Here is a 72,089-nt window from a genome sequence, read left to right on the forward strand (position 1 = left end):
AGAACGTTGCCATTACAATACTACTCCATGATACACATTCAGTATTACTACAGCTATCAGTGGTTGTGCCGTGTATTACCATGTGGAAGGCTCCTGATCAGGCCTTCTGCACCCCAGGTGAGCTAGGCCTGGGATGCTGCGGAGGCAGTTTTCAACCCCTTGGAGGGGAGACAGTGAGGGAGTCAGGATCATTGTTAAGGGTAACACCTAGTGGTCTACCATACAGGGTTGAGAAAACTGGAAATAGTGGTCAAAACAAAATTACTGTATTATAATGTGCCAAATCTAGAATATTGAAAATATCACATGATCTTGTGCCAAATCCAGAGTGGTATGATAGGAAAGTCACACTTCTGGATGCTAACTAAAGAGCCTGTCCATAGGCATATGAATGCTAGTATGTCAAATTCATAGAAATATACACTATGCTATGTTAAATCCATACTGTCACCATATCCCTCCCCCTCGGCCCCTGGGTGCCACATCTCTCACCCTCCCTTCATCCCAGTGTTGGGCACTCCCCCTCTCTCATCCCTCCCCGTTCACCTCAAAAGTCCTTTCTCTGTACTGGTTGTCTGCCGCTGACCAGAACATCTCTGCCATGGCTCACCCTTGTGGAAGCAGGAAGTTATGTCAAAAAGGGGCGGGCCACAGCAGAGAGAAGGTTCCAGTCAGTGGCAAACAGCCAGGGCCCTGTATGGAGAAAGGACTTTTGATGTAAATGGGGGGGGGGGGGGGGGGGAAGTAAACAGGGGAGGGGGGTGAGAGAGGTGGAGCGCTGGACTCTGAGGGGGGTGAGAGGGGGAGAGTGCCAGACCTATGTTAAGGTTCTTGTGTTGCACTTACCTTTAAGACTTCTGTGTACTTTTTTGTTTTTAGACCAAATAGCCTCATTACCATTCATTTTAACGTGCTGAGTCTGCAGGATTAACTTCCATACAAAACCCTTTTCTGCACTGTGTGCCCACAAACTTGTGCACAGACATCTCACCAATCGCTTACTTCCGCTTGCACTAGCTTTCTGCATCAGCCCCTGAGTCAACAACGTGAACTTGGGCTGCCTGACAGTATTGTTCATGGTTCCAGACCTCCATTTCCTGAAGAGCTAAAGAGCAGATTCTGCAGCAACAGCTTGAAACATGGTGGCAAAATTTCTCAAATTCTGTTGCCATTATGTGGCACATTTCCATACATTTCAACGGGTCTGCATATTGAATAAAATTAACTTGTATATTACTTGATAAAAATAAAACAGGGTTTCTGACATTTCTTGTGTTTTTTTGTTAATTTATTTGGTTTTATTTATTTTTTTGAGGGGCGGAGGAGGGTAATGGATTCTTAGAATAGAGAATGAGGGAGCGGCAGTGATTGGGGGATAGGGAGAGAAAAGGTATCTTGAAGGAAGAGAAAGAAGGGATATCAGTGAAGATTAGAAGAAGGATAGGGGATCAAGGCACAGAGGAAAGAAGGATCATGAGGAAGCAATGAGAATGAAGGAAGAAGAAAGGGGGATATCATGGAATGGGAAGGAGGGGATCTAGGAAGGGGGAAGGAAATGCTGATCCTCAAAGCATCTCTACACCCTCACTCCAAACCCACACCCTGCATCAGGGTCCGTGGGATTGGCTGAAGTCAGGCCGTGGATGGGGTTCAGAGGACTGAATGACTGCACAAAAAGACTGCACAGTTGTTTAAACGGCAGAAAAGATAAGTAACCCTCACAGAAACATTATCATTATATGGATTAGAGGTAGCTAAGGGTTATATTGATAGAGGAGGTTTTTTAGCCAGTGATGATCAGGTAGTGCTCCCTAAGGCTGGACTCAACAAAAGAGTATTTACCTGTGTTTGAGGCTTTTCCTCCTATAAACTAAACTAGACACCACATTACAAGTGTAGTAGAGGTCACTTTGCATGACCCCTTTACCACAAACATTTGGAACCCTCTGGACCCTCACTATCGTCAGCATGTTCCTGGCAGCAGGACTATACCATCCTAATGCTGTGAGGAGGTGCAATTTATTTGCTACAACTTTCCCATCTGAGCTTGTTGTAATAGCTCTGTCTGTGGAGTGTAGTTATCAATGTAGGCTACTGTTAAGATGTGTTATTTTACCACTAACTCATGCTATTTTAACACAGGTCCCGTTTTAAGAAATGAGACCTAGTTACTAATAACTGGGGTTAACAGGAAAATAACACATCTTAATGGTAGCTCACGTTGATAACTTCCTTTCTCAATTAAACAAAAAAGAAATGTCTCTAGAAATGGAAATCACTGGGGCAATGAAGCCATTGTGACATCACTGATGAGGCTGGCTCTTAGGCACTGGTGGAACGAGGCATTGTGACATCACAATATCAGCTCTTGTTACCTCTCTTCGCATTAACACCCCTGTTTACTAAGCCGCAAAGGCAGCTGCCACGCGGCAATGCTGACACAGCCCATGCAAAGTAAATGGGTTCTGTTGGCATTAGTGCACACCAGCCGCTAGCACGGCTTAGTAAACAGTGGGAAAGAGAGGAAGTTATTACATGGGCTACTGTTTCAAGACATGTTACTTTTATCAGTGAGACCTAGTTACTCATAACTTGGGCTTAACAGTAAAATAACACATCTTAACAGTAGCCCATGTTGATAACTTTTCCCTTAATAAATGAAAAAAGAAATTTGTCTCTAGAAATGGAAATCACTGCTGTATGTAATAAAAGTGAGCCAAGTATAGGACAATGAAGTCATTGTGACATCACTGATGAGGTTGGCTCTTAGGCATTAGTGGAATGAGGCATTATGACATCACAATATCAACTCTTGTCACCAGAAACTAGAACTCTTCACACTAAGGGGGAAAGTTATCAACTTGTGCTATTTTAGCACAGGTTCCATTGTATGCAATGAGACCTAGTTACAAATACCTGGGATTAGTAAAATAGCACTTCTTAAAGGCAGCCCATGTTGATAATTCCCCCTCCCCCCTTGAATCTTTATAAGCCAGTGATCTCTAGTGTTAGCTGTGGTGGTGGTTCTAGTCATCTTGAAAGAGACTAATGCTAGCTCCGTAAGTCACTGTTTAAGCCTGTTATTTTTGTCTTGTGAAGACCAGCGGTGCTGTACGTTTTGCTGACTGCTGCTGGGGTTATGCCCGAAAATTCAATGCCAAGCCATATCTGGGCTTCAGCATTGAATTTCCGAAGCTAGCTACACCATAGCCGTTTAAGTGTGAAATTCAGCACTTAACTGGCTATAGGGCACCGTATAAAGTTAGGACTGATTTTAATGCCGTCCTGTTTATATGGTGACGTTGGCTGGTAAAGTGCTGAATATTGGCACTTAACTAACCAAGTGCCAACTCTGCCCCCCCCCCCCCCAGAATGCACCCAAAATAGCTGGTTAATCAGTCATTTTCAGAGGCTTTAACTGGTTAGGTGCTGCTGAAAATGAACAGTTAACTCCAAACGGGTGATTTAACTGGCCAGGAGCCATTTTTGGCCAGTTAAATTGCTTTGAATATTGACCGTCCTGTTATTTGGAAAAAGGAGATCACAGATACAGATGAAAAAATGGTGTGAAACAGTATTTAATTGATGGTATACAACTATGGGAAATGGTATCAGCACAAAAGAGGAAGTTGCAATCCATAGAACATAGTGGCAAAGAACAACAATGAATCGAAGAGGTTAAAATAAAACACACTTTGATTAAAACTGCCCAATGTGGCCACGTTTGACCTATGGCAGGCTGCTTCAGGGGCAGAGACTAATGAAGAATTTGAGGGCAAGGAATGCTGGCACCATCCACGGCATTCCTTCTAGTGAATTGTCTTCCTGAATTCCTTCCCGTGAACAGTCTTCCCTATTAGTCACTGTTCCTGAAGCAGCCTTAATGCCACATTGGGCAATTTTAATAAAAAATGTGTTTTATTTTAACCAATCCATTGCTGTTTTTTTGCAACTATGGAAAATGTCAACCTCACATTTGCACAAGTTTGGAGTAAAGATTAATTGGAGCACTTCACAAAAGACAGTGTGTGTTATTGGTGAGACTGGATGAGACACTTTGAGCCTTGAAAGGAAATCCCTTTCTTCTTTCGACTCATTTCTGGAGATAAGACTGCATACAACTGTGAGGTAGAGGACTGGGCAAAAGACATTTTTTTATGCATATCCATTGGACTTATAGAAGTGTCTCCCACAGAGAGGATTACACACACCTCCTCACTAAAATTTTGCAAACTCTGAGGTCTCATCACGAATTAACACTTCTATCCTGAATGCCTTTCTGCCTCAGTGATCTCCTTCCCACCCAAAACATATAAACCCTAACTGCCCCCTTTCCAACAGAAATACAGAAACATAAACTTTTATTTTTACAAAACAATTTACACACTTATTGTTGTTGTTCAGTAAAATATATGCCAGCTCTTGAACTCTGGGGCTGTAGAAGAGAGAGATAAATATTGCTGTAATTATTCAGCTCCTTCCCTGAAGCAGTGAGCACCCTATTTGTTAACAGACTGTTTACAAGAGCCTTTGAAGGCAAAAGCATCAAGTAGAACAAAAGATGGATAATGAGGTAGCAAGAAAACTGATCCATGCTTAGCTTTATGAATCACCGAGGCACAAAAAGTCATTTCATGCAGGAGGACCAAGTGTCCCTTCCAAATCTGATTGAAAGGTGACACAGAAAACTGCAAACTCCCTGGCTCGGTTTCTCACTTTTTCCTCTTTTTCTACATGCTCCCTCATGCTCTCATTGATCCTTTTCTCCAGCTGAACTGTAAACACCTGATTTTCCTCTCAGAATAACCAACAGCAGCATCTCAACGGTCTGTAATTGGAAATGGCACTTTATGAGAAAATAGCTTTCGATGGTCACTTGGGGAGGAGTTCTGCTGTTTGCTGAGCCTTTCACCAGAAAGTGAGCTGCAGTTCCATAAGAAACAGGTTGTTGCATCTCCACCAGATCCTTTCAGCCTCAAGAAATGGAGTTCAGAAACTTGTTCTCGCCAGCCAGCGAGTTCAACATGGTAGTCATGTCCCCAATTGCCATGTTTGTGACCCCTGACTGAAGCATGACAGAAGAGGTCCGAGGTGTATCCAGACAAGAGGATGTTTGGGGAGCGATCTGGTGGATAACTGGACTGAGATCTCTCGGGACTAAGGAGGAAGGCTCTGGTTCATCAATGATAGCTGCAAAGTCTATGCGAGTGTTTTCTAAGTCCAAAGAGTCCAGAGAGTTTGATACCTGACCAGTCTGTGAGTAAAACACTGAGTTTGGCTTTAAGGGATTCAATTTTGGGCTGAATTGTGCCTGTTGCTGACTTTCACAGCTGACAGGATCATGGTCTGTGGGGGCTCCAAGCTTGTGAGTCATGGCTTTCCCATGATGCATGTGGATTTGGCCAGAATAATACATCAGAGCACTGCTGTCAGAGGTTTCTGGTTGCAATGGAATTGGTGGAAGACGGGCCAGGGCTCGGGGGCTGATATCTGAGGCCTGATAAGACGGGCTCCGTTGTGGAGGGCTCCCCATATAGGCTGACAAGCTGCTCATACTGTTTTGTCTGCTTAAGGGCTTAGGGCCACCAGGAGGATGAGGGACTATATCATGGTTGAAGCACTGCACACCTGGGCTCTGCATTGCTTTGCCATTTTGGCTATCCTGGCAAACGGGGCTGAGCAGATGACTTTGTGGTGACTTGGTTGGATAATGAATGTATTTGGGACTCATGTGTGGCTGAGAATGGGCATTAAGTACTGGTTGGGAATGGCCTGTGCCCACACTCTCCCCATGTAAACCCATCAGGGATTCATTCTTCTGCTGCTCTTCCCACATCAGCGCTTGCTGTGACTGAACATAGTTTCTAACCATCATCTCCTTGACTTGGACCATTGGCGTTTGAGGTCTCCTGCCATGAGGACTCATACCAGGGTTTAGCCCCATATTGAAACATGAGCCTTGTTGGCTGTCTGACAGGCGCTGATATTCACAGCTTGTGTCACCTGGTGCTATAGCCATTGAATTTGATTGGGTGAAACTGTGCTGCTGCTGTACTGCACATGGCTTCATATTTTGACATGTTGCTGCAGACACCATCGACTGCTGGAATTGTAGTTCAGGTTTAATGGGCATCTGGTTGGTGTAATTCAATTGCTGGTTATTCCTATACATGCCTGGTTGGCTTGATCCATTCTGGGCTACGGCATTTGGTTTAGCATGTTGGGATGAGCTGGGAGTCAGATATTGGCATTGGGTTTCCTGCACTGAGTTTGATGGCATTGTTGGCTGATTTGGACTTTGATGTGCTGTCATATCAACATTTCCAGAGCTGGCTTCCTGCCATTGACCTGACATGTTGACATGATTGTTTATGTGCCGCAGGCTCTGGAACGGTTGACAGGATGTATTCATTTGGCACTGGTTTAGGTTGAAATCTGGTGGGACCAACCCGTGGTCCACCCCTATGTGGTTGTCTTGACTGACCTGCATGTTACCCATAGCCCTGTGTCCACTGCCATAGACATTTTGGTTCTGTGTGTCCATCCCCTGAGGTTGGCAGCTGTAGTTTAAGTGGTCATTGGCAGAAATCTGGCTATTTCCTGAGTAGCTTATATATTGCTCAAACTCACTGGGCAGTATCTCATTGGCTTCGTTGGCATTGCTGCTTCTATCTGTGCAAACAGATTCCAAAAAGACATTTTCTTTGATGCTAGGAGGACGAGGTGAAAACATACGCCTCTGAATATTGACATCAGAACCCCCAAACTGATGTGGTATGCCAGCCATAGGCCTGCCCATTGTTGAAGTATTGATATTAGCCAAACTTCTGAAACGTTGCACTTTGGGTATAGTCTGAGGGTCCATGCCTGGTCTTGCCGGGTCACTGGCTCTCCTTAGTCCTGCTCCTGGTGCTAGGTGAGGGTGGATGATGCCAGTGCCATAACTCTGGTACGCATTAGCAGTGCATCTTCTCTGAGGGCTGTTTGATAGGAATGGTGGCACACCAGGACCAGTATAATCAGAAGGAAAATCCATTCGTGCACTGATGCCCATCTTCTCCATGTTTGGCAATGGTGTTGGAGGAGGCCCACCAGTTGCAGCAGCATATTTGGCCTTCAATCTATACTGTTGTGCTGGTGTAAAGTTGGCCATTCCAGGAAGGCCACTACAATGACTGGCCTCACTGGATCTCCGGGATGCATCTGGAGAAATGGGATCATAGGTGTCTGTAGCATTCATACTGTTAGGGAGAGCTCCCAGGTCCCCTGGGCTCTGGTTGGGGAGATATGGAGAGACTACTGAGGACCTTCGGCTGACTGTGTAAGCTGAGCTCATAGTGCTAGTGGTGCTGTTGCGTCGGTCACTCAGCTGGTTCATGGACATCAGGTTATTGGAGGACAACTCCAAGAGCCGGCGGTTGGGGACCATCACTGGTTGGCCACAAACACCTGATACGTCTCCTTGAGGACCTGAAAGTTACAGGAATTGAGATTTTAGACTGGGTGCAAATGGATAAACCATTCTGTACAATTAAGTCTTTATTTTTCAAAGTACCTGGGCTTTCACTCACAGAGCAGATGTCAATATCATTATAAGTATGACACTGACATGCTGCTGTATTTCATTTTAAACACAGTAACAGCCGGAAAGAACCAGTTGACCCATTGTTTTCCTTGCTGGTTTTCAATCACTTTGATGAGGTGATCATGTAAATTTCTATCATTATGACACTGGTTAATCCCAAATATCTTTTACTCACCTTATCAACCTTGTTCTTTCCAATACCTTTTGTAAGTGTCCCAAGTATGTTAAAAATTATGGTAGCGTATTACAGGCCTTGTTGTCTTTGGTTCTTACAAATCAAACACCCATGCCCCCTCCCATGTCTTACCACCAGGCTGTGTAATAATCCAAACAGCCACAGCAACTAGTGAGGCTTTGCTGAAACATCCAACCAGCTTCTGCTCATTGATGTTAGGGCTGTAACCATGGTTGATCCATGTAGGTTACTTCAATCTTCTTGGAAGCTGAATACTGTTTATCTCTATTGTTAGGATTGTAAACATGGCCACTCACTCTGTGCAGGTTATGCCAGCCTACCTGGTAACCTAATACAGTCATAGCACTATTATCTTCTCACTGGCTTGTATTCTTCCCTTTTTGACTCTCAGTTACCTGCTACCTACCCTTACCACTGTGCTCCAAGTCTATCCTAAGCATGTTGAAATTCTCTTATGATTTTGAATACCAGCACTTCAGCCAGCAGCTGTTCCAGGTATCTAACTACCCTCTCAATAAAAGTGATTTGTCATATTACTTATTAACCTTCCTCCATCCATAGCGTGTAGTGGAGGAGTAACCTAGTGGTTATAAAGGGAATGTGATTTGATCTACCACCTTCTGTGGCTACAATCAAAATGATTTATATGCAGGTACTTATTTTGTACCTGGGGCAAAGGAGGGTTAAGTCACTTTCCCAGAATCAGAAGGAGCTGCAGTGGGAATCAGACCTGGTTCTCGGGCTACTACTGCACTAATCATTAGGATACTCCTCCACTCCAAATATAGAGCACAGGGCTCTTGAGATCTTGGGCAAGTCACTTAACCCTCCATTGCCTCAGGTACAAACCTAGAGTGTGAGCCCTCCAGGGATAGAAAAAATACTTACTCTAGCTGAATGTAACTTCCCTTGAGCAACTACTTAAAAAAAAGGTGTGAGCTAAATTCAAATAAATAAATTATATTGTGATCACTTGCCATTCAATTCCCTTTACTGTGGAAAATATCAGTTTCTAGCATATTCTCCTATCCCTTTTTTACTTCAGACAGTATTGTGGCTACCACATTAGTTCATTTATGTATGAAGAAAGAAAGGACAATAAATACATTGTAAGTGATCCTTTTGAACTAATTTAACATGCCTGCTACTAGCTTCTGAGAGTGTTCTTGATCTGGTGAAGGGAGAATAATGCTCTGAAGCTAGTCACAGAAAAACGAGTCTTTAAAAAGATATTGTGGTCTTCACCTTCTATGTTGACCTTTATTTCTACAATACGCCTAGCCAGTACGTATTAGGGGCCTTAAACCTCATCTGTAGGGTTTGTTACAGGCCTTGCATCATTTTAGTAGCTCTTTTCTGAATATTGCTGTCTTCTCAATACTCTTATAAATGGACGGCCTTCAGAACATAATGCAGCACTTAAGGTGTATGCTTGAATAAAGACTAGATAAGATTACTGCAATGCCCTTTTAATTTGTGTGCTGAAAATATATATTATGACCTTGCAACTGATTCAAATTGCAACAGCGTGGCCGTGGTTCTCTAATCCTAGCATTGGCTTCACATTGTGTATTAGTTTAAAATTCTCTGCCTTGATTTTAAGTCATTGCATAATCTAGGAGTTGGAAAAACTGGCAGCTTATGTACCATGTTGTTATAGGAACATGAGAATAGTCATACTGGGTCAGACCAATGATCCATCTAGCCCTGTATCCTGCTTCCAGCAGTGACCAATCCAGGTCACAAGTACCTTGCAGAAACCCAATTAGTAGCACTATTCCATGCTACCAATCCCAGGGCAAGCAGTGGCTTCCCCATGTCTATCTCAATAACAGACTATGAACTTTTCCTCCAGCAATTTGTTGAATCCTTTTTTAAACCCAGATACGCTAACCACTGTTACCACACCCGTGTCATGCTGGTCAGAGTGGCATAGGACTGAGGGGAATATTGGCATGTCACATCACAGGTCACATTTTTTATTTTATTTAATTTTATTTATTAGGATTTATTTACCGCCTTTTTGAAGGAATTCACTCAAGGCGGTGTACAGTAAGAATAAATCAAACATGAGCAATAGACAATTACAGCAGTAAAAATATTCAAATAACAATACAAAGTATGGCATGGTATAAACACAATCTAAATTACGGGAACCACTGGTTTAAATTCTATTTCTTAATACTCTTGCCAGTTGGTACATAAGTATTTTCTTCCCAGCTTGTGTTACTGCCAGGTTAGCGCAAGAGCCCTTACTGCCACCTCGATGGGTGGTGGTAAGTGCTCTCCCTCACATGGCCGCATGGTAAGAGGAATCTTACTGCATGACCACGGCTATTTTCAGCCTTTTTTACCTGCTGAGATAAAAATGGCCACAGCATATGGCAAAAACAGCCTCCACCACTAGTGCAGGGCCCTTTTTGCCAAAGCTTAGTAAAAGGACACCATTGTGAGAAAGCAGAAAAACACAAGAACTGCATTTGGCAAGAGGAATGATGGTAGGTGCCAGGGTGATAGTCATTACTGAGGACATAGGGTGACGAATGATAGGACACAGAGTAATGGTTATTACTGGGGGTGTAGGTGACATGGAGTGAGGAGTAACAGGAGGGGGCAGGCAGGGTGATGGTTATCACTAGGGGTTAGCGGATATGGGGTGAGGAATGATAGGGGGCAGGGTGATGGTTATTACCGGGGTTGTAGGGGACATTGGGTGAGGAGTGATAGGAGAGGGCAGGGTGATGGTTATTACTGGGGGTGTAGAGGATATGGGGTGAGGAATGATAGGAAGAGACAGGGTGATAGTCACTACTGGGGATATAGAAGATACAGGGTAAGGAATGATAGGGGGGGGGGCAAGGTGATGGTTATTATCGGGGGTGTAGGGGACATGGGGTGAGCAGTGATAGGAGGGGCTAGGGTAATGGTTATTATTGGGGGCATAGAAAATATAGGATGAGAAATGATAGAAGGAGTCAGTACTGGAGTACTGGAGATGTAGAGACCATGAGGTGAGGAATGATAGGACAGGTTGCATGCCTTACCATTGCAATGAATGGAGGGCAGTTTGATGGCCTTGTTGACAGTAGGCTTCTGCATCTGCTTTAGTCTGTCTATCCTCAGATTCTCTAGTTTTTTCAGTGCAGACAGCCCTGAGCTGTTTATGGACTCCACTGATGGCAGGTCTTCCAGGGTGGAGAGGTCCTCAAAACTTCCACAGGCATTGACATTCATTTCTACACCACTGTCATTATTGTTGGTGCTCCCAAGGGGTGAACGCTCACTGCTGCAGGAAGACTGGCCACCAGGACTGGCCTGCGATTTCTGGATACAAATAGATGGAAAGAGTCAAGTTGTTGACTAATGGTAAGGCATGCACAAAAATGAGACCAGTTTTTATGTAACTTGAGCATGAAACCAAGCTGAGCACAGGAGGTTTCAGGGCTCCTCAGTGGTTGCAGATCAGGAAGGAGGGAACAACTCCCCTAGAAGTTAGAGTGGGGAGATCCCCAAGATTTTGAAGAGCAGAGATAGTTGTTCAGCACATACTGAAGACCACCTGATAGGTCTCTCTTCTATGGTGCTACTCATGGCTTGCCAACACTTACAAAATGGAAGTGATGTCAGGAGTAGAGCTAAGGTTTGTATTTAGATGTTGTTCGTGCCATTTCATTGACAGTTCAAGTATTTCCCTGAGAGTGTACATTCTAACTTTGAACCTGAGATAGTGGAGGGTGAAGTGACTTACAAACAGCATCAATAGGATTTAAACTCTGGCTTCCATGGGTCTCAGCTCATTGTCTTAACCAGTTGGTTGCTCCTCTTCAGTGTTATATGGAGTGCTTCAAAGTGTGGAGCCTTAGGCAATAACCCAGATTTCTATCCCCTCTCCAGTATATAACAAGAACTAGGAAACTTACACCGAGTCAGTGAAACATCTTTGCCACTAGATCTTTGTGTAACTTTGAGACCAATATTCAAATGATTTGTCCAGTCAACTTAGGGAGTTAACCAGACAAATCCTCACTTTTCAAAATGTAACCAGTTAAAAGGAGGAGGGACAAAGAGGCATGCTAGGAGTGTGGTTCTAATTTAATAGAATAACACCAATTTCCAGCACTATCCAAGTAATCAGTTAAGTTTGATCAGGGCAAATAATTGCTCTAATGTTACCTTGATAAACATATCCACTTAACTTTAACCAAGTATATTGAAAGCTGATGAATTAACGGTAATCTTTTTGAACATCCCAGTTAAAATTAACTGGATATACCCCGCTGAACATTGGCCCTTTGTGGGTGATGGAGTTAATAAACAGTGAGGAATATCAAACGAAAACAGATCTCATAAGCAAAATAGAGGGAAAAAGTGATACTCTGCAATCACAAATCAACAATAATGAACTATAACGGTATAGGTGACACACCAGTCCAATAAATCCACTGTGTGAAAATTTTCAGTGCAGTATCCCTTGGAGTCTATATAAGATGTGGCAAGTTGCATGCACATTAAATTGGGTATGTTTCCAATTTATGCATGCATCTTAATTGACTAACGAGCCAATCGGTAGTGATGATTGGCCGATAACAACCAATTATCAGCACTAATTGGCAATAATTTGAATTTCCATGCCATTTTTTTAGGTGTATTCTAAAAATAGGCATGTGTAAAATCTATCGCATGTGGTTGAAAAAGGAGCACTGCCATGGGAAGAGTGTGGGCGTGTTGGGGGCATTCCACAAATTTATGCGCATGGTGATAGAATTCAGGGGAACGCACCTACATTTAGGAGCGACATTTAGGAGCGACATTTACACCAAGTTTTCAGTGGAATAAATCACTGTGCCAAAATGTAGGCATGTCCCCCGGCCCTATGCGCTATTCTATAAACCACACCTAACTTTAGCCGCATTATACAGTGTCCTATAATTTTTAGCTATAAGCTATAAAGTTCTATTTATTTTATTTATTTTTATTTTTGTTACATTTGTACCCCACGCTTTCCCACTCATGGCAGGCTCAATGCGGCTTACATATTGTATACAGGTACTTATTTGTACCTGGGGCAATGGAGGGTTAAGTGACTTGCCCAGAGTCACAAGGAGCTGCCTGTGCTTGAAGTGGGAATTGAACTCAGTTCCTCAGTTCCCCAGGACCAAAGTCCACCACCCTAACCATTAGGCCACTCCAGGTATGCTGCATTATTTACTATTCCCCTTCTCTCTTTTCCTACCAGCCACATGCAGGAATTTCTGGCTGGTCACTGTTGCTAAGGCAACTCAGATACCTGGTATATCCTGTTACAAAAGTAATTTATTGAGAAGAGGTATGGCAAAGACACCAATTGCAAGCCTCCAGCACATATGAAAGACCCAATTACAAGTCTCCAGCATACATACAACACCTATGATTGGTCCAGGGTAGAGGAGAGGTGGATGCTCACCACAGCCTATAAAACCACGCTGCAGATAAAGAAACTCTGAAAAACTAGGCATGTTTCAGATCCGTCCAAATGGCTCTCCCTCCCTTCGTGGAAACTAAATCCCTATGTCTAAGAACTTTTCTTTCATTCTCTTCTTTCTCTCTGTTCTGTGACCTTTGTATGAGGAACAAACTCTCCTTCCTTCTTTTTCTCTTCTTTATATAATTAGTCTAATTACTTATAATTACCAGAGGTACTGATGTTAGATTTTGTAAGTTTGTTATAACTTGAAACTGATGTCTGATGCTGTGCTGGTGGGTGAGTAATTAAAGACTTTTAATTCTCTGATTCCTGTACGATTTTTCTATAATATTTTATATTTCATAAGTTGTTTAGAGAATAGCCAACCAAATGCGCAGCCTAGTATAACAGGGAAACGCTAAGCACTATTTTTGGACATGCCTAATTTTCAGACGCCATTTACAGAATCTGGCTCTATATAGATAGTGCTGCTGAAAATTCCCTGCAACTGCTCCAAATACTGTCAATATAGGGCAGTGATTTTCACTATTTTTGAAACAGGGGCCACAATGATTAAAAAAAAAACTTTAACAGGGAGAGCCATGGCCAGTGCCCTATAAAGCAGATGGTGATAAATAGGAGGGGGGGGGGGGGGGGGGTTCTGCCCATCTCCAATGATGTATCCAGTCCAGCACCCAGATTCCATTATAGATTGGTAGCATAATGCAGTATGGAGAGGAGTAACCTAGTGGTTAGTGCAGTGGACTTTGATCCTGGGGAACTGAGTTCAGTTCCCACTGCAGCTCCTAGTGACTCTGGGCAAGCCACTTAACCCTCCATTGCCCCTGGTACAAAATAAGTACCTGAATATATGTAAACTGCTTTGAATGTAGTTGCAAAAACCTCAGAAAGGCGGTATATCAAGTCCCATTTCCCTTTCCCTATTGGCGCAACTTATATATACACGCCCACAGATACACCAGCCCTAGACCTGGCTAACAGCGGGCACCCAAATGCGGCAGGGTGCCTGCAACTTACAGTATTCTGTAAGAGGGAGCCTCACTCATATCCCACTCATGCTGTGTCCATACTCCGTGCATTTACATGCTACGCACCTTATGCACACCCTTACAGAAGAGTGCTTAGGTGCCCTGCTGGCACTTTCATGGGTAAGTGTGCACTTACGCACATAAGTGCTAATATTTTGTATCCTAATGCCAACTTTAGGGCTAGATTCTATATATGGTATCTAAAAAATTGGCGCTGAAACATACCTGCATAAACGTATTCTATAAGCTGCGCCTAAAGTTCAGCATGGTTTACAGAATATCCGCTTAAGCAGAGAGTCGCACATAAACTTAGTAGCGGCCATTTGCTCCGACGAAAACATGGTGCAGATGCCCGTGTCTGAAACTTATGTGCGGAGCACCATTATTCTGTAATTACGCATGTAATTGAAACTTGAGAAAGAGTATGCCACAAATATAATTGTTCTTAATAATACGAGCCTCAGCTGCCCCAGGATAAGTCATAGATGGGGTGCACTCTCATTGGCTCACTGGCAAGTTGTAAAAACCATAGTGGGAAACAACTCCCTGAAGGGAGAAAAAAAACACTATTGGGGAAAAAAAAAACAACTGTCAGTAACAGTGGTGTAGCTAAGTGAGGCCACGGGGGCCTGGCCCCCCCAGCTGGGCTCCTGGTTGGTTGGCGAGGGTCCCCAATCCCTGCCAGATGAAGACTTTGTCCAGTGTTGGTCTGCGGTGCCCCTGCCATATTGCCTGCCCTGCTCTCTCTTTCCCTTTCGTCGGGCACGCTCCTTTTAGTGAAACTGAGGTCAGTGTTCAATTCTGGTCGCCGCACCTCAAAATAGACATAGTGGAATTGGAAAAGGAGCAGAGAAGGGCGACAAAGATGATACAGGGGATGGGACGACTTCCCTATCAGGATAGGCTGAAGAGGCTGGGGCTGTTCAGCTTGGAGAAAAGGCGGCTGAGGGGAGATATGATAGAGGTCTATAAGGTAATGAGTGGAATGGAACGGGTCGATGTGGAGAGTCTGTTTACGCTTTCCAAAAATACTAGGACAAGGGGGCATGCGATGACGCTGCAGTGTGGTAAATTTAAAACGAATCGGAGGAAATGTTTCTTCAGTCAACGCGTAGTTAAACTCTGGAATTCGCTGCCGGAAAAGGTGGTTAAGGCTGTTAACTTAGTGGACTTCAAAAAAGGGTTGGACGGCTTCCTGGAGGATAAAGCCATAGAATGTTATTGAATGGATGAGGGAATAATACAGTATTTCTAGGATGGGCGGGACAAATTGCTTGTTCTTTTGGCCGCTGTTGGTGACAGTAGTAGTAGTAGGGTGCTGGGCTCGATGGACCCTTGGTCTGTCCCAGATGCTTATGTACTTATGTACTTAAAACAAGCAGAAGTATCCCCCTGGCAACAACCAGAAAATAATGTCCAGAAAAGAAAAGCAGGTGGCAGACCAATTGTATATCCAAACAGTGGGTTTATTAAAACAATATAAGTAAAACAGACATTTTGTTTGTCCATTTTGACATACTACATTTTGCTTTGACGGTTTTCATTGCATCATTACATCTGTTATTGATGCTGTTACCTTTGATGTCTTAGCCTTGCTTTATTATCATCACTGGCTGAGAGAACTTGACTCCTGAGGCAGGTGCTACAGGCACCAAAACGCAGAACTGTGTCGAGTCTGTTGAGTCTGTTTTACTTATATTGTTTCAATAGACCCACTGTTTGGATATACAATTGGTCTGCCCCCTGCTTTTTCTTTTGCGGACACTTTTTATGTTTATTAGTGTTTCATATACCGTACAGGTCAGAGCAGTGTACAATCAATAAAACATGAGACAATAAAAGAAAGGATTGCCATCCAATGATAGGAAAGTATGTCCACATTCACACTTTATACAACATCTACCCAATTACAAAAAAAGAAAACAAGATCTCGAACAGACATCTCCAGGATGCCAAAGGTTAGCTGAAAATAATGAGTTTCAAGTAAAGACTTAAATCTAACAATCGATGGTTCAATGTGAAGGGAAGGTGACAAGCCATTCCAGAAAAGAAAGCCGAATTTCTGGTTGGTTCATAGTGAGCTTGTTTAGGAGATGGCAAAACTAAACGGTTGGGTCTAGAAACCATAAAGAATATAGATAAGGGACTGTAAAAGTAAAGAGACAGGATGGAATGCTCAAGTTGTAGGCCTTATGAGCTAAACAACGAATTTTGAACTGAATGCGGTATTGAATAAGAAGCCAATGTAGACCTTGTAGAAGAGGAGTTACCGAATCATATCTATGGGCCCCACAGACGATGCAAGTAGTCATATTCTGTAAAGTTTACAGGTGTTTAAGATGCTGTTTGTTAACTCCTGCATACACCGAGTTACTGTAATCTATCCTTGAAATCAAGAAAGTAAGAGTGTGTAAGGTGGAAAGTCTAATAATCCTCTGCAAGAATGAATAATACACATGGGCCCCTTTTACCAAGCTGTGGCATAAGGGGGCCGGCGCTGGCGTTGACGCGTGATTTACACATGCGCCGAGGCCCCCTTTTACCACAGCTGGTAAAAGGGAAGTCTCACTTTCCTACAGGAAATGGCCGTACGGCAATTAAAGCACTTGCCGCGTGATTATTTCAGGGAGGAGCCCTTACCGCCACCCATTGAGGTGGCGGTAAGGGCTCCCGTGTTAACCTGGCGGTAATCACTGCCCGATTATCGCTGGGTACACTCTGGCATTACAAAAATAGATACATTTTTGTAGCACTGGAAATGACAGCGTGCTAGCGGTGGGAAGTACCACCGAGCTGCTGCAGTAGCCCGGCAGTACTTCGTGTATAGCGAACGGTAAGCCCCCATTGGGCTTACCGCCGCTTAGTAAAAGAAGCCCAGAACCAGGAATCCTGCTTCAAGGACTTTGGAGACTTCTTTATCAAATGATAGTGCAGAATCAAAATTTATTCCAAGATAACAAAAAGAAGTCACTGGAACAATAAGCCTATCCAGTGGCGTACCAAGGGGTGGGGGGGGGGGCGGTCCGCCCCGGGTGCACGCCGCTGGGGGGGTGCCGCGCGCCGGTCAGCGTCGTTGGTTTCCATGCTCCCTCTGCCCCGGAACAGAACCTGTTCCGGGGCAGAGGGAGCATGGAAACCAACGACGCTGACTGGCGCGCGGCACCCCCCCCAGTGGAGTGCACCCAGGGGGCTTCTTTCGTCGGGGTGGGGTCGCGCTGCACGGGGGGGGCGCTGCACCCGGGGGAGGCGGGGCGCATTGGCGATCCGCCCCAGGTGTCAGCGCCCCTCGGAACGCCACTGGGCCTATCAAACAATACTGGAATCTGAGATGGATAAGAATGCTGCAAGTGGTCTCCAGTTTGATCCTTGAGTTCTGTCTTCTGCTCTGTGGGTTGACTGGAACTGGGGAGGCTTTGGAGGGAGAGTTAACATTTCTCAAGGGAAAAGGAGATGCAGCCGTTGCTTAAGGGTGATACCCAATGGCCAGATTCAGGATCAAGGATTGCCAAATGGAGAACTGATACAAGACCCCTTCCCCAGGATTCTCACTGACATATCAGGCTAGACATGTGGAAGAGAATAGAAAACTGAGAAAACATTCCCTGGGTAGTTGCAAATGAAGTCTGTCTATGTCTTGGTTTTCACTGAGCTGAAGACCAAAAAAGCAGGAGAAGGAAACTGCTGGGTCAAGAAAAAGAATTTAGGGTGATGTTTATCACACGTGTCTTTATAATTTTATGAGCATCCCTGTTCACTGTTGTGGCTCGCTATCACTTGGTTTTTCTAACTAATATAGAAGTCCAGGGACCAGAAATACTCTGAAAGGCCAAGCAAACAAAGATGAGATCCTGCCCTTTAAAATTTGGATATATGGGGCAATGATATACATTCATTGTATCCAAAAGCATGTAGTAGGATTTTGAATATTTGCACTTAAATGGATGAGTGAGGCAGTTTGCTGGCTGCGGTACTGAGAGAATTGCCAGGTCCTCTGGGGAAGGGAAGAAAGGGTGGGAAATTTACACTATAAGGTTGGGATCCTTTTGGGCATGTAAGAAAACAAACAGTTCTGTAGGTTGCCAGATGATATTTGGAGGGAGGGGGACAACTGGCTGTTCAGCAGTAGAGGTTGGGTTATGTTTGTGAGTTCTACCTGGTTGTTCAATAAAGATACTTTGGATTTGTATCTGTCAATAAAAATCATTTAAATGTCATGCTTTCTAAGGTCTGGTTTGGGTAAAAAGCATTATAAAAAATCTAATGGATGGGAATTCAGTTACCAAATACTATAATTGCAATGCTGAAGATTTTAGCATTGAGGACCAAACACAACCTTGACTGAAGGAGAACTAAGGGAAAGGGAGAACAAAGGAGAAAATTAGGGGAAAAAGAGACTGTCTATATATTGCTTCCTCCCCTGCTCCAGGTCACTCACCAAAGTTATGTCAGGCACCATCAGTCTTCCCTCTTCCTTTCTTCCCTCTCGAGAGCAGCTTCTGTCCGTCTCTTGCTGGAGCTCTCCACTCGGACCTCCCAAGGATCTGGCACTCTCAGGACCACTCGGGGCCCTTAAGAGGCTGTCTCCTCGGTGCTTTTTGGTGATGTGAGCCTCTGGGCCATGTACTGTCTTCACATGTTTGCGCAGGGAGCTGGGGTCTGTGTAACGCTTTGTGCAGCCGGGAATCTTGCAGATGTACGGTTTCTATCACAGAGCCAGTGAGAAGACAAGAGAAACAAACAAAATGGAAATTTGCTTCAGTTACCATGGCCTCAACTGTGCTGCACCTTTCAGTATTATTCTGGCTTCTAATGTGCTATGGCTTCACCTGTCACATAATTCGGCTCTGTTTATCACCTTTACTTGACCCCTGCCTCCTACTAATTACTACTAAGAATGATTAGTGCTACAGAAGGCAAAGTTTGTCTGCAGTGAATATGGACTCAAGAGCCTGTAATACTAGGGTGGGCTGCGTCTGGAAGCAGGTGAGTGGGGGATCCATGAGAGTGTAGTATTAAGGGAGACCCAGTTTGGCTGCAATGAATAAGGGGCCTAGGAGTATGTACTAATGGGAAGGGTTCAGCTTGGGAGCAGCTGGGTGCGGGACCCATGAGGGTAAAATATTGGCAAGACCAGCCTGGAGGCAGTGACTGTGGGAAACAAGAGGCTATCGTATTGGAGAAGAAAGGATCTCAGCTGTGGGGCAGTGGTTGTAGTACTGAGGAGAGCTGAGACTTAAAGTTCAGTGAAAATGGGGCCTAACAGGATGTAACAATAGGAAGGGCTCAGCTTGTTAAGCAATACGAGTCCAATGATCAGAAGCTCTGCAGTGTTCCAAACAGGCTCTAAAATTTGCACCAGAACAGCGTGGGGCAATAATGCCCCTATGATCAGAGCTAATAGCTTTGAAGGAGGAGGGAGTGCTATTCCCAACACCACCATTTAAGGTATGGGGGTAGGAGTTGGGGGCTGCTAGAGCACCAGGGCAGGTGGCGGGTGAGGGTAGGGTTGGCCACTGGGCTACCAGAGATTTCTTTTTGCTGTTGGGGGGGGGGGAGTCTATGGGGGGCTGGGACATCCACTGGACCTCTAGTTCCCCCATGCCTCGTGGTCAGGAAGGGCGGGTCCAGCCGGACCTCCAGCCCCCCCCCCCCCCCCATGTCTGGGGGTGGGGGATGAAGAAGGCCATTGGGCCACCAGGGAAAACTATCTGGGAGCCTCCTGGACAGGGCTCCTCATTCCTCCCCAATGCTCCACAAACCCTAATGCCAGCTCTGAGCTTGTGTAGGGTTTGCCACGGGAGCAGTGCCAATGGTTGGTGTGCTGCCCCCTGAGCATTGGGGAGGAATAGTAAATTACCTGTTTAGCATACATTTGCATGCTACTTGTGGTCAGAGCCCGCAAGCGTGTTGTTTCACTCGCTCACCAGCTCTGATCGGGAGCAAACACAGGTGCTAGTGTGGTGCTAAAGGCCTCTAGCACCTGCGTTCACTTCTGATCATCAGCACATAAATGCAGGACTCAAGAGGGTGTAATACTGAATGCAACTCAACTTAGGGTAGTTAATGTGGGAGAGATCGTGACCTTTTTGCCCTCCCTCCCATTCCTCTGTACCTCATTGGAGTGGGTCCGGTTCTGATGCTTTGCCCGGTCTGAAGCATTAGAGAACGCTTTGTTACAACCCTCCTGCTCACACACATATGGTTTCTCCCCCGTGTGAGACCTCAGGTGCGTTTTCAGATTTTCAAGTCGGGAGTACGCCTTGTTGCAACCTTCAAACTGAAAAGAGAACAGCCAGAAGTGAAAGGCTCGAAGTGGATATCTATTGTTAAGACGGGCAGCGCTAGAGCTGTGGCATTCCATTCTGAATTCAAAAAGCTCCGTTAGCGTACACAGACATGTAGAACCACTGAGGAATGGCAATTATTTCTCCAGTACTTTCTCCCTTCCTTCAAATCACAACACACCATAGAGGCCCAAAGCAGAAAGCAGACCTGGACTGCAGAGGCACCATCCACCCCCGGGCAGGTCTCACTCACCGTACACTTGTGGGGCTTCTCTCCTGTGTGTCGCCTCATGTGCACCACTAGCATATACTGTGCCTTGAAGGGCCTTTGCTCACGGGAACACTCCTGCCAGTGACACACAAACTCCTTCTTCTCCCCATGGATGTGTTCATTGTTAATATGCTGCACAAATGAAGCAGAGGTAGAATGCATCACAGACTTTCATAAGTACATAAGTATTGTCATACTGGGACAGACCAAGGTCCCTCATGTCCAGCATCCTGTTTCCAACAGTGGCCAATCCAGTTCACAGATACCTGGCAAGATCCCAAAAAAGTACAAAACGTTTTATGCTGCTTATCCCAGAAATAAGCAGTGGATTATCCCCAAGTCCATTTTAATAATGGTCTATGGACTTTTCCTTTAGTAAGCTGTCCAAACCTTTTTAAAACCCTGCTAAGCTAACCTCCTTTACCACATTCTCTGGCAACGAATTCCAGAGTTTAATTAGTGACCTGCACCCAGTAACACAATCAGAAAGGTGTAGGGTAAACCACAAGGAAGGTGTGAAGGAATAGCCTAATGGTTAGTGAAGTGTGCTGAGAACCAAATCCCCTTCCTTGATGCTTTAATGGCATATTTGGATATATTTGGATAACCTGCACAGAACAGCAGGTGAACCCAAAATATCAGTAAAAATTAGCATAATGCACTTCTAAAAAATAAAAAAATAAAAAGACATGGGGGAGGGCAGGGAACCTGCTTGGAATGAGAACTGCAGCTCTACACACCCTACTGGGCAGACCAGATGGGCATTTTTGGTCTTTATCTGCTGTCATTTACTATAGCGTTAATTTCAAAGGAATATATCCAGTTAATATTCAGATGGCAGTCAATGGGTTTTAAATGCTGACCACCATGGGCAGAATTAGGCCCCGATATTGACTGCTGGACACTGACATTCATATCAGCAGCTGACTGGGGTGTGTCAGGCTCCTGGTTTTTATGTGGGTCCTGACCGATATGTCAGTCAGGAACCCCATAAGCCACTTATGTGGGTTTCAGCTGAATATCAACTGGGGCTCGTATAAATCCTGTGCTCATATAACTCCTACTACTACTTAACATTTCTAGAGCGCTACTAGGGTTACGCAGCGCTCTACAGTTTAACAAAGAAGGACAGACCCTGCTCAAAACAGCTTACCATCTAAAGGACGAAATGTCAAGTTGGGGTAGTCTAGATTTCCTGCGTAGAGGTATAGTGGTTAGGTGCCGAAGGCGACATTGATACAGGTGGGCTTTGAGTAAGGATTTGAAGATGGGCAGGGAGGGGGCCTGGCGTATGGGCTCAGGGAGGTTTATTCCAAGCATGGGGTGAGGCGAGGCAGAAAGGGCGGAGCCTGGAGTTGGCGGTGGTGGAGAAGGGTACTGAAAGGAGGATTGTCTTGAGAGCGAAGGTTACGGGTAGGAACTTAAGGGGAGCTGAGGGTAGAGAGGTAAGGAGGGGCTGCAGAATGAGTGCATTTGTAGGTTAGTAGGAGAAGCTTAAACTGTATGCGGTACCTGATCGGGAGCCAGTGAAGTGACTTGAGGAGAGGGGTGATATGAGTATATCGGTCCAGGCGGAAGATAAGACGTGCAGCCGAATTCTGAACGGACTGAAGGGGGGATAGATGGCTAAGTGGGAGGCCAGTGAGGAGTAGGTTGCAGTAGTCGAGGCGAGAGGTAATGAGAGAGTGAATGAGAGTTCGGGTGGTGTGCTCAGAGAGGAAAGGGTGAATTTTGCTAATGTATAGAGGAAGAAGCGACAGGTCTTGGCTATCTGCTGGATATGCGCAGAGAAGGAGAGGGAGGAGTCGAAGATGACTCTGAGGTTGCGGGCAGATGAGACGGGGATGATGGGGGTGTTATCAACGAAATAGAGAGTGGAGGGAGAGGAGAAGTGGGTTTGGGTGGGAAGACAATAAGCTCGGTCTTGGCCATGTTCAGTTTCAGGTGGCGGTTGGACATCCAGGCAGCAATGTCGGATAAAACAGGCCAATACTTTGGCCTCGGGTTTCCGCAGTGATGTCTGGTGTGGAGAGATAAAGCTGGATGTTGTCAGCATAAAGATGATATTGTAATCCATGAGATGAGATCAGGGAGACCAGGGAAGAGGTGTAGATTGAGAAGAAAAGGGGTCCAAGGACAGATCCCTGAGGAACTCCAACAGAGAGCGGGATGGGGGTGGAGGAAGAACCATGAGAATGTACTCTGAAAGTACGGTGGGAGAGGTAAGAGGAGAAACCAGGAGAGGACAGAGCCCTGGACCCAAATGTGGACAGTGTGGCAAGAAGTAAGTTGTGATTGACAGTGTCAAAAGCAGCGGATAGGTTGAGGAGGATGAGGATGGAGTAGTGACTTTGGATTGGCAAGGAACAGGTCATTGCAGGCTTTAGATAGTGCCGTTTCTGTCGAGTGTAGGGGGCGAAAGCCGGATTGAAGCGGATCGAGGATGGCCTGACATGTAAACTCCTGACATGTAAACACCCGTGTACAGGGCAGAGTTTGGGTGAAGCATGAGCAGAGTTCATAGCTATGTACATAAGTTATAAAATACACCAATTGTATCCCAGATGGGCCCCCTCTATACAACGCTGGCGATTGCTGTTTTTTCAAATGTGAATAGAGCACCAAGGGGTCCATTCCTATGACAGTCCCTTGGGGCGTAAGGTTCCATGAAGAATGGGAACACTTTGGTTGGCTTTGCCCTTGCGGGCACGTAGCTGTTTACTGAATTCTTTAAACTTATGCCTGTATTGTGCCAGGATATGTGATTGGATGAGAATAGTGTGCACGAGCAAGGGGAAGGCGGAGAATGGGATTGGTGGTTGAAGGGAATTCTATGGTGAGTGTTGAACCGATTTCTGTTACATATGGAAAGAGTGTTTTTTAACTGTTTCTTGTTTATTTCAAGTGGAATAAAAAAGATTTACACATAAAATACACCAATCTACTTCAATAACCTAGGTTTGGACACTTATGCCAGTTCCAGAGCAGATGTAACTGTCTGTGCCTGCAAGATAAGCACGATGCCTTCTGCTTACAGGGGACAGTCAGTGAAACTGTATGGAAATACTTTTAAAACAAATAGGAGGAAATATTTTTTTTCACTCCAACGAATAGTTAAGCTTGGGACTCATTGCTGGAGGACGTGGTAACAGCAGTTAGCTTATCTGGGTTTTAAAAAAGTTTGGATAAGTTCCTGGAGGACAAGTCCGTAGTCTGTTATTGAGATGGACCTGGGGAGGCCACTGCTTGCCCTGGGATTGGTAGCATGAAATGTTGCTACTAATTGGGTTTCTGCCATTTACTCGTGTGACCTGGATTGGCCACTGTTGGAAGCCGGGTACTGGGCTAGACGGACTATTGGTCTGACTATTCTAGTATTTTCTAAGATACATAGGTGCCATGTTTCTTCACAAAATAGTTCCCAAGTAGGCTTCTATTTGCCCTCTTAAACAGGGGCCCTGCTGTAAAATTACCCTCCACTGGCAGCAAGCACTTTTTACAGATATTCAGCACCACTGCCTATTTGGATAGCGGCACTGAATACATGTATTTTTTTTTAAACACTATGACTGACACCTTGATCACATATGCTTCAATGCACGAAGTGTCTTTAGTGTTTCCACCACCCTAAGTCCTAGATGTGTGTTACAGGAACTTACATGCACCAGCTGCTCCTGCGTGTCGAAACTCCTTGGTGCAGCCTTCCCAATGGCAGTTGGTTTCATACACGGCTTCCATCTCCTGTTTTCCATCTTCCTTTTCCAGGTCATCCCGACCATCCAGGAGCCCCAGAAAGAGGATCCTAATGTAGACATTTTAAAGTACTGAATGGCATCTGATAAGGTGACTGCGTGATTGTAGACTGATTCAGCCCTGAGTTTGTCCTCATTTTACCTACAGATTTGTAGATCCTGCTGTCCTTAGAGAAACTGGAAGAGTAAGTCCATAGATACTTGGACTGGCTCAGCCTCTCCCCACTGACAAATTGGGATTGTGAGGCTAGACCGTCTCACACTGCTGAACCACAAGGGGAATACGGGGATTTTCAGTAGGGGTTACTCTACCTGGGTGCCTGTAGATACTGGGCTGGAGATGTCTCCTTCAGATCCCTCCTCAAATCCTTTCCTGTTGAGAGACTCTAGAATGCCATTCCTGATGGGCTCAGACTTCAGCTGCCAGTAACAAGAGAGAAAGTGAGATCCTATTCAAATCCAGTTCACACATGCACAGATACACCCTGTATGTTAGATACATATATGAATTCTAGATTTTTAGCTATGAGACCTTACATTTGTTACAAAACACCAGATTGGTTCAGACATGATCACATGACTGAAAGAAAACAGCATATAGTGTTTATTCCTAAAGGTGCACCAGCTGGCATGCCTGATTCTGTACAGCTATCTTCCCTCTGCTGAACAGTGGATTCATTTCAGATTGTGATGGCTTTCACTTTAACCAATTAAGTATATTTAAAGGTCTCCTTGCCAGGGTCAGCCTGTGCTACTAGGCGGACTAAGTGTCCACCTTTGGTGGCAGCATTTGGGGGCTGGCAGCGTAGCAGCTATCCCTTCCTCCCTTTTCCCTGCTGCTGCCTTCACTTTTTTCTGTGCCAAAGGACAAGTGGATTCAGTGCCAGCACAATCTTTAACCACATGTTCATGCTCAACAGCTGCTGTGTCCCACTCTTGTGTTGTCGGGGGGTGGGTTTCAACAGTGCTTGAACTCAGGCCTGTGGTTAAAGACTCTGCTTTGACACTGGATCTGCTTGTCCCTTCAGCCATGGAAGAGGGAGAGTAGTGGGGGGCAGCACCATGGCAACAGTGCAAGTCTGGCGAACAAAGAAGAGGAGGAGAAGCTGAACAGTGGACACAGGGGAAGGGAGTAGGAAAGGGGAGATGCTGACTACATGGGGAAAGGTAGGGAGAGGAAGTAGAGATGTTAAACTATGGAGGGGAAGTATGGAGAGAAAGGGGAGATACTGGATTATGGGTGGGTAGGGAGCAGAAGAGGAGAAGCTGGACTATGGGGGATGGGGGGGCAAGGAGAGATGCTAGACAATATGGCGGGAAGGGAAGCAGAGATGCTGAACTACAAGGAGGAGGAGTAAGGCTTTCAGCTGCCCCTGGGGTGAAGTAGGATGGCAGAGCACGCAGCTAAAATTTTGCCTAGGGCGTTGGATACCCTTGAGCTGGACCTGCTTCTTGTATTCTACTGAACTCACCCAACATTGCAATGGCTGTGTTACAGGGATCAGTGAGAAGTTATTCTCTGACCTCCCTTGCTCCCTTGTGTGCAACCCACTTAGCATTGCTTTGCTGTACTTTTGGGATTACTAAGGGGTCACTGGTCCCTCCTAATTATTCCTCTGTGCTGTAACTCACCTGGCAATGTTGACTGTGCCCCCTTGCCCTGTGGGCACCATTTTATGAAGACACATGTTCTGGAGGTCAGTTAGGTATCAGGCACCCCTAGCTATAGCTCACCTGATATTGCTTAACTGTGTTTCAGGAGTGAGTGAAGAGTTGCTGTCTCTTCCCTCTCACTTTCCCATGTTGTACTGTACTCACCTGGCACTGACTGGCATATTTCGAGGGTGGGAAATGCTGCCTCATGATCCCCACCCTGCTGGACAGTTGCTCCTGAGCATTGTAGGGTACTGGGGGATTGTTTACCAAATGGTGATCCTTGAACCTTCAGATGAGCAGGGCAGTTTTGATATCCAAGTGATGGGCTAAAAAAAATTTCATCCAGAATTTTTAAAAATCTGGCTGACAGGCTGGTTATCCAACGTAACATATTACACACTTCAGATAGTGCCATTAACTTTCATTATATGCCACAGGAGACAGCACCCACAATACCTATGAAATATATTTAATTAATTATTTTATTTAAATAAAAATTCTGCCTGGTTAGTAAAGTAAAGCTACATGACAAATGTACACACAAGATAAGTGATGTGGTGGTGGGTGGGACAGCTGTAAGCCAGTCTGGTGTTCTGATTGGCTGAGATTTTTTTCCCCATGCAGAATGTGACACTTGTGAGCCCCTCCCCCCCCCCCCCCCCCCCCCCCACTAATCTGGTTCACATGTACCTGATGGTGCCCACAGACAGGTGTCCATAGGAACCGTTGGTAGAAGCACAGCGGGAGTTTATGAAAGCCACCAGGGAATTCGGGGAGGTGCGGATGACAGTCTGCAGATCTATACTTGAGTCAGAGAGTGGAGATATGGACAAGGCTCTCTTCTTGCTTAGCTTCACCGAGTTACGGGGTGTGGAAAACCGGGACCCCTGAGAAAGGAAGACCAAGGGAACCACATCAGACCAGAATCTGTTAATGAAATTTATAGTTAATAAAAGATACATAAATCAACTGTGGAAATAATTGTGTTTACGGGTTGAAAATTAATTTAATATTACAGAATTAAAGATACTTATTATGGGCTTTATTCTATAGAGGTTATGCTCCTAAATTTATACTCCTAAATTACAAGCATAATCTATTTTGGAGCATAGAGTATGCTTGTAATTAGGAGCATAATTAGAAGCATAAATTTAGGACTGTAAATTTAGGAGCATTACCTTTATAGAATAAGGGCCCTATGAAAGTATTTAGGTCAGCGATTCCCAACCTGATCCTGGAGGCACCAGCCAGTGAGGTTTTCAGGATATCCATAATGAAATATTCATGACAGAGATCTGCATACAGTGGAGGCAGTGAATGCAAATCTCTCTCATGAATATTCATTGTGGGTATCCTAAAAAACCTGACTGGCTGGGGTGCCTCCAGGACCAGATTTTGGAACCACAGACTTAGGTTACAGATGTAAATTGACCCAGTTTTAGAGAGGTAATGGTTAAATCAGGAAATTCCTATACTGATCCTTATGATGCGGGGTGGGGGGGGGTGGGGGGGGAGAAGAAGGTACTTATGTTTGTGGGATGGGGGGAGGGGAAGAATGGGAGGGTGGACATTTCAGGAACCAACCGATATTCAGACTGGTGCCTGGTTGCCTTCACCCCATAAAGTTAGGACAGCCTTTTTTCTGACCTAATGTTATGCAGTTGCCTCAACTGGTTAATAGACTGAAAATCTCTGCTAACCAGCCAAGCTTTCCGCACCATCCTGTCTCCACTTCCGCACTGCCACAAACTAGCTGGTTTCAAGCATGGGCAGTCAGAAGGGATATTCACTGGTAATGTTTGATAAAGAGGGTCTTTAATAAGGCTGTGCTCATGTTTTTGGTGTGCACTAAAATTGTTGGGAGCGCTAAACATTAGAGACACCAATGCATTTCTATGGGTGTCTCTAACGTTTAGCATGCTCACAATTTTAGCGCACCTTAGTAAAAGACGCCCTAAGTGCCAGTGGCGTACCAAGGGAGGGCGGTGGGGGCGGGTCCGCCCCCAGTGGTGCACGCCGCTGGGGGGGGGGGGTGCTGCATGCCGGTCAGCGTCGATGGTTTCCATGCTCCGCCCTCTGCCCCGGAACAGAAAGTAACCTGTTCCGGGGCAGAGGGAGCATGGAAACCAACGACGCTGACTGGCGCGCGGCACCCCCTCAGCGGCGTGCACCGGGGGGGGGGTTCTTTCGCTGGGTGGGGGGGGTATCTCTTCGCTGGGGGGTGGTGCCGGCCGCGCCAGCCAGCCCAATCGTGGACTTCCCTCAGACGCGTCCACCCTCTTGCGTAAGACAGGAAGTTGCATTACAGGAGGCGGGACGCGTCTGAGGGAAAGGCTCCGACGCAGGCAGATTAAGGCTGGCTATGTGAATCGCCGGCGTCGGAGGGAGAACGCCTCAGGCCGGAGTGACCATGCGGATGGTGGGAGAGCGAACGGAAAGAGACAGGAGGACCCCGGGAGGGGGGAGAAAGCGAAACCTACAGATGGCTGGAGGGGGGGCAGGGGAGAGAAGAGTCGCTGGTGGACAGGGAGGGAAGGGGAGGGGAGGGTGGGTGGATGGAGGGGAGGGCAGGGGAGAGAAGGGTTGCCAAGACCTAGGGCCCTTTTACTAAGCTGTATAGGCGCCTATGAGTGTCCAATGCATGCCAACTTGGAACTACCACCTGGCTACTGCATGGCCTGGGCGGTAAAACCCAATTTTACACACGTCTGATACGCACATCAGAAACTATGTTTTATTTTCCAATGCATGGTGCTAAGGGGTGGTAATCGGCAGCGTACGTGTGCTGACAATTACCGCCCGGTTAGCACGTGAGACCTTACCGCTAAGTCAATGGGTGGCGGTAAGGTCTCAGACCCAAAATGGACGTGTGCCACTTTTTATTTTGCCACATGTTCATTTTTGGCCAAAAAAGGCCTTTTTGCAGGCAGCGCAGAAAAATGGATATGAGCGTGTCCAAAACACACGCCTACACTGTGTAGGCCATTTTTTCAGACCACCTTAGTAAAAGGACCCCTAAATTTGACCATGCGGAGAGCGCGTTTGGTGTGTTCTATATACCGCACAAACAGAAATCCGCAAGAGTGGAGAACTCTATGATCCCATGGGAAAATGAAAAAAAGAAGAGAGAGGTAGTAGAAAAGGACCATGGACTCGCCTTCTCGTCTCTGGAGTCCGTGGTCTTTTTCCTACTATCTCCCTCTTCCTTTTTTCTATATACCATACAGAAATTTAAGCCTATTTATAAAATATAGGCATGCTTTATAGAATATGCCTAGGTATATTTTTTTCCACGTGGAATTTTCAGGCGCCATATATAGAATCTAGCCCTTTGCGCCTAACTGGACACGAGCGCTTATGCCTGCCAAAGGCTGATGAAACTACTCATGCCCAACTGATTGCAGTTAGGTGCAGATATGCAGGTATTATATAACATCGCCTAATTTCTGAGAATGCCTATTCCCCCTTTGGAGTTGTTGTACCAGTGGCGTAGCTACGTGAGGCCAGGGGGCCTGGGCCCCCGTAAATTTGGACCTGGACCCCCTGCTGACGACCCTCTCAACCCCCCCTCCCGCCGCAAACCCACCGTCACTTACCTTTGCTGGCGGGGTATCCCACCCCCCCCCCCCCCCCCGCCAGCTGAGGTCCTCTTCTTCCAGCGCAAGGCTTCGTTCTGTTTCTGACATCCTGCACATTGTACATGCCTTGCAGATCAGCCAGCGGCGGCGAGGGAGGGTTGGTGGCGGGGGGGGGTCAAAGTTGTGTTGTTGGTGGTGGCAGCGGTGCCGGGGGGGGGGGGGGCTAAAATGTGCCCCCCACCTTGGGCTCTGGACCCCCCTCCCGGCGAAGTCTGGCTACGCCCCTGTTGTGTACTATGAAATTTAGGTACGCATAGAATAGAATAGGGCATAGGGCAGATCTACGCCTAACTCTTAATTATTGCCAATACTTGCTAACTCCAACAACTGACTGTTAGTTCCTGATTGATTGATTAATTCAATTACGCATGGACCTGGATCTATAGTCATATTTGGGTGACCTACATAGAATCTGGGGTTTGTGGATATGGGATGCACTAGAAAACTAGGGGGAGAGGTCTATTACAAAGGCACATTAGTGCTTTTAATGAGCACTAATACTAGAGACGCTCATAGGAATATATGGGCAGCTCTAGCATTTAGAACACGCTTATTTTTAGCACGCGCTAAAAATGCTAGTGCGCCTTTGTAAAAGGCCCAGTAGAAGTATTTTATTAAAATTATTATTGATAAAAATGAATGGTGATAATCATATCATTTCCTTTCCCTAGCAGCCAGGGATCAATACAAACACCTTTATTCAGCACCACAGTAGTGTTTGATCCGACACAGGGCCGTGTTTTGACGGAACAACCGTCTGCATCAGGGGTCTGACACTGTATACCAGTGGTTCCCAAACCCGGTCCTGGAGGCACCCCAGCCAGTCAGGTTTTCAGGACATCCCACAATGAATATTCAATAGAGAGATTTGCATGCAGTGGAGGCAACGTATGCAAATATCTCTGATGAATATTCATTGTGGATATCCTGAAACCTGACTGGCTCGGGTGCCTCCAGGACCTGGATTGGGAACCACTGCTGTATACAAAAATATAAAAACCAAAAACAAAAAAAATATATATATATCAAACATATCTAAAAACAATAAATAATAAAACAACCAGAAGTTGATGAATGAACAGGTGAAACACAAAGGACATAATGCATCAAAGTATATTATATCTGAAGGATATATATGTATATATAATATATCTGTACAGTAACCAAGAATGGTAATGATGATTGTAACTCAATATAATGAAATATAGATATTGCATCGACAGACCTTGCTGTAGAGATCAGACAGTTATAGGTGCAGAATGGTATAACTGATGGATCAATAAGCCTACAGGAACAGATATATTATATATACATATATAGCCTTCAGATATGATATATTTTATTTATTTATTTGTTACATTTGTATCCCACATTTTCCCACCTATTTGTAGGCTGAATGTGGCTTACATAGTACCGGAGAGGCCTTTGCAGCTCCGGTGTGAACAAATTCGGGTGATGTTGTGGTAAGATCAAGTTCATGTGGCACAGCCACATTACGGAATCGGAGAACGGAAGAGTTGTGTTATGTCCATTACATGCTTTAGTTTGGTTGTGTTGCAGAGATTATGCATTTAAGCTGGATCGGTAGGGTATGCCTTTTTAAACAGGTTGGTTTTTAGTGATTTCCGGAAGTTTAGGTGGTCATACGTCGTTTTCAAGGCTTTTGGTAATGCGTTCCACAGTTGTGTGCTTATGTAGGAAAAACTAGATGCGTAAGTGTTTTGTATTTAAGTCCTTGTAGCTTGGGTAGTGCAGATTTAGATAAGGTCGTGTTGATTTGGATGTATTTCTAATTGGTAAGTTGATCATTTGATGCATTATGTCATTTGTGTTTCACATTTTCATTCATCAACTTTTTGGTTGTTTTATATTATTTTTATTCTTTTTAGCTATATTTGATAGATATATTTGTTTTTATATTTTTTGTATACAGTGTCAGACCCCTGATGCAGACAGTCGTTCCGTCGAAAACACAGCCCCTTGTTGGGTCATACATTACTGTGGTACTGAATAAATGGTGTTTTTATTGATCACTGGCTGTGAAGATTCCTGGTCCACCCCTACATCTTGGTTTATTCCTTTCCCTAGCACACAGATTCCTCATCCACCAATCTATGAACAGGAGAGATCAGGATTTAGATCAGACTGGCAGAGAGCAAATGGACCCCTAAAATTCTAGGAGCACTGACTCACCCTCTGTACTGGACACAAGTCACTGCTTGTGGTCAGCCCAAACCCATGGTGAGCATTCATCAGGTTCATCTGAGGGCAGAAGGGGAGTTCATTTGATCCTGGAACACAAAATCATAAATGCCTCGTATTTGTGGCTTGAAGGAGCATTTAAGAAAGATATGCCTGGGGATGGTCCTTATTCATATGTTGCTCAGGGACTCACCTTCTGCAGGCTGTTGGAAGATACTGGCCCATGTAAGTGCCGGAGGTAACCATGTTCCACATAACTGTTTACAGGAGGGTTCATGGGGTTGAACATTGTCTGTATGGGGCTGGGACCAGGAATGTAAGCTCCAGCTAGGGCCACATCTGTCCGAGCCCAGTCTCTTCCTCACAGTCCAGACTGAAAGAAATCAAACAAATAAACAATAAAACCCTTGATTTACGTAATGACAACATACGAGCAAACAAATCTTTAGCTGTTCTGTTTAAAAATCCATAGGTAATACTCCTGTCTTGTGCTGTACCTTTGTATAGAATAAACAGAGGTCTTCAGTTTCTAAAAATGTTACATGAGCATCTTATCGCTCAAAACATTTCTTTCTTTCTTTCTCTCTCCTTGGTAATTTAAGGCCCAATATCGAGCAGCAGCAATGGTCAGCATTTTTTAAAAACATCAGCCACTACAGCTAAAACCAATCTGGATATTCAGGGTTGCCAACTAGCTGGTATTTGGCTAGACTGGACAGTTCCAGGAAGGGGAGGTTGGTGGCTGGCAGAACAGAAAACCCAGCCAAAGTAGCATCTCCCTTCCCTGCCTGCAGACTGATTGGACCCCTGCACTGTTACAGCCACATCACCATTCACCTGCCTGTGGCAAGTGCCAGTGGCAATGATTAAAAAGAAATATGGGGTCTTTTTGAGTCCGTTAGTGCACTGAAGCCTTTGCCTGTCCCATCCCCACAGAAGTCTACATCAGAGGGGGTGAGACCAGAAAAGGCTTCAGCTGCTAGAACATATAGGAGATCCTGTACTGGGCTGGGGAGAGATTGGTGGAGACATGCTGAGGCTCTGGGGGGCAGAAACAGGGAAAAAAGAAGAGGGCAATAGGGGAGAGAGAGAATAAACATTGGGAAAGGAATAGGGAGACAGAGAGAAGATGCTAGAAATGGGGGGGGGGGGGCTAGGGAGAGAGAGAGGAGAGATGTTGGAGATTCTGAATACTGGGAGTGGACTAAGGAGACAGAGAAGAGACGCTGGAGAGAAGAGAGTTGCTGAGCACGGGTGGAGGGGACTAGGGAGATAAAAGAGAGATGCCGAACACAGAGGGTGATCCTGGATGCAAGGGGAGGGGGAGACTAGGACGACAGAGGAGAAATGCTGGACAAGGGGGGGGGGGGGAGAGACTTAAGAGACAGAGAAGGAGAGTTGCTGGACACTTGGTAGGGGGAACAGCAAGATGGAGAGAGATGCTGGTCACTGAGGAGGAAGGAATAGGGAAACAGAGGGGAGATGCTGGACACAAGAAAACAGGGAAACAAAGGAGATACTGAACATGAAGTGGAATAGGGAGACAGAGGAGGAATGCTGGGCATGGGGATGGAATATGGAGAGGGGGAATGCTGGCCATGAGAGCACTATGTTGACAGAGAAGGATAGGGAGACCAGGGGAACTGATCCATCCTGTATGGTGGCAGAATAGGGAGACAGAGCAGGGATGCCAGATATAGGGAGAAGAGGGAGAAAAAGGTGACAGTTAGTTAATGTTAATAAAAGTCTTATTGACTGTAATTTTTCCAATTGGGTCCAATGTGGTGTACAATTTAAAATAATAATAGAAAAGGAAAAAAATAACAAGAAAAAAAAATCAAAATATAATATTGTGTGTACAAAGCATAATGCTAACAGAATTACATAATATTAACAGAAACACATTAGAAACAATATAAAGCCAAAACAAGAAAAAACCCCAAAGAAAACTATAATTACTGATCAAAACTTTTTACCATTCTAAGAAAAACTGGGGGTAGTTTGCTAAACAAAAATGTTTTAACTTTTTTTTACAAAATCTGAAATAACTCCTTTCTACCCTAAGACTTAAAGAAAAAAGAATTCCAAAGAGGAATACCGCTATAAGCAAAAAGGTCTTAGGAACACTAAAAAAAACGTACGTTTCTAAATGATGAGGGATGGATAATTAATCTGTCTCATAATCGAGAGGAGAATCTAGAAAGAGGAACCAAAACTGAGCAATAAAGCGGGAGAAGAGAGGGGTGAGAAAAAGAGATAGAAAGCTGTGGGGAGATGCAGTAAAAAAGAGAGAACTTAAGAAGTGATTGGTAAAAAAGAGTGAAATTAAGATAGTGAAGCAAAAAACCTGGAAGGAAGAGATCAGGGGCGGACTGACAGTGGTCGGGGTCCCCAGGCAGTAAAGGTCAGTGGCCCCCTGGCCACTGCCCGTTACTTCACCGCCCCCCCTCCCGCCTAACACATGGGCGTCCTCGACCCATAATGGAAAAAAAGGGCGTCCCTGACGAGCACTTGGACAACTTTACCTGGTCCTGTTTTTCTTACGACCAAGCCACAAAAAGGTGCCCGAATTGACGAGATGACCACTGGAAAGAATCGGGGACTTCCCCTTACTCCCTCAGTGGTCACTAACCCCCTCCCACCCTCAAAAAGCAGTTTTAAAAATATTTTGTGCCAGCCTCTAATGTAAGGTCCATCACAGCAGTATGCAGGTCGCTAGAGCAGTTTTAGTGGGTGCAGTGCACTTCAGGCAGGCGGAACCAGTCCCATCCCCCCCTACCTGTTACACTTGTGGTGGTAATGTGAGCCCTCCAAAACCCACCAGAAACCCACTGTACCCACATCTAGGTGCCCCCCTTCACCTGTAAGGGGCTTATGGTAGTGGTGTACATTTGTGGGTAGTGGGTTTTTGGGGGGGGGGGGCTCAGCACACAAAGTAAGAGCTATGTACCTGGGAGCAATTATGAAGTCCACTGCAGCGCCCCCTAGGGTGCCCAGTTGGTGTCCTGACATGTCAGGAGGACCAATGCACTACGAATGCTGGCTCCTCCCATGACCAAAGGGCTTGCATTTGGTCGGTTTCTGAGATGGGCGTCCTTAGTTTACATTATCACCGAAAATCAGAAACGACCAAGTCCAGAGACGACCATCTCTAAGGATGACGTAAATTTCAAGATTTGGGCATCCCCGGCCATATTATCGAAACGAAAGATGGATGTCCATCTTGTTTCGATAATACGGGTTTCCCTGTCCCTCCACCAGGACGTTTTGCGAGGACGTCCTCAGCAAACTTGGGCGTCCCTTTCGAATTGGCCCCTCCACGCTATACTTTGTATTGTTATTTGAATATTTTTACTGCTGTAATTGTCTATTGCTCATGTTTGATCTAATCTTACTGTCCACCGCATTGAGTGAATTCCTTCAAAAAGGCGGTAAATAAATTCTAATAAATAAAGTAATACAACTTAGGAGACACTAAGGGCCGATTCTACATAAGGCACCTAAAAAATCTGTGCGGTAAACGTTTCCACCTTAGCATATTCTATAAGCGGCACCTAGATTTAGGCACGGTATATAGAATACGCTTAATTGGTATCCCAGCACCTAAAACTACGCACCTCCATTTACACCAGTGAAAACATGACATAAATCCCTGTGCATATATTTACATACACTGGCCATATTCTATAACTACATGTGTAAATATTGGAACACCATGAAACACCCTTTCCCCACCCATAGCCACGCCCCTTTTGAACTGGACACATTAGAATTTAGGCACAGCTCATTACAAAATATGCTGAGCGAGTTGTGCGTGTAAGTTCTAATTGTTACCAATTAGTGCTTATTTATTTATTTATTTATTTGTAGCATTATATCCCACATTTCCCACCTATTTGCAGGCTCCATGTGGCTTACATTATGCCGTACGGGCGATCGTCATTCTGGAATGAGAAATACAGAATATTATTACATTTAAAGTACAAGTTATAAGGAGTAAATAGACAGTTCAATTCAGGCATTAAAGATCAAGGGTAAATGTAGAAGATTCAACAGTAATAATGTGAATAATTATTGCCTGTTAAGTGATGTTATCACTGCTGATTAGCTCATTAAGCCAATGACGATATGCACGTTGTTACAGAATATGCCTAGATTTCAGCGCGGATCTCTAGGTGCGTTATATAGAATCTGTGTAAGGGTTCCTGGATTAATTATGCATTATTCAGTTTAGCACATGCTAGGTGAGCACGTTACCAGAATAGCACTTCCATGCACATTCTCCACCCCTGACATGCACCCTCCAAAAATATTTTTAAAAAAATACTGCATAGTTAGCTTGTGCCAAAGGGAAATTTACTACAAGATGCTTTAGTGTGTACTGCGGTAAATCTTTTTCCCACTCTAACCCATGTTAGGACTTAGCGCACTGTGGGGTCCTTTTACTAAGGTGCGCTGAAAAATGGCTTGCGGTAGTGTAGACGCAGGTTTTGGGCGTGCGCCAATCCATTTTTCAGCGCGCCTGTAAAAAAAGGCCTATTTTTTAAAATTTTTGCCAAAAATGGACGTGTGGCAAAATCAAAATTGCCGCACGTCCATTTTGGGTCTGCGATCTTACCGCCAGCCATTGACCTAGCGGTAACGACTCACGCAGTAACTGGGCAGTAACGACCTGTGTGCGTTCGATAACAGATGTGCATATTGGACACACGCCAAATATGAAATTACCACAAGAGCCACGCGGTAACTCCATTTTGGCGCACTTTGGGCGCACGTAGACGCTTACGCGGCTTAGTATAAGGGCCCCTGTAGCAAAAGGGTCCCTTTGAGAAATATGCTTCATAAACTGACCTGATAATTTCATAGGGCTGAATATATTACTTTATACTAAAATTTCTCAAAACTCTTAAATTTAAGAGCATAAGAAGTGGGTGAAAACAGGGGTACATTTAGGAAAGATAAAAGTTAGGAGCTCAGTACTGATTTTCAGTATTAGGCTCATAAATCTAGGGAGGCCTACATTTATAAGCATAACTTTTAAGCTCCTACATTAAGAGGAATTTTGAGATGAAAACTTATGCTCATATATTTGGCTGAAAATAGGGCACAAATTTTCATAATTAGGAGCATATAGTGCCCTCCGGTATGGGTTGTAAAGTGACTGACTGCGTAAAAACTGGTTAAGTGGAAGGAGACAGAGGTTAGTGGTAAATGGAGCTTGCTCCGAGGAAAAAGATGCTGTCAGTGGTGTACCACAGGGCTCTTTTACATCTTGGTGAGTGATACTGTGGACGGCCTGTCTGGTAAGGTTTGTCTCTTTGTGGATGATACCAAACTCTGTAATAGGGTGCACACTCCGGAGGGTGTGGATAGCATGCAGAGGGATCCTGCGAACCTTGAAGAATGGTCCAGCAATTGGGCAACTTAGATTTAATGCTAAAAAAATGCAGGGTCCTACACTTAGGTTGCCAAAATCCAAGGAACAGTATAGTATAGGGGGTGAAGTACTTCTGTGTACTAAAGAAGAGCGAGACTTGGGGGTGATTGTGTCAAATGATCTCAAGGTGGCCAAACAGGTAGAAAAGGTGACAGTCACAGCCAGAAGGATGCTTGGGTGCATAGGGAGAGGAATGGCCAGCAGGAAAAAAAAGGTGATAGTGAACTTGTATAAGTCTCTGGTGAGGCCCTATTTAGAATACTGTATGCAATTCTGGAGACCTCACCTACGAAAAGATAAACAGGATGGAGTCAGTCCAGAGGGCGTCTACAAAACCGGTCAGTGGTCTCTGTCATAAAGTGTCTGGGGACAGACTTAAGGCTCTCAATATGTATAAATTGGAAGAAAGGAGAGAGAGAGGGGATATGATAGAGACGTTTAAATACCTGTGTGGCATTAAGCTACAGGAGGTGAGCCTCTTTCAAATGAGGGAAAACTCTGGAATGAGAGGACCCAGGATGAAGTTTAAGAGGTTATAGGCTCAGGAGTAATTTGAGGAAATACTTTTTTCACAGAAAAGGTTGGTGGGCGAGTGGAATCGCCTCCCGGTGGAGGTAGTGGAGAAGAGGACTGTGTCTGAATTTAAGAAAGTGTGGGACAGGCACGTGGGATCTCTAAGGGAAAGGAGGAAGGGCAGACTGGATGGGCCATTTGGCTCTTATCTGCTGTCATGTTTCTACATTTAGAAGTTCAGCTTATTCTGAATATTGGGGCCCTATGTTTCTACGCTTCACCTTTGGGTACCCATAATATCTTCTGAGAAAGGTCACCATACACATTACAGGCCTTAACGCAGAACACTTTTATTTTCTTTGCAAGCTAAATGGCCTACCGGTGCACACCAAACTTTAGCACATTATCTCTCTGTATAACCTTGGGCCAAGCAATCTTATGGCTCTAGCTCACTGTTCCTAATTCACAGCTCCACCACCAACTATAACGTTCTGGGAAATTTTTATTGAATCTTTCAGTTGCTACTAGATGTGGTGCATTATTTCATTTAGCTATTATATTTAAAACCATCTTAATCCTACCAAAGTGGTCTCCAGACAGTGTCCTGGGAGTTTTACCCTCATTCTCTCTCTATCCTTCCCTCTCCCTTAAGATCCCTGCACAAGCCTGTTGGCTGAGTCATAATGTTCCAGCATGCTGAAATCCCCCATGTCGCTCATTTAATCTCGACATTTGGAATCTATAAACAAAAGTGAGAAAGTTAAGCAAGCTCTGAGCCCCAAACAGTTCTCATCTGATTTATAATGACCTGTGGTGCCTGCAAATGTGCACACACAACCCCCTCCCCCAACCTCACACAGAGACGCACTATGCACACATACCACAGGCACAAAGAAGCATACCACATTCACAGACAGCCACACACACACAATTGCTTCTGGAACCTGAGGCAAAAGACGAGTGCTAAGATGGGCCACTTCATAAAACCTCTGGATAGAGATGTTTGTCCATTAGGAAAATAAATTATAAAAGTGGCTATATCAGACACTACTTAATAGTACTCTAAACTAGAGAACCGCATAGGAATAGGGTTTGTGGGAATCCCGTGGAACCCGCATGATTCCTGCAGGTATGAAGAAAGTTACTGTGGAGTCCCACGGGGATGGAAGAAGTTGCCGTTGGATTCTTGTGGTCCACAAAATAATCCATGGTCTGGCCCTAACCTACATGACAGAACTTATCGACTTACCAACTAGAAACATCATCGAATCATCAAGAACGTTTCTAAACCTGCATTACCCCAAACTGTAAAGGACTAAAATACAAATCAACATATGCATCCAGCTTTTCCTACATTTGCACCCAGCTCTGAAATGCTTTACCTAGAAACATTAGAACTGTGAACACCCATCTAAAATTTCGAAAAGACCTCAAGTCTCACCTTTTCTGGAATGCCTACCCAGCAGACCCGAACTAATTCATGAACCTCACATCTTTCGATCTAAGAAATGAACAATACCCCTTCCACATTTTATTTATTTATTTTTATTTTATTTATTGCATTTGCATCCCGCATTATCCCACCTCTTTGCAGGCTCAATGTGGCTTACAATACATCAATGATAGTGGAAATGAGAGGAGAATTGACGTTTGGTGTTACAGAGTAATTTTGGGTTACATGGTAATGGAATACATGATGGTGATACAGCATAAGGCATTCTTAACATTATTAGATATATGTGGGAATATCACATGTTTTGATCTTTGTGGTATATCTTGTCAAAGAGATGGGTCTTCAGTAGTTTCAAACTGTACGAATTTTACCACTCCAGTTATAATTAAGTGTACTTGTACCCTTATCCTACTCTGTATTGCTCACTAGAAGCTGTAGTCCTATCCCCGGAGACTTACCAGCCTCATTGGGATTACTTCTCTCTATATGCTACTATATATTCGTCCCAGAGTGTATTCTCTTTTTCAGAACCTTATCAGCTTCCTTGCACCTACTGTTACTCTATTTTCCACTCTGTATATATTCCCAGAGTTGGTACTCTCCTCTCCGGAACTTGTAAGCCACATTGAGCGTACTGCTATGCGGGAAAATGTGGGATACAAATGTAATAAATAAGTAAATAAATAAATAAAATCTACGGTGACTCCAGGAATAAGGTTTGGAATGCTCAGAGAGAAGCAATTGGAGCGCCAGAATGAGGCTTGGAATGCCCAGAGAGGCAGCCAGAACACCAGACTGAGGCTTGGAACATTCATTGGTTGAATAGTGAATACCATCCAAAAAAACACAGGAGGATGTTGGAGTTGAGAGGAAACAGAGGGCTGCAAGCAAGTAAATAGTAGCGTCGACTCCTGCTGGTACGGGTGGGGATGGAGGAGATTAATTGTGGGGATAGAACAGATCTTAGTGGATGCAGGTGGGTATGGGTTACATTCCACTGGGAATGGGCAAGGATGGGTGAAATTTCTGTCCCCGTGCAACTCTCTACTCTAAACCTAAACAAATTGTGTCTGCAATAATTTAGGGTAACAAAAATACATACATAATCATTAAAACAATCACACAAAACATACATATATACCATCATATAAAATTCAAAAAACGTTTCTTCGTCCCTCAAAAAAACAAAACATAAAATTATCTAATCCCAAAGTATGTCTGTGCAAATAGCAATGCTTTTAACTGTTTCTTAAAAGTGTCAAGATCCTGTAACAAACACAGCCTCAATGGCAACTCATTCCACCTAATTGGGCCCACATAAGACGATGCCACCTTCACAGTAACAGAAAAATGCAACCGACTCAATAAAAACACAATCAATTGCTGTGAAGTCGCTGATCGCAGCGCCCTAGTAGGCATATAATACTGCAACACTGTTTTAAAATAAGCAAGAACTGAATCATGTGGAGGGGCATAATCGAACAGGGACGACCATCTGTAAGGGCGTCCATCTCTAAAAACGTTCCGGCGAAGGGGCGAGGAAACCCGTATTATCGAAACAAGATGGACGTCCATCTTTCGTTTCGATAATACTGTCGGGGACGCCCAAATCTCAACATTTAGGTCAACCTTAGAATGGTTATCCCCGGTCTTCGGCGATAATGGAAACCGAGGACGCCCATCTCAAAAATGACCAAATCCAAGTCATTTGGTTGTGGGAGGAGCCAGCATTCGTGGTGCACTGGTCCCCCTGACATGCCAGGACACCAACCGTGCACCCTAGGGGGCACTGCAGTGGACTAACTGATGCACTAACTGAATGGAAAAAGGCATGCAGTGGTCACTAACCACCTTCCACCCCGAAAAAAACTTAAAAAACTTTTGTCTTTTTTTTTTTTTTTTTTAGAGTATGGGTGAAGGATGTCCTTCGCTATGCCTCCGTGACGACAGTTGAGGACGTCCTTCACTATTATTTATTTAGATTTTGCTCACACCTTTTTCAGTAGTAGCTCAAGGTGAGTTACATTCAGGTACACTGGATATTTCTATGCCTCCATCCCTGCGACGGCAGTTGAAGACGTCCTTTGCTATGGCAGTTGAGGACGTCCAAAATGTGGATGTTTGTGAGAAGGATGTCCATGCCTGGATGTTTCTGTGAGAACGATGTTTTATGCCTGCTATGCCTCTGACACCACCTTTATTTATTTGGATTTGGGATCACAAGTAGCAACAGTGGGATTTGAACTGGCCACCTCTGGATTGCAAGACCAGAGATCTAACCACTAGGCCACTCCTCCACTCCACTCCCTTGAAATTTGGCCATCCCTGTAGGGGGGGCATTTGAGGACATCCAACGCCCTTGTTATGCCTCCGCTGACACACACATACCTTCCCCCCAAGGGACCTGCACACCGCCCCCCCCCCCCCCCCCACTGGAATGGCCAAATTTCAAGGGAGTGGAATGGAGCACTGGTCTTGCAATCCAGAGGTGGTCGGTTCAAATCCCACCACTGCTACTTGTGATCCAAAATCCAAATAAATAAAGGGGGTGTCAGAGGCATAGCAGGCATGGACATCCTCAAAAATATCCACATTTTTGACGTCCTCAACTGCCATAGCAAAGGACATCTTCATCTGCCATCGCAGGGACAGAGACATATCAAACGACATCCTCAACTGCCATTGCAGGGACGAAGGCATAGAAATATCCAGTGAACTTGAATGTAACTCACCTTTAGCTACTACTGAAAAATGTGTGAGCAAAATCTAAATAAATAAATAGTGAAGGACATTCTCAACTGCCGTCGCAGGGACGGAGGCATAACGAAGGAAGTCCTTCACCCATACTCTAAAAAAAAAGACAAAAGTTTTTTAAAGTTGTTTTTTTTTCAGGGTGGGAGGTGGTTAATGACCACTGGGGGAGTCAGGGGAGGCCATCCCTGATTTCCTCCAGTGGTCATCTGATCATTTAGGGCACATTTTTGTGGCTTGGTCGTAAAAAAAGGACCAAGTAAAGTCGCCAAGTGTTCATCAGGGACGCCCTTCTTTTTCCATTATCGCTTGAGGACGCCATTCTGTTAGGCATGCCTCAGTCCCGCCTTCACTAAGCCTCAAACACGCCCCCGGGAACTTTGGTCGTCCCCGCGACGGAAGCAGTTGGGGACGCCCAAAATCGGCTTTCGATTATGCCAATTTGGGCGACCCCAAGAGAAGGACGCCCATCACCCAATTTGTTTCGGAAGATGGGCATCCTTCCCTTTTGAAAATAAGCTAGATAAAGTCTTAAAAACCAACAACAACTTAAAAGTGAACTCTATAGACAACTGATTGCCAATGAAGCGCCTTCATCACACCCATAACAGACTGAAAACGGCTCAACCCAAAAACTATCCCCCTAAAAAAGACTATTACAATAATCAATCTTTGTAAGCACTAAGCTTTGAACACAATCTGAAAATCGTATTTCAGCAACAATGGTTTAATTTACTCAGCACTTTCAACTGAAAAAAACACAACTGCACCAATCTAGAGACTTGTGCTTTCATCGTCAACTGTGAGTCAATAAAAAAAACCAAGAATCATAATCTGATTTTAATTGGGATCTTCATTCCTTCAAGACAACAGGGTTATAGTCTCCATCAACAGAAGACCTTATTACAATCATCACCAGTTTTTGAGAGATTCAAAGCCAAATCATTTCCCTGCATCTACTATTTGATCTTTCCTAAACAAGCATTCAGAATATTAACTGTAGCCAAAGGATTTAGAAATCTCTCTCCACACTCCACTGCTGTTAACTAGAAGTGCAGCTTTACCTATCTCTATGTCCTACCACAGACGGTGGCCTAGTTAATAGGTAGGCAATAAGTGTTTGAATAAACAAATAAATAACTCCCGACAGGGATCTGTTTCGCCCTCCTGCTTTTTCAAGGGAGATATGCCACCGGGGTTATGCAGCCGGATCAAACAAGAAGCTAGTCGTTCTATTTATATACCGTAGTTTTAGACTATAAGACGCACTTTTTCCCCCCAAATTTGGGAGGAAAATGGGGAGTGCGTCTTATAGTCTGAAGGTAGACTTCTTCCTATTCACTAGCGATCTTCCCTGGTGGTCTAGTGACGTCGGGGCAGGAAAGACCCTCCTCTTTCCTGCCCAGCGCGCTGATCTCCATCCTCCTTATGCAGCCTGACGGTCTCGGCGAGATTCAAAATGGCCGCCTAGACTTTCAATTCTCGGCGCCATTTTGAATCTCGCCGAGACCGTCAGGCAGCAATGCATACAAGAGGATGGAGAGCAGCGCGCTGGGCAGGAAAGAGGGGGCTCTTTCCTGCCCGACGTCACTAGACCACCAGGGAAGATCGCGTGAGTAGGAAGAAGTGGGGACAGGGCCGGGGGGAGGGCGGGATTCGGACAAGACGCACCGGAGCAGCTAGGTTTTAGAGTTGGGAAAAAGGAAAAAAAAATTTTCCTATTTCCCTCCTCTAAAACCTAGGTGCGTCTTATGGTCGGTGCGTCTTATAATCCAAAAAATGCGGTATTTTTGGGATTTTTGTTCACATATTTAGATGAGCATGATGTGATTTTTTTAGTATTAAAAAGTATAAAATATATATTTGCAGGAGTTTTTGGCCAGTGATGGCATAATGGCCCGTTGCGTGCTGGGAGTCCGTTAGTGACAAGTTCACTTGAGCACCCGGGTCTGTTGAGGTCTTTTCCTCCTTTTTTTGTTTTTAAGGGAATCTATTAGCAACATATACTATACTCTACAGTGGTTTGTTGAAGGAATTTTTTGAAATTCTGTAGAAGAGTTTTCTGTTTTGAAGAGTTCTTTAGAATTTAGCCAAGTTTCCGTAATCAGTGCAAAGCCTAATTGTTCATCTTCTATTCAATCACGGACAATATCTGTTTTGTTTATGGCAGATCTAGGGTTTATGTAACCTATAGGAGTGGGTATGCACGACTCATAGATTGCGGGGTCCTTTTATTAAGGCACAGCAAAAAGTGGCCTGTGGTAGTGTGGGCACACATTTTTGGTGAGCACTGGGCCAGTTTTTACTGCGTCTGGGAAAAAGGGCTTTTTTTCAGTGGGCTGGGAAAAGGGCCTGAAGTAAAATTGAAACCAGCGTGTGCCTATTTACGGCCTGAGCCCTTAATGCTACCCATTGCTCTAGCAGTTAGGCCTCATGTGCTACATGCATGGTGACCAGTCGGCAAGCACCAACTGTTGATTAATGCCACAAATGCTGTGCATGGAAGAAAATTAAAATATTAAATTTTCCTGGCTTTATAGGCGCATGCCAAATCCAAAATTACTGCCAGGGGAGTGCGCTAGCCTGGTGGTAGTCTCATTTTGGCAAGCACTGCACACGCACAGAGCCTACCGTGCCTTTGTAAAAGGATCCCTGTGGGAGGTTTTATTTGAATTACTTAACGGTTGAGTTTATGTTTAGTGTATTTGATATCATTAAGCTGATTTTGGGTGAAATATTGTAATTGGGCATTTCCACATAGAGTTCTGGAATGGGAGGTAAAAACATTTTCTCTGGGAGGATGCCATCTTGGCCTCTGCCAATTTGATTGAATTAATGGGATGTTGTAGAATTCTGTAGTAGCTTTGATTAATGGACCTGTAAGCCAGTTACAAGTGATCCAGCTCTTAAATGATGCCTTTATCTGTGTTAAATGTTGGAATTTGAACGAAAGAATTTTGAGAGGAATTTTATTTAAGGAGGTCCAAGGGAGGAGATATCTGGAGGAGAAAGAGACTGACCTGAGAGACCTCAAGAAACCATCTGCAGACATGACTGAGATGGTACTGCAGAGGGGGCAAGCCTCTTTGCCCAAAAGCTTAGCCAGTTTGTTGGTTGCCAGTGTGGAACTTAAAGTGGCCGCAGGAGACATGACCACCAAGGAGAGCCAGTAAAGCAAAGGGGAGAGATAAGGTCTTAGTCAATGCTAACTAACCCAAAGACCATTGGGTTGGGCTGGGCCCAAATTAGACAAATCAATGGATGTGGCTGCTGTCCAAAAGAATGGTCTCATCAAGCTTACAAGCCACTGCTCATACCGTTGCAGTGAAAGTCCTGAGCCAATCAATGGGAGGGGGTCCAGTCAGATCACAGTAATTGTTCACACTATTGCCAAAGGGTTTATTCAGCATATCCAGCAGGACCCTGATACTGGGCTCCCTATGCCAGCTAATCTATTCAAGTTTACCTGCTTGGCCCCGGGTCACATAGGACCAGATTCTATATAAGGCGCCTAAAAAAATCCATGCGGTAAACATTTCCGGCTAAGCGTTATCTATAACTGGCACCTAGATTTAGGCATGGTATATAGAATATGCTTAGGTGATAGCCCAGCGCCTTAAACTACGCACCTCCATTTACACCAACGAAAACATGGCATAAATCCCTGTGTGTAGATTTACACAGACTGGACTATTTTCTATAACTATGTGCATAAATTTTGGAACACCCAAGAAATGCCCATTTCCCTGCACATAACCATGCCCCTCTGAACTGCACATATTAGAAATTAGGCGCAGTTCATTACAGAATATACTTAGCGAGTTATGCACGTAAATTCTAATTATTGCCAATTAGTGCTCATTATTGCTTGTTAGATGCAGTTATCAATGCTTATTAGCTTGTTAAGCCAATTAACTTGCGTGCATTGTTATGGAATATGCTTAAATTTCAGCATGGAATGCTAGGCACGTTACATAGAATCCAACAGATAGTGACTGGAGTTGAGGGGTGAGAGATCCTGTGGAACTAGAAGCTGCTGGCCCAGAGCTTGACCAGTCCATGGCAAGAACCACTGAATCTACCAAAGAGGACAATGGGGACCCTGAATTCTGTCCAGAGAGCAAAAACACCTGTTCACAAATATCAGAAATTGATTAACGTGTCTCCTGAATCTATCAGAGATCTGTGGATAGAACCAGGATGGGGAAAGCGAAACAAAGATGTCCAGTTTGAGTAGATCTGACAAACACATGTGGCGCATGGTGTGGGTTTATGGGGTCTGCATTACTCATATGTACCATTACGTGTGATGGCTTTGGTTGACACAAAACACGATGCCTGGGTCCACGATCAAATAATCAGGAAGTTAATTCTTGACCCTGCCTTGACATGTTATTCTAGAGAAGATGATTTGGTGAAAAAACAATGGGCAGGCTCGTTTTGTGAGTGGCAAAATGGAAGATCAGTGATGAAGAATGTTGTCAGGATTGTAGATTACATTGACAGAGCCAACTACTATTTAGTCTCCAGAATGATTTTGAGTGGAGTCAACAGTTTGCAAACCAATCCAGCATGGTACTGTATTGACAAGGAATGAATAAAAAGTAATGTTTCCACCTCCATAGCGACACAAGCATTGCCATACTGGGACAGACCAAAGATCCATCAAGCACAGTATCCTATTTCCAACAGTGGCCAACCAAGGTCACAAGTACCTGGCAAGATCCTAAAACAGTAAAACAGATCGTATGCTGCTTATCCTAAAAATAAACAGTGAATTTTCCCAAGTCCATCTTAATAATGGTTTATGGATGTTTATTTTAGGAAATTATCCAAACCTTTTTTAAACCCTGTTAAGCTACGTGCTTTTACCAGATTCTCTGGCAACGAATTCCACAGTTTAATTACACATTGAGTGAAGAAATATTTTCTCTAGTTTGTTTACATCGACTACTTAGTAGCTTCATTGCATGCCCCTTAGTCCTAGTATTTTTGGAAGGCTAAACAAGCAATTCAGGTGTACCCATTCCACTCCACTCAGTATTTTATAGACCTCTGTCATATCTCCCCTCAGCTGTCTCTTCTCCAAACTGAAGATCTCTAGCCACTTTAGGTGTTCCTCATAGGGAAGTAATCCCATTCCTTTTATCATTTTCATCATCCTTCTTACATTACACTGTGGTCTTATATCCCGTAAGCATCATCAAGTTCACTGTGGGTTAACATCAAACAGCTAAAGCAAACTTCAGGAATTACAATTAAAAAAAACATACAACTTGTACAATGAATCATGAACCCTAATTCTGGTAAAATTTCTTAAAAAGAAATGTCTTTAACAATTTTCTAAACTGAAAATAACTGCACGTCCGTATAAGAAGAGAAGGAAGAGAATTCCAAAATTGTGCGGCTTGATAAGAAAAAGTAGATTGAAGAATTCTCATAGCCTTAACTTGCCGAAATGAGGGGAACTTTAACAACAACTGATTCCCAGCAGATCTAAAAATAATACCATTAAAAAAGAAATATATACACTTAAATAAGCAGGGGGTTTGACCATAAATTGTCAATAAAGTCAGAACAGCCACCTTAAATTGAAATCTTGCTTCCAGCAGTAACCAATGTAGACGGGATAACAAGGGGGTAATTTGTTCATATTTATCAGTTGCAAAAATACCTCTGGCTGCTGCTTTCTGCACCCGCTGTAATTTAGGGCCATGTTTACTAAGCAGCATTATAGATGTTTCTAATGCACGTTAACCATGTACGTGCCTTCAATATCCCTATAGGCGCCTACATATTTAGCGTGCGTGTTAAGTGTAGGTGTGCTAAAAACCCTAATGCACCTTAGTAAACAGAGCCATTGGTCTTTAATGACTTGGGGGGGGGGGTCTTTTTTTTTTTTAAATTAATTTCTATTATGAAACAAGCAAAGATATATACTGTATACTTGTATAGAAAAGTTCAGTTAAATTAAAATGTTAATACAGAAAGTAATATAAGAAACATTATTCTAATAACCTCACTCAAGTCCACAATTCGAGTCCAAGATCCCTAAACCATGGAGATCAAGGAAATACTAATTAAATTTTATCAGCTGTGCACAAATCCTGTATTTCTTAACAAGATCAAATGCTGGATAATTCAACCTCCAGCATTTCGTTTAGATGTTTTAAAGGCCTCGAGTTGAGAAGGTTCGTAATAAGCAAATTTCTCTGAATGGTATCTGATCACACATTTACATGGGTATATAAGGAAAAAAGTAGCTCCTAAACAGAAGCACTTCTGATTTCATTTGAAGAGATTGCTGACGTCTTTTTGTGTGCTCCTTGAGACATCCGGATAAATTCGAATTTTTAAACCCTTAAAGGTTTTTTTTCTTTATTTTTGAAAAACATCCTCTAAATCCACATTTTATCTGGTGTCAAAGCTACTGTAGCCACCAAGGTAGCTGCTGTTACTTGTTCTGAGTCTGATGTTTCCAGCAACTCGGAGACATCTAGCACCTGATTATTCTGAACTTGTTGATTTTCATCACTCTTGGTGGGAAGATAATAAACCTGTGAGAAGGGGGGGATATTGTCTTCCCCAGCCCCCGAGATTTCCTTAATGTAATTTTTTAACATTCCCCGGGGGAGAGACAGTCATTTGTTGAGGAAAATTTATAAAACATAGTTGTTACTTCTAGAGTAATTTTCAAAGATTTCCATCTTCCTCCTAAGATTCGTCAAGTCTTTACCCATATTACTTTGCAGTAATTGCATTTGCTGAAAGTCTTGTTCTTAATTTTGAACATGCTGGGGGGGGGGGGGGGGGTCTTTTACAAAGCATCGGTAAGACCAACGTGCCCCATTTTAGAGCAGCTTGATCCCCGAGACTAAAAATGCATGCGTAAATTTGATAGTGTTGATAATTATTAATGCCCAATTATCGGAGCTAATTGGCTCATTATTCAATTAAATTGCACGTAAATTGGGTGCACGCCCAAATTTGCAGGTGCAATTTAAGCGCCATTTATAGAATTTGGGAGATTTTGCATTTTACAATTTATGATGGGAAATATAGGTATATTTAAGAAAATTTTGCCATTGGCTTTGGCACCAACTCCGAGGCCTGCAAAAGTGTTATTGAAGTGCTTGTTCGGCAGGGCTTTAAATGAGTGCTTAAGAGAGGAATTTCCTTAATCCCCCTTTGTTTTTGTTTGTTGTTGTTGGGTTTTTTTTTTTCACTTTTAGAAATGTTTATGACGATCCAAAAACAAAATACCACATAAACAGGCAACTCTGCCAAAATCAAATAAGTAATAGCACTGAGAACCCCCATGAGGTATACCAAACAGAAATAAGTTTGGATTAGTTAGGAAAGCAGAAAATAAACAAGAATAATTTCTTATTTTTGCCTGAAAAGTAAAAAAAAAAACCCATTTGTGACTTTGCTTGCTAACTGGCTTGACTTATGCATACTAGGGTCCTTTTACCAAGCTTTGGAGAAAAAGGGCCCTGCGCTAGCAGCAGGCTGTTTTTCCCATGCACTAGGGCCCTTTTTACCGCAGCGGGTAAAAAAGACCCCAGAAACACATGGCCACGTAGTAAGAGTTCTCTTACCGCGTGGCCATGCAGCAGGGAGCCCTTACTGCCACCCATTGAGGTGCGATAGGGCTCCTGTGCTAATCCAGCGGTAACCGGGCAGCACGTGGAGATGTCTGGTTACCGCAGGGTTATCGCCGCTAAAAGCCATTTCTGGGGGGGTTCTTTTTCCCCCAGAAATGGCGCATACTCAGAGCGGGATTACTGCTGGCGGCTGCACTGGGCCGTCAGTAGTCCTGGAAGAACGAGCAGTAAGCCTGTATTGGGCTTATCGCCGCTCTGTAAAAGGGCCCACTGTGTTGTAGAGACATTCCCCCAATTCTATATACAATGCCTTAAGTTGTGCACGCTAATTTGGACGCATGGCCAAATTGTACACACAACTTAATTGATTAACAAGCTAATCAGTGCTGATAATTGGTACTTAATAATCAATTAGCAGCACTAATTGGCTTTCATCAGAATTAACGTGCACAACTTGCTAGGCGTATTCTACAATGTGGTGCACTTAAATTCTAATGTACACAGCTGAAAAAGGGGCATGGCCATGGGCTTGGAACGGGTGGGTTGTGGACATTTCAAAAAACTATGCGCACTATCATGGAATTCAACCGATTTGCGCCTAACTTAGGCGCAGGTATTTAGACCTGGTTTTAGGTGGTCTAAATGGGTGTGCCTAGATTTTAGTTGCAAGAATGGTGCGTGAGCATATTCTACATATGACACATAAACTTTAGGCACAGTTTATAGAATCACACTAATCACGTGGTTTACAGCGCCAATTTTTAAGGTGCCATTTATAGAATTCCCCCAATTATGGGGATAACTTTACAAATTCAGTGAAAGTCCGCCAAGGCGAAGGAGCACTGCGATCCCACGATAAAATGAGAGAGAGACTAAGGGAGTGGGGAAATAGACCAGGCTGACCAGGAACAAACGAGGAGACTTCAAATGATGGTAAAATGCTTATTGGAGAAGACTCGACATAGTACCATGTTTCGGCAGTCCAGCCTGCTTCAGAAGTCTTTATATAAGACTAGTAAAAAAAGGCCCGTTCTTAACGCAATGAAATGGGCGCTAGCAATGTAATGAGTTCCTGCCATTAATGTTTCCACGGTTGTATTCAATATAATTGTTGTTTACATGTGTAAGATTTCTTTATATACAATATTTTTTGTGTAAACTATATTGCAATGTGGTAAACGTTTTCCTTGCTCAGGGCCCTTCAATCAATTTAACAATCACATCAGAAGAGCTCCTTACTCCTGAGAATGCGACATACAATTGCCCATGTGAGAGACTGAGAGTGACAGTGTGTTTTACAGACAGTGCAAGAGAGAGATACACAGATTGATTGAGAGTGGGTGTGTGTGTGTGTGTGTGTGTGATGTATGTGAGTGACAAAGTGATTAAATGTTTGTCTTCCCTCCGTTCTGTGCACTTGCCTACACTGATGTTCGTACCTCCCTGTATATGATTGTTTGTTAGAGATTCAATCCACTCCACTTCTCTCCTCCAAGTTCCGTTCTGTCTGATTGGTTCTTCGTTCCTGTGACGTCGCGTTTGTTTGTTTGCTTGGCAACTATGCAGCGTTCCGTTTCCTTGACGTAAGGGCGGGGACAGTGAGAGCCAATGAAATGCTGAACTACAGACTTACGAACTCTACACTGCCACAGTGCCACAGAGTCAGCTTCAGAATGTTGGAGGTGCTTTTATTATATAGGATATGTAAAACCATCAAAAGGTCAACAAATGTTGGTATAAGCAGATATGTGGTCTTGAGAAAGACCTGTGTTGGAAAACTGGAAATCCGGTGTGAAATGAGTTGTCTCTGCTCCGAGTGATAACTTTACAAAGTCATTTTAGTACGTATGTGGCAATATACAGACATGAAATGGCTTTCATAAAAGTAGGTCAGGCATGAAAGTGTACATGCTGGCAAGAATGTGTGACTTTTAGTGTAGGTGTTGTGGGGGTGGAGCATGGGAGGTGTCAGGAAACACACATATTGATTATATAGTACACTAATCTACTTCAGTACTTCTGTACTGTATGCATGGGCAGGTGTAAACCTGCTCTCCAGCAGATGTAAAGTCTGAAAAATTCAACTCCTACAAGTAGGCCTGCATTAATATGACTGGATTTCTGAGCCTCATTTTATCAGTGCCCTGCACCTAAATTTTTTTTCTGCACCCTAAATCTGCCCATTATCATCCACTTTTTAACACTCTTAAATGTATGTTTATTATAAACCTTGACATACTGCCTTTTTCTAAAAGGAAGGTCAAAGCGGTTAACAATATATAAAAATTCCACATAAAATCTTGAGAAACAGAACTCCAATTAAGATAGGAAAGGAGGCAAACATACATACAAGTGAGAGGAAAAGAGAAAAGGGGGAAGAAGAAAAGGAGAGGGTGAATGTGGAGTCTCAGTGTATACCCATAGCATCGGTGCTTAATTAAGGACAATCCCAAAAGCCATCTGGAAATAATAGATTTCATTTTCTCTTAAAACTGACTAATGAAAATGCAGACCTAATATCTGCCGGCAAGTTATTCTAGAGATTGGGGGCTTCAAGGTAGAAAGCAGAGTTTTAAGTAGATTCATAATAAGCCTGATTAGGAGAAGGTGGTATCAAACAGTAAGAATCAAGTGATTGGAGTATATGGGACATAAGAATAGCCATACTGGGTCAGACCAATGGTCCATCTAACCCAGTAAGCACAGATATACCTGACCAAGGACTTCCTTTAACTAAGCGGTGGTAAGCCCAATGCTAGGACTAGGGGTCATGCAATGAAGCCACTAAGTAGTAAAATTTAAAACAAAATGGAGAAAATATTTCTCCACTCAACGTGCAATTAAACTCTGGAATTAGTTGCCAGAGAATGTGGTAAAAGCAGCTAAAAAGGGTTTGGATAATTTCCTAAAGAAGAAGTCCATAAGCCATTATTAAGATGGACTTGGGGAAAATCCACTGCTTATTTCTAGGATAAGCAGCATAGAATCTGTTTTACTGTTCTGGGATCTTGCCAGGTACTTGTGACCTGGATTGGCCACTGTTGGAAACAGGATACTGGGCTTGATGGACCTTTGTCTGTCCCAGTATGGCAACGCTTACGCTCTTATGGGGATGTCACTATGGGTAGAGCATACAACACTCTCAGTTGCACATGATGATTGTTGCCACCTGACACCAGGCCATTGACATAAGCTGTTGTGCATAATTTTTGGCACAGCACAACAGCTCTGTGCTAGTATTCAAGGAGAGTTTAGGCACGCCTTTAAGCCGTTATAAAATTGGCACTAAGCGTGCCTCTTTGTGGCACCTAAAATGAAACGCTAGTCTGCAGAAGAATGCTTAGGTGGAATTTTGGTGTTTAAGCACTTATGAATGCACACATACGCACATTTCTACTATTAATGCAGAGTGATGCATTTAGGGAGTAGAAACCCACAAGAGACTTATGTGTTAGGCGGGGAGAGTCTGATAGGTACTGAAGGGGAGAGGGATCTTGGGGTGATAGTATCCGAGGATCTGAAGGCGACGAAACAGTGTGACAAGGCGGTGGCCGTAGCGAGAAGGTTGCTAGGCTGTATAGAGAGAGGTGTGATCAGCAGAAGAAAGGAAGTGTTGATGCCCCTGTACAAGTTGGTGAGGCCCCACCTGGAGTATTGTGTTCAGTTTTGGAGGCCATACCTTACGAAGGATGTTAAAAAAATGGAAGCGGTGCAAAGAAAAGCTATGAGAATGGTATGGGATTTGCGTTCCAAGACGTATGAGCAGAGACTGCTGACCTGAACATGTATACCCTGGAGGAAAGGAGGAACAGGGGTGATATGATACAGACGTTCAAATACTTGAAAGGTATTAATCCGCAAAAAAAATCTTTTCCGGAGTTTGGGAAGGCGGTAGAACGAGAGGACATGAAATGAGATTGAAGGGAGGCAGACTCAAAAAAGTTGTCAGGAAGTATTTTTTCACGGAGAGGGTGGTGGATGCTTGGAATGCCCTCTCACGGGAGGTGGTGGAGATGAAAATGGTAACGGAATTCAAACATGCGTGGGATGTGCATAAAGGAATCCTGTGCAGTAGGAATGGATCCTCAGAAGCTTAGCCAAAATTGGGTGGCGGAGCAGGTGGGGGAAGAGAGGTTGGTAGTTGGGAGGCGAGGATAGTGGAGGGCAGACTTATACGGTCTGTGCCAGAGCCGGAGATGGGAGGCGGGACTGGTGGTTGGGAGGCGGGAAATACTGCTGGGCAGACTTGTACGGTCTGTGCCCTGAAAAAGGTAGGTACAAATCAAGGTAAGGTATACACATATGAGTTTATCTTGTACTATGTTATGTATGTTGGGCAGACTGGATGGACCATGCAGGTCTTTTTCTGCCGTCATCTACTATGTTACTATGTTATTCTATAACATTTATGCACGCAGCGGCTGTGTAAAATTTAGTGCTTAAGTTGTAGAATTGTCCCCTTAGCCGTAGTAAATTTTCAAAGAGGCTAATTTAGGATCCAAACTCTCAAAGTTAGGAGCATAACCCCTTAGAATATCAGCCTCAAGACTTTTTTTCATTGTAATATACAGACAATAAAAGTAAGAGAAAAGCCACCCAGAAAGAAAGCCGCACTGAGTTATGATTGGGAAAACAATTAATATTCACTTTAGCTGTAATTTATTGCCGCCATTGCTGACGCATCTTACTGTACGCTCCAGTCTACATAACCAGCTGCAGATGTGAGAGCACCTCTTAAGAAATCTTTGAAGAGATTTGTTTTTTTCATAATGTAACTAGCTTACTCTTACCACTCAAAAGTCAGTTAACATTTTTTTTAACATTTAAAAGCCAAACAACTCCATGTCATACAAATTTAGAAGCTCTTTTCCTGTGTTCTAAAAACTGCAATAATACAAGGAATCATTACAATTTTAAGATGAGAGTTTGCCAGAGCCAAAGTTTACACTAATGGCTTCAGTCAAACCATAAACATTTGTGTGTGGGAATTACTGTAATTGATGTGGATTATGTGTTTTAAAAAAGCCGGGGCAGGGGGTTGTGGATGGGCGGAGTGGTTAGCCACAACATGGTCCACACTGTTTGTTTAATTTTTCTGTTGCATCCTAGTAACTCAAAAGAGGTGGGAGCAAGGAGACAGACACAAAAGGAGGATGAACAAGAAGAAAGAAATCACAGGGCCTGAGAGACAAGCAAAGGGAAAAGTAGGTCAGCGCACGTCCTGCGGGAAAGCTTTTGGCTACTCTCACCTTTCCAGAGTAAGAGTTTGACAAATCAAGGGTTAATTTTTTAAACCAATTATTTAGGCTGGGGAACAGTACTTAATTTGGGGTTGTAGAGTCGTATGCATTTTATTCCAAAATTGTCTATCGGCAAAGACTACACCTTCTCACAGTATGACCATTTTATTCTTCTGTCTTTCAGAACATCTGACCTGCTGTTCATATACATCACAAAGCCGGCACCAAGACTAACTCAGAACAGGCTGCTGCACCTTGAGGTTGCTATTATTTGGGTTTTTGCCAGGTACTAATGTTGCTACTATTTGGGGGGTTTTGCCAAATAACTTGTGACCTGGATTGACCACTATTGGTCTGACCCAGTATGGCTATTCTTATGTTCCCTTTTAATTCACAGCTCTCTAGGCAAATATATGTTCTCATTCCCTTTCTTAATCCTTTCATAACATAAGAGGGGTAATTTTAAGTTGGATTTTTCACATGTAAATGCTGTTTTACATGCATAAAAGATATCTTATAAATTTACCTCAAGGGATATGTGCATAAAGGATTCAATTCTATATATGGTGCTGTAAAAATTGGCGCAGAAAAAAACGCGCTTAGCACTATTCTATAACCACGCCTAATGTTGGTCGCGGTTGTAGAATACGCATAGTGCCTGGACCCCTGTAGCATAGCTACGGGGGGCCACGGGGGCCTGGGCCCCTGCAAATTTTGTCCGGGGCCCCCGGTTTGGCTGGCGGGGGGTCCCCAAACCCCACTAGCCGAAGCCTTCTTCAGCGCCGTTCTCCAGTACAGCCTCGTTCGCTGCCCTGCCAGAAAGGTATTTGTTTTTGTGGGGGGAGCGATGAGACGGTGAGGAGAAGCGGCAAGGCGGTGGGGGGGGGGGGGGTGGGCGGGTGAGGAGGTGAGGTGAGGCATGCTGCAGGGCAGCACTCAAAATGTGCTCCCAACCCCGGGCTCTGGCCCCTCCTCCCACCGAGAGGTCTGGCTATGTCCCTGCCGGACCACGACTAAATTTAGGTGCAATCATGTACGTCAACTAAAACCTGGTGTAAATGTTCCATGCCTAAAACTTAGGCACAGATCAGGTGTATTCTATAAAAGTGCGCACAGCTTCTAGGAACACCCATGATCTGCCATGGCCCGTCCCATGAGGCCATTGGTGCCAGATTAGTGCCTGTATTGCTATCGCAGAATACTGAGAGCCGACAAGCGCGTGAAATAACGAGCTCGCCGGCTTTTGAGAACCATGCATTAGAATTTTTGCGTATCACTTACAGAATACGCTTAGAAAGTTGCGCATATAAATTCTAATTAGTGAAACTGAGCTCGCCAGCTTTTGAGAACCAGGCATTAGAATTTACATGCATGACTTTACAGAATACGCTTAGAAAGTTGCACACATAAATTCTAATTAGCACCAATTAGTGCTGATAATGACTCGTTATTGGGCAATCATCGGCACTGATTGGCTTGCTAAACAATTAAGCTGCACATGCAATTTGGCTGCGCTACTAAATTTAAGAGCACAACTTTAGCCGCCATATATAGAATCTGGGGGAAAATGACAAGCGATGACAAGAATATTTAACCATTTCTCTGACCTCATGTGCAACTTCCTTTAAATCAGTCACCTTACTTTCTAACTCTTCTTACTCTCATACCTATCTATATGTTACATCTTTGCTTTACCCTTCACTATCAATTATAATGCTCTATTATGTATTGTGTTGACATTATAAATAGTATACCATGCCATATTTTGTATTGTTTTTTGAATATTTTTACTGCTGTAATTGTCTATTGCTCATGTTTGATTTATTCTTACTGTACACCGCCTTGAGTGCATTCCTTCAAAAAGGTGGTAAAATAAATCCTAATAATAATATAATAAATAAATAAGAAGGTGTGTACTTTTACATGTTCTACGTGTACATGTTCCCACACACACACTTGTGTGCACCTCCCTCCCTTCGCCTAAACTCTGCACTATGTAAAAGATGAGTGTACTTTTACTCTGGCAGTGTTTTATAAAGAGGTCATTTATGCCTGTATTTTGGCCATTTATACACATAAATGACTAAAATACCCACATTACTGCATGTTGATCATGCCAAAATCTAGGCGCCGCCTCAGAAAATTACCTCCTACACTCCAATTCAAATCAGCCATTATTCCTGTAGAGATAAATATCCTTTAACTTTTGCACACCCTGAATATTTTCATATGTTGTCTCTTTTTGGCCAACTGAGATTTCCTGGTTACAGCAACATAGGATGAGGAATTTAAAATGGATTTTCAGTGCCACTGGCAATCAGTGTATAAGTAGTGGGACAAGCATAATTCTATCATTTATGCCAGTTTGCAATCTTTGCTGCTGCATTTTGTACCAGTTAAAGTCTGGCAAGCAATATATTCTAAGGGTGGAGTGGTCAGCATGTCAGGCTTAATGTACAACGGGAATCACCAACCAGCTTTATCTCAGTACCATAGGTTACCAACTCTCTTGGTATATGAAAACTGGAGTGCAAAGCCACAGCCTGATACGCTGGCCGGCAACTGAATGAGGCTATCTGTGCTGCCTCATTCCCCTGATCAAGACCCCCCAAATTAGGCCCCCCAACAGAATAGATTCCCACTCCCAAAGAGACCCCCCAAACAGGCCCCCCCAAGCATTACCCTGTCTTCCTCATCCCCAGCTCTTCACTAATTCCTGGTGGTACAGCGAGTCCTGGGTAAGGAACAATCCGCTGTTGCTCCTGGCCTTGCCAGCATCAGGTTCAATTTGATTTTTGTGACTATTTGCAAAGGGAATGCACTTTTAACACCATTGCCGTCAAAATGAAAATGAAGACTAACTGAAACAAAACTAAATGAACAATGCTGCAAATGACACGGGAAATGAAGCAAAAATTTTGAGCTGCCCATCCATAGTAGACTTAGGAGTAACATTAGGAAATACTTTTTCATGGAGAGAGCAGTGGGTGCCTGGAATACCTATATTTCTGTGTGGCTTATAGAATATACCAAGTGCCAGTCCGCGTGACTAAATTTAGTCATGGGAAGTTACGCCAAGTAAAATGGTGTAAATTCAGATGCCTACATTACATGTGGATCAGGTGTATTCTATAACAATGCATATAGATTTTAGAAATGCGCATTAGTGGAAGAGTAGCCTAGTGGTTAGAGCACCAGTCTTGACCAGTGGCGTAGCAACGTGGGACCGGGGGGGCCCGGGCCCCCGTAGATTTGACCCTGGACCCTCCTGCCGACGACCTGCCCGACCCCCCCTCCTGCCACCAACCTGCCGTTGCCTGCCTTTGCTGGCGGGGGACCCCAACCCCTGCCAGCCGAGGTCCTCTTCTCCTTTTGCGAGAAGAGGAGGACCTCAGCTGGCAGGGGTTGGGGTCCCCCACCAGCAAAGGTAGACGACGGCGGGTTGGTGGCGGGAGGGGGGGTCGAGAAGGTTGGCGGCAGGGGGGGCAAAGTCGGCAATGGCGGGGGGGTCAGCGGCACCGGGGGGGCTAAAATGTGCCCCCTCACCTCGGGCTCTGGATCCGCCTCCTGCCAAAGTCTGGCTATGCCCCTGGTCTTGACATCCAGAGGAGGCCGGTTCAAATCCCACTGCTGCTTCTTGTGATCTTGGCCAAGTCACTTAATCCTCCATTGCCTCAGGTACAAAATTAGATTGTGAGCCCTCCAGGGACAGAGAAATATCCAGAGTACCTGAATGTAACTCACCTTGAGCTACTATTGGAAAAAAAAAGGTGTGAGCAAAATTCAAAATAAATAGTGTCAATAATTGCTAGTTGGCAGTTATCAGTGCTGATTGGCCTGTTAACCAATTAGGTTATGTGCATTGTTATGAAATATGCTTCGATTTCCACCCAGAAATCTCAGCGCACTATATAGAATCCAGGGGACTGTGGACAAAAACAGTGTGTGGCATAAACATAGACGCTCCCTATATAGAAAAAGGATGGAATTAACACAAAATTTAAATAACCTGAGTACTTTAAACAGGGCACGGAGGGGTGTAATCTGAATGCATTGGCATGTACAGCTCTGGTCACCTTGTTGGGCAGACTCGATGGGCCGTGCAAGTTTTGTGTGCCATCATTTACTGTGTTACTATGTTATGCCCTCACAGGGCTATTTATACACTGCCTGGCAGGCTGGGGCAGTGGCGTAGGAAGGGGGGGGGCGGGAGGGGCAGAGAGAGCAGGGAACCAGCGGGGCCGACGCAGCTCCGAGTGACGTGCACTCGGGGCGGATTGGCCCTCCCGCAGGTAAGAATGCGGTCTGGGGGGGGGGGGGGGGGGGGGTTGCGCCGCAGAGGGGGGGGGTGCGCAGCGGCGACCCGCCCCGGGTGCCATTAGCCCTCGCTACGGCACTGGTTGGGGGCACACCTTTCAGGGAGGTAACACTGACATGCAGGATTACTCTTGCTGGATTCAGTACTCTTCACCAGCACTGGTAAAAGGGAAGTCTCATTTTCCTACAGGAAATGGCTGGGCGGCAAGTAAAGCATTTGCTACGCAGTCATTTCGGGGGTGGGGGGGAACCCTTACTGCCACCCATTGAGGTGGCGGTAAGGACTCCCACGTTAACCTGGCAGTAACCAGGCAGCGTGCAGCAATGCCCAATTACTGCCACGTACACTCCGGCGCTACAAAAATAAAAACTTTTTGTAGTGCCGGAAATGATGGCACGCTAGGGATGGGAAGTACCGCCGGGCCGCTCAGTAACAGAATCCCTTAGTTACCATACAACACTGAGTATCTACGACCTGCTCAGTAGTTGACGGGGTAATTTTCAATCTCTGTCTACTATTTCTTTAAACACCCCTAGCTTTACTTTTGCCTTTATTGCAATCTGTCTAAAGGGATGCCTTAACTTTTCTGTTTTGATAGTATCCGTCAAAGATTCATTACTTTGAATCATGTGTTCCTGATGCGTAATTAAACTCTGGACTTCGTTGCCAGAGAACGTGGTGAAGGTGGTTAGCTTGGCAGAGTTTAAAAAGGGTTTGGACGGTTTCCTAAAGGACAAGTCCATAGACCGCTACTAAATGGACTTGGGAAAAATCCACAATTTTGGGAATAACATGTATAAAATGTTTGTACGTTTGAGTAGCTTGCCAGGTGCCCTTGACCTGGATTGGCCGCTGTCGGGGACAGGATGCTGGGCTTGATGGGCCTTTGGTCTTTTCCCAGTATGGCATTACTTATGTACTTATGACTGATGGCTTTCTGCCAGGTTCTAGTTTTAAAGCTGCTTTATCTCAATTTTAAAAGGCATCCTGGGATGCTGGGTGGGGTATCCATTCCGTAGAAGGACATTTCTCCTTATATGGAATGGTAGGGGAGGTGAGGGAAGGGAAGGAAAGGACTGGAGCAAGGGACAACATGAGAGGAAGGGAGAGTAGAAGGGCAAAAGTCAATATCAAGCTTTGGGTGTCTGGAGATAGGGAAGGTGACAAAAATGTATCCAGATGTAAGCCAACACTCCTTCACACTTCAGATCTCCTCACTTATCAATTATTAAAGCCCAGTGTAATCTCCTTGAATTTTTCAGAGGAGGGGATCTTGGATGACAGAACTGGATTCATTGTTTACTGCCCTGTGTCGCATGCAGTTCCTAGCAAAGAGCCACACATCACGGTAATTATGACTGCGAGATGGTTCTGACCAGGCCAGTCCCATTTTGCTTCCTTCTTGCATACATGGACTAATATTGATTGTTTCTTTTTTTTAATCAGAGTTGCAAGCCGTAGGCCCCGATGATCAAAAGCAAATGCAGGTGCTAGAGGCTGTTAGCACCAGACTAGTGCCCGCATTTGCTACCGCAGAATGTTGAGGGCCGACGATTGCGTGAAACAACAAGCTCACCAGCTTCCAGTACAATGAGCATGCAAATCAGTTCAATCCCTATTCCTCCCCAATGCTCAGCGGACAGTGCGCCAAACAAGGGCGCTCTTGCCGCTGAAAACCCAACGCCAGCTTGGAGCTGGTATTAGGGTTATCAGTGGCAAGGTCTGTCTGCTGGGAAGAATAGGAGCAATGCAATATTAGCAAACAAAAAAGAAATGAAAACATTTTGATTGCTGGCAATGTAAATGTATTTTTGCATTAATTCCGTATTGCTATGAAATGCTGCTTGCATGTTTTAATATTTCTTTACATGGGTATTTGTGTTCCTTGTAAGCATCAAAGGGTACTTTCTGGCAGTTCTTATTACTCACTTTAATATTCCCTTATCTCTTGTTTGTCCTGTTTGTCTGTCCTAATTAGATTGTAAACTCTGTCGAGCAGGGACTGTCTCTTCATGTTCAAGTGTACAGCGCCGCGAACGTCTAGTAGCGCTATAGAAATGATAAGTAGTAGTAGGTTGCGTGCATTCCTAACAACCACAACATAAAAAAAATCGGTTGCTAAATAACTTTTCTTGACTTCACAGGACATGCAGGAAAGGCTTGCCTTCAGTGTAGCTCTCGCAACCAGTACCTCTTCCTCTTTCCCTCTGGCGTTCTGGGCATGCACTGAAGAGCAGTGCTTAATGCACAACTCTTCAGCGTATGTGCCAGACACTGTCCTCCTGCCGAACTCCCAAATGCTCAACGCTAACAACACGCCTAAATTTTCCTTTCATTAGCACTGAGCATTTAGGAGTTCCTTCACCATGCTGTTATAGCGCTATTTTTCCAGTGCTGTTTTGAATATCAGTGTGCTGAAGCATAGGAGCCAACTCTGTGGGTGCTTGGGCACCCCCAATATTGAGAACGTTCCCTGGGGAGGAGTGGCCTAGTGGTTAGGGTGGTGGACTTTGGTCCCGGGGAACTGAGGAAGTGAGTTTGATTCCCACTTCAGGCACAGGCAGCTCCTTGTGACTCTGGGCAAGTCACTTAACCCTCCGTTGCCCCATGTAAGCCGCATTGAGCCTGCCATGAGTGGGAAAGCGCAGGGTACAAATGTAACAAAAATAAAATAGATACTATTGGAGATTCTACATGGAATGTTGCTACTACTGGAGATTCTACATCGAATGTTGCTATTCCACTAGCAACATTCCATGTAGAAGGCTGTGCAGGCTTCTGTTTCTGTGAGTCTGACGTCCTGCACGTACGTGCAGGATGTCAGACTCACAGAAGCAGAAGCCTGCGCGGCCACATTGGTGATCTGCAAATAGTAGCAACAGTGGAGGAGTGGCCTAGTGGTTAGGGTGGTGGACTTTGGTCCCGGGGAACTGAGGAACTGAGTTCGATTCCCACTTCAGGCACAGGCAGCTCCTTGTGACTCTGGGCAAGTCACTTAACCCTCCATTGCCCCATGTAAACCGCATTGAGCCTGCCATGAGTGGGAAAGTGCGGGGTACAAATGTAACAAAATAATAAATAAATAAGTATGTGTCCAGGGAGGGGTTATTTCCACTGGGCTTAGCACCCCGAATAATTTTGAAAAGTTGGCTCCTATGTGCTGAAGGGCAAAACCAGGACAGGTTCAGTGCGCACCGATGATCTCAAGCTACTTGACAGTCCCACATATTATGCAGACTATCCCACAGGGATCTCAGCAAGAATGGTGACAGTTAAAGCTATCCCATTCATTCCCACATGTACAAAAGAAAATAAAAATCCATGTCCAGTATACATCCTGAGAAAAGAAGAGCAGTTGTCCAAATGTATTAAAAAAAAAGATTAAATACACAAAACAAAAACTTGTAGCAAAGGAAAATGAGTGCAAATTGGGGTGGGGAGAAAAAGGGATGAGAGATTGAAATGTTACCGAGAGTTGCATTCTTGAAAAGCCATTTTAAGGCAGGGAGACAGAAAAAGGCTGGGGCTCAGAGATCTGGAGACAGTTTCCAGCGCCTCTCCCGCCCCCTTTTTTTAGTCTCTCAATAAAACTTCCTTTCTGCTAGTCAACTGGGAAGAAGGGAGGGCACTCCTCACTGAACAGAGTTCCAGGCAAGGTGGGTGTTCTGGTTTGTTATGACTTGGAAGTGGATAATGGCAAATAATGCTGAGCCAGCCATTCCCCATGCAGCTCACACAGCAGCAGATTAGATAGATAGATAGATAGATAGATAGATAGATAGATAGATAGATAGATAGATAGATAGATAGATAGATAGATAGATAGATAGATAGATAGATAGATTTCTTTTAGTTTTGAGTAGCAAAAAAAAAAAAAGCAAGCAAGTTTCCTTTAGCTTTTGGCCAAGACTAATACATAAATTGGGGCTTCCCAGACCTGTCCTGGTGACCCCACAATGGGGTTGACAGGAGGTCTGGCCAGCTTTAATGAAGAGAGGCTGACGGTTGGCAGGATCTTTAAAGTGGCAATATAATTGCTGGTATTCTGCAACCACTGACTTCCACAGCTGCTGCTGCTCCCTCCTCCTCTCTCCCAGAGCTGTTATTTTGAAGTAGAAGCAAGTATGAGATCTTAATGTAGAAGAAGCAGAGACTATAACATATTCAGCCACCCTCGGGCCAGATAAACAGCATCAACTAACGCCTCTCCAGTACTATGTAAGCCACATTGAGCCTACAAATGAGTGGGAAAGTGTGGGATATAAATGTAACAAATAAATAGCTCACAGCAATAACAGGAAGTGATGTATTCTACCCAGGTGCACCCTCTGCATCCTAGAGGGATAATAGAGATTTAGATAACAACCAGCATGACCTGTCACAGGGAGATGATACGAACACACGTGAAACTGGACTTCTGTTTGCATGCTGTGCTCCCAGGTTCCAACCCCTTCTGACTTCCATAACTTAAGCAGAGCCTACAGTGCCAGTGCCAGACTATTAGGTACCCTAAACCACAGGTCAGCCTTGTAGCCAGGGCTGGCGTTAGGGGGTGGCTATCAGGGTAGTTGCCCTAGGCCCTCATACTATAGGTGGCCCCCAAACCTGCCCCAAGCTGAAGAAGGCATAGACTGAAGGCCAGCTTTGGGGCCCCTCCCCAGTTTCTGCCCTAAATGTCTAACACCAGCCCTGCTTGTATCCCTCCCCCCCCAATTGTTTTCCAGGCATGCCCCTCCCTTGTCCCACTTCCACTTCAAATACCTTGCCACATCTACTTTTGCACCCTTCCCCTGCCCCACCCCTCTCCTTCACAACCAATGTATGTACTAGGATTGCAATCTCAGAAGAAAAAAATGACATACGTACAAGTAGGTTCTATAATTATTTTAAAAATCCCTGTCCAACCATATGACAAACTAAAGTTATATTAAAGTTTTGATGTCCCCCTCAGTAAGGCCAACACACAATCTTTCCACTGGAAAACACACTCAGAATCTTACCGTACCATACCAGCAATAACTTCAAGGACTTAAAGAGCAACAAACTTATCTGTGAAAAGGTAGTACTGTAAATATTGCACCAGGCCCTAAAACACCAATATACCACCTAGAGAGAAAACAGAACAAATGGAACTGCTAGAGATCTCAGCAGAGAAACTACATGCCTTAGTAACACTTGCAAAACACAGACAGACCCTCAACAAATATAAAACAAGGGATCACAGATCAGTAATAGAGATATAAAAGCAAAAAACTAAAACGCAATAAGTCAGACTTGCACATACAGCAATACTTGAGAAATCAAAACTGAAATACAAGATATCACTCCCAAAGCTGACATGTTCCAATTAGTAAATTCAAAGGGGTCAATATTTAGCCAGCAGTGGTGAGTGTTTTGCTCACCGCTGATGGAGTTATTCCTGGATATTCAAAGCCAGGTCCTATGTGGGCTTCGGCTTTGAATATCTGGTTATTTTTGAGCCGGCCAACACATAGCCGCTTAAGTCAATATTCAGCACTTAAGCGGTCGTAGGGTAGCGCATAAAGATAAGACAGACTTTTATGAGGTCCCATTTATGCACTAAATCTGGCCGCTTAAGTGCTGAATATCAGTATAAATACTGAACTGTGGTGTACACTTATATATAATGGGGATAATTCTATAATGTTGTGCATCAGTTTTGGTGCCCCATTCATGCATGCTGAATGCCAATTCTATAATGGGATCTTGGCATCAAGATTCCATTATAGAACACCAGCACATGCCACCTCTGACCCACCAAAAATATAATGCACCATCAGTTATGCCTGACATAGACAAGGTGTAACTTGACATGTCAGTGCGGCAAGACAGCACGTAACTTAGAGGATTCGATAAGGTACAAAAGTCAACTGGCATCTCTGCCCATGCTCCACCCATTGGCATGCCCCTCAGCACTTACACACCAAAACAGTTAGGTGCACCCAAGGAGGTTTAACTGACAGGAGATGGTAGGAGCGTGCTTGGCCCATTATCTGGTCTGAAGCCAGTAGGCGGAGCTTGCCACCATACTGAGTCACCCAAAACAATAGCACACGATTATTAGAAATAAGAACTGCCTACATGTGGCTTCGCATAGACCAATAGTTTGCTTTGGTTTGAGTGTATCAAGATGGCAGCTATGACTTCAGCCTTGCCATGTGACACCATCTCCTTTCAGTTAAACCTTCTTGGGTGCACCTTCACAAAACATTTAGCGCATTTATACTAATTTTTTTCAGCAGTGATGCATGTAAGTGGAGGAGTGGCCTAGTGGTTAGCGTGGTGGACTTTGGTCCTGGGGAACTGGGTTCGATTCCCACTGCAGGCACAGGCAGCTCCTTGTGACTCTGGGCAAGTCACTTAACCCTCCATTGCCCCAGGTACAAATAATAAAGTACCTGTATATAATATGTAAGCCGCATTGAACCTGCTATGAGTGGGAAAGCGCAGGGTACAAATGTAACCAAAAATAATAATAATAAATAACTGTTGGTGGCAATTTATTGAATTGCCTCCAATGAGGACTGTTTTCAAAAACAACTAACCTGCATGAATGCACTATTTGAACATTAGCCACACTCCTTGAGGGTAAAAATACATGCTGATGGTTTGTGGCTGTCAGGATATATTGTTTGCTCTGACCACAGCCAGGGCCTGGACTAGGGCTATTGCTATTCTAATGAAGCCTTTCACTGGCTTCTCTTTTTAAACAATAACTTTGGTTGTTTGAACAGCCAGCCAGTGCAGCAGAGTTAAAGTAGGTTTACCAGATTTTCACTGAATGAATCTGGGACATTTGTGCCCTGTAATACCAGCATTGAACCAGTAGCTTATTTGGTGGGAGAGTGGGGAGGATGAGAAAGGGTTCTCCTGTGAATCTGATGGCAAACTGTAGCAATCTACCTTCAAAACATAACTAAAAGACATTCTTCAATTTGTAACAAAATATTCCTCACTCATTAGAAAAGCTTCAGTGCTGGTGGGTGTGTCTTAACTGGAACAAAATTAATTATAAGTACATAAGTATTGCCATCAGCGGCGTACCAAGGGCGGGGCAGTGGGGGCGGTCCGCCCTAGGTGCACGCTGCTGGAGGGGTGCAGAGAGCAGCCGCGCACCTGTCGGCTCCACTGGTTCCCTGCTCCCTCTGCCCTGGAACAGGTTACTTCCTGTTCCGGGGCAGAGGGAGCAGGGAGCCAGCGGAGCCGAGAGCCGTGCGGCTGCTCCCAGCAGCTAAGAATGCACCCCGGGGGTGGGGCTGATGCACCAGGGGGGTGTCTTCGTGGGTGTGGCTTGGATCTCTTTCAGGGAGAGAAAACTAACAACTTATAGCAGCAGCTTCAGAGAGCATTTTCCATCTCACAGATAGGCTGCAGAGAATACCTTCTCCTGCTTTAGACTTAGCCTGGCCTCAGAATGACATCCTATAGTATATCTCCTATCACCTTCTCCCACTACTCCAACCAGAGTTACACCTAATCACACTGACCACCCTTCAACATCTTCTGTCCTTCTGTGACTGTTCTCTTGTGCTTGACTGCTTAAATATTTTAAATTTAAATGCTTTACTTTTTGTCTATTAGATTGTAAGCTCTTTGAGCAGGGACTGTCTTTCTTCTGTGTTTGTACAGCGCTGCGTACACTTTGTAGCGCTCTAGAAATGTTAAATAGTAGTAGTAGTAGTAGTGTCATTGTGCCTGGGGGGGGGGGGGGGTGCGCATCAGCAATCTGCCCCGGGTGGCAGCCGACCTAGGATCGTCACTGATTGCCATACTGGGAAAGACCAAAGGTCCATCAAACCCAGCATCCTGTTTCCGACAGTGGCCAATCCAGGTCACAAATACCTGGCAAGATCCCCAAAAATTACAAAATGTTCCATACTGCTTATTCCAAAAATAGTGGATTTTCCCCAAGTCCATTTAATAATGGTCTATGGACTTTTTCTTTAGGAAGCTGTCAAAACCTTTTTTAAACTCCGCTAAGCTAGCTGCCTTTACCACATCCCAAGGTCCGTCTCCCGTTCTGTGCTTATCAGCCTCTTACACTCTAGCAATACAACTCTTTTGGGTTTCTACACCCCATGTACATCATTTCATGTGCATCATTTTTTTGCATTAAATTTTAACTGCCAAACATTAGACCATTCTTCTAATCTTTTTAGATCACTTCTCATGTTGTCCATTCCCTCCGGGGTGTCCACTCTGTTGCAAATCTTTGTGTTGTCCACAAAAAGGTAAACTTTCTCTGCTAACCCTTCAGCTAAGTCGCTCACAAATATATTGAATAGAATCAGCCCTGATACTGACACTTGGGGCACGCCGTTTCTCACCTTTCTATTCTCCAAATGAATTCCATTCACTATCACCCTCTGGCACTTGTCAGTCAACCAGTTTCTAATCCAGTTCACCACTTTGGGTCCTAACTTCAGCCCGTTCAATTTGTTCACAAGCTTCCTATGAGGAACTGTGTCAAAGGCTTTGCTGGAGTCCAAATAGACCACAACTAGCCCACGCCCTTGATCCAGTTTTCTAGTTACCTAGACAAAGAAATCAATTAGATTTGTTTGACACAATTTTGCTTTGATAAAACCATGTCTCCTTGGATCTTATCAGCCATTGAATTCTAGGGATTGTACTATCTTTTCCTTTAGCTGATGACCTCATCACCCACCTCACCCTCCTACTGGTCGAATTTGGAGCTGGAATGAGGTTTGAGAGGCACCAAGACTCATTCCAGCACCAAATCTGACCAACAGGAGATAGAGCTGGAAACTGCCAAAGTGCCTGAAGGCAACTTATAAAGGCTGCCCAATTCTATGGAAAAACTGTGGTGTTGGCCAATTCTATGGTCTTCTCCTTAGTCTATCTGTTATCATTAATCTAGCTAGGAAAGGGTAGTCTGTGGTAGTCCTTAGCAAAATGTTCTCTCCATGCCACAAGACCTCTCAACTAGGCTCCTCTGCTGTCAGGTCCTGCTTACGGTCCCCCTTCTGCTTCAGGGTGAGTCTAGGACCCTCAGAACTTCCTCCTCTCCAGAGTTCTATTCTAGGGAATATCAAGATTTCTATCCAGGTCCTCTTTCACCCCTCTGGATCCTGTAGATAACCCAAAGTCTCTTGTTTGTCTACTTATGTAAATCAGATGCAAATGCATAAACAGTTCAAGTTTTAGATGCTCTCTCTCTCTCACTGCTCAAGAAATAGTCCAAACAACTCTGGAACAGGTTAGACCTCCCCTGTCACCTCCCACATAGCCTTAACTGTGTTAGCGGGGACTACACCCACTTTGTCTTCCTGTAGAAGATATTTTGAGTATTCTCTCAGGGTTGGAGGTCCCCTTCCCCAGTGACAGGATATACACCCCAGTGGGTTTGCTGATAACTTTCAAAATTGGGCCTCCTAAAGCCCCAAGTCCTTAACTTATTCAAAAATACTCAGAACTTCCGGAGCTTGAGAAATCACTTACTGAGAGCTCCCAGGATGTCAGCTACCGAAGATCCCCTTGCAGTTTCAATAAATGCATGGAGCTGTTCTGAACCCCTTCCTGAGGACAGTGACTGTATTTCGCAATCTTCCAAGTGAGCTTGCTTAGATTGCCAGGGATGTTCAGCTCTAGAAGTCTCTCCGAGTCTCTGCTCCTCATGGCTCTGCGCCTGCTTTAACATAAAGGACTTGTAGATCACAGGGGCATAGCCATGGGTGGGCCTGGATGGGCCTAGGCCCACCCAGTTTGGGTTCAGGCCCACCCAGCAGCGGAGCGGAGGGAGCAGGCAGCGCTGATCCTGCATCTGCCTCCTTCTCTCTGACGGCAGCGCTTCCCAGACGCTGCCTCCCGCCGCCACGATCGCACGATCTGCCTCCCGCCGCCACGATCGCACGATCTGCCTCCTGCCGCCACGATCGCACGATCTACCTCCTCCCTCTGTCTCACTCTCAACAGCAGCGGTAGCGTTGAGATTCAAACACGCTGCCTCCTGCTTCTAACCCGGAAGCGTCTCCTCTGCTCTCTCCCCGGCTATAGCCAGCTCTGCAATTTTGAGGGGAGGTGCACAGGTGGACGGGGTGGGGGGCCCGCAGAGGTGGACCAGGGAGAGAGCCTGTTGTTAAACATTTACCAGCACACCACTGTCTAGTGCCCACCCATCCAACCTGTTGGCCCACCCAAAAATTGACTTCTGGCTACGCCACTTGTAGATCAATAAGACAAACTCTAGGGAAGCACCCCCCTCCCCTGCTGGTTTTGGCTCCAAGCTCTGAAATAGAGTAGTGATGAAATCCTGCACCTACAACCCCTTCTATAAATCAGGGTATGTAATGAAACTTAATATATATAAAGTATGAGTGAGCATCAGTATTTGCATTTAATCTGCATATAACAGTAGATACTATGACCCCAAAGTGTCATGCTGTTCAAAGCAGCATAAGACTGAGGGGAATATTTGCATGTCACATCACAGGTCACATTTTTTGTTTTATTTATTTATTAGGATTTTTTTACTGCCTTTTTGAAGGAATTCACTCAAGGTGGTGTACAGTAAGAATAAATCAAACATGAGCAATAGGCAAATACAGCAGTAAAAATATTCAAATAACAATAAAATGTACGGCATAGTATACTACTTAGAGTGTCAACACAATGCATAATAGAACATTTTAATTGACAGTTTAGGGTATAAGCAAAGATGGACATACAGATAGGTAAGAGAGAAAGAGGAGTTAGAAAATAAGGTGTCTAATTTAACGAAAGGTGCACATGAGGTTAGAGAGATGGTTAAATATTATCTCAGCTAGGGTAGGAGTGGATAAACATGTCCTGCTGCAGTATGTGCAGCCCGCGAGTGTGTGAGTGAGACTAGCAAGTTAGTCACTTCTTACTATAGTGAAAAAAATATAAAGCAAATGTACTCTAATGTGTAAATGTTCATATGCATCATTTAAATGACCAAAACATATATGAGTGGAGGAGTGGCCTAGTGGTTAAGGTGGTGGACTTTGGTCCTGAGGAACTGAGTTCAATTCCCACTTCAGGCACAGGCAGCTCCTTGTGACTCTGGGCAAGTCACTTAGCCCTCCATTGCCCCATGTAAGCTGCATTGAGCCTGCCATGAGTGGGAAAGCGCAGGGTACAAATGTAACAAAAATAAAATAGATACTATTGGAGATTCTACATGGAATGTTGCTACTATTGGAGATTCTACATGGAATGTTGCTATTCCACTAGCAACATTCCATGTAGAAGGCTGCGCAGGCTTCTGTTTCTGTGAGTCTGTCAGACTCACAGAAGCAGAAGCCTGCGCGGCCACATTGGTGATCTGCAAATAGTAGCAACAGTGGAGGAGTGGCCTAGTGGTTAGGGTGGTGGACTTTGGTCCCGAGGAACTGAGTTTGATTCCCACTTCAGGCACAGGCAGCTCCTTGTGACTCTGGGCAAGTCACTTAGCCCTCCATTGCCCCATGTAAGCTGCATTGAGCCTGCCATGAGTGGGAAAGCGCGGGGTACAAATGTAACAAAAAAAAAAAAATATATATATACATCTAGCAAAGTAAATTTAAACGTATTTCAACTGTGACACTCCAAATCAATGAAGAAGAAATCCATTTTTCAACAGAAAGAGCAATCAAGAAACTTCAAACAGCTCAGAACACTGCAGCTAGACTCATATTCGGTAAAACAAAATACGAAAGCGCTAAACCCCTAAGAGAAAAACTGCACTGGCTCCCACTCAAAGAACGTATCACGTTCAAAATATGCACCCTAGTTCACAAAATTATTCACGGAGACACACCAGCCCACAAGTCAGACCTGATAGACTTACCACCCAGGAATGCTAAAAAATCATCCCATAGATTCCTTAATCTTCACTTCCCAAATTGTAAAGGTATTAAATACAAACTAACGCATGCATCTACCTTTTCCTACCTGAGCACACAATTCTGGAATGCGCTACCGCGAAACATAAAAACGACCTACGAACAAGCTAACTTCCGAAGTTTACTGAAGACCCATCTCTTCAACAAGGCATACAACAAGGATCAACAAATATGAACTCCTGTACACATACCCAAACCATTACCATGTTTTTCGCTACTACTGAATGCACATTTTCTATATAATTCTTATATAATTCTTAAATATTTCTTACTATGATTGCTTGCTAAAATACGATCATGTTTTATCATTATCATGTTACTCAAAATCCTTCTGTTATTACTAATTGTATACTTTCTCATGTATTCTCATTATTCATGATGTATTGTAAGCCACATTGAGCCTGCAAAGAGGTGGGAAAATGTGGGATACAAAAGCAACAAATAAATAAAAATAAATAAAGTTAATCAGATAAGATTTACCTCTAATAAAACCATTTTACCTTTGGGTCCTGCAATTCATTTGATTCCAGAACACTCACTATTGTTTCTTTCAGAAACATTCTCATTAAGTTATGCAGTTCATGTATCAAACAGCTGAAATCTGTATTTGAATTCAGATAATTACAGTATTTTGTAATTTTTTTTTTTTTTTTTGGGGGGGGGGGGGGGGGGGGGTTTCATTTGGCCAATAAGTGGTTGTACTTTAACTTAGCATAACAATGCTAACCAAGCAAAGACCTGGAGACTGACAATTCTGAAAACAAATGTGAATTTAAACAAGTGGGAACACCATGCAGAACATGGCT

The 72,089-nt window shown here is 44.3% G+C and overlaps 1 protein-coding gene across 1 annotated transcript; it reads right to left on the minus strand.

The window, feature by feature from the left end:
- Positions 1-3,392: 3,392 nt before the first annotated feature.
- Positions 3,393-24,984, minus strand: GLI1 (GLI family zinc finger 1). The gene is made up of 7 exons (XM_030196629.1): positions 24,893-24,984; positions 24,488-24,630; positions 20,811-20,960; positions 20,386-20,550; positions 18,709-18,975; positions 10,826-11,105; positions 3,393-7,470 (listed from the first exon to the last, which is right to left on the minus strand). Exons 2-7 carry the CDS (start codon positions 24,605-24,607, stop codon positions 4,976-4,978), a joined length of 3,477 nt encoding a protein of 1,158 aa, XP_030052489.1. The 5' UTR covers positions 24,608-24,630; positions 24,893-24,984; the 3' UTR covers positions 3,393-4,975.
- Positions 24,985-72,089: the final 47,105 nt, after the last annotated feature.

This window comes from Microcaecilia unicolor, chromosome 3 (genome assembly GCF_901765095.1).
Source record: "Microcaecilia unicolor chromosome 3, aMicUni1.1, whole genome shotgun sequence".
In the NCBI taxonomy this organism is placed as follows: domain Eukaryota; kingdom Metazoa; phylum Chordata; class Amphibia; order Gymnophiona; family Siphonopidae; genus Microcaecilia; species Microcaecilia unicolor.

Coding starts and splice junctions, on each gene's coding strand:
- GLI1 (XM_030196629.1), bottom strand. CDS start 24,607: ATGGTCGGGATGACCTGGAAAAGGAAGATGGAAAACAGGAGATGGAAG. Junction 18,976..20,385: donor ACCGGACCCACTCCAATGAG/GTACAGAGGAAT, acceptor GCTCTGTGATAG/AAACCGTACATCTGCAAGAT. Junction 7,471..10,825: donor GCCCTCCATTCATTGCAATG/GTAAGGCATGCA, acceptor TGTAACTTTCAG/GTCCTCAAGGAGACGTATCA.